This window comes from Homo sapiens, chromosome 4 (assembly GCF_000001405.40).
Source record: "Homo sapiens chromosome 4, GRCh38.p14 Primary Assembly".
NCBI lineage: Eukaryota > Metazoa > Chordata > Mammalia > Primates > Hominidae > Homo > Homo sapiens.
Window position 1 is genome coordinate 70,194,837 of NC_000004.12, and position 72,089 is coordinate 70,266,925.

Below are 72,089 nucleotides of genomic sequence, written 5' to 3' on the forward strand. Positions count from 1 at the left end.
AATAAAAATTAATTGATAATACATTGTCAAAACACTTGTGATCCTGAACTATTAGAGGGGAGTCGATATTAACAACAAAAAAACTACAAATAAACACAAAACTCCCATTATGAAGGAAATTTAAATAATAACAATGTGCAGAGAGTAATAGTTGTATTTTGAATATTAAAATATATAACAAAAACATTTTTCAATAAAAACATGTATTCACGGCTATTTTTTAAAATGTAGGATATCATGCTTTATACTTATTAAATTATTTATTTCAAGCAACATGATCATATACAAATACATTTCATAGACACATGGAAATTTAGCAATTTTTTAAGGACTGCATTCAGTAAGTAGAGGGAGAATAACTGATGTTTTCAAGGTCAAATCTAAAGGAAACTAGCCCACATTTACTTAGCCCAGCATTGAGGAAGCAAAGAATTCTGCTAAGTAGGCTTTGAAGTTTTGCTTTTCAGACCTATGATTCCTAACAATTCTGTATTTCGCCCTTGAAGTAAAAATAATCACCCATTTATCCTTGACTTTATTAAAGATATTAACTTTTATTCAGTTACAGTATCCAGTTTTATTCAATTAGAGTATCCAGTTTAAGAATTATAAAAGAGTAGAATAGAATTATTCTAGGAGAATTATTCTAGGAGAATTACTCATAACCAAACCAGAAGCCAGAAATGATCACAGGAAAACATTTCTCAGGGGATAATTTAATAACATTACTAAAAGTGTGGGAATCCATATACCACCTAAATGATTAGGAAAGAGGTTATTAGCTAAGCCATTGTCTGAAACCCACTGAATCACTGGTCCTTTTTGAACAATGATTGGTCCTTTTTTTCTAAAGATGAGTTTTAAAATTTAAGAGAAGTGCCAAGCAGTAGAGCTGAGAGAGGAAAAGAACACAGATCTCGCATGGTTCAGATTTTTCTTTTTAGGTCCAGGAGTAAGGTAAGATATCAAATCTTTGCTTTTATAGTTTGAAGAACCAAAATCAGTGAAATCTGCAGGATAGACTATCAAGTTCACCCTAAATGCTTGATTAGGTCAATGATTTGAAGCAGGGAAAAAAGTTTCACATCTAGAAGACAAGAGAAATATACTTAAACAGGTTACACCATAAATCAATATCACAGTTCAGTTTTATAATCTATTGCCATAAATTACAAAAACATTGACTCAGTTGCTTAGTTCTAGTATATTATTCTGTTATTAGACTACTAAGTGGAAATTATCTGGTATTGGACTGGTATTGTCAAATCTCTATTGAAGTACTTTTCAACATAGACATTAAAATTGCTGCAGTAATAAGTCCCTAGTTGGTTAGCCTTAGTCATGACCTCCCATGGTCTGATGGGCCTGCTCCTCTCCTTGTAGGGCAGCACTAGGAGGAGATCATCTTGTTCTTTAATGCATTCAACCACATCATATGTCTCCAAATGAGTATTTTGTTCAAGCTAAAAGGACAAGCAAACAATCTTGGTTTTTATAAACAGCTTGTCTGAGAGAAAATAAAGAGTTATATCAGAAATTTACAAACATAACTTTTTAAATTTTAAATTGCAAAATGTAAGTAAATACTATAGAATTCACCCAGCTATTCCTTTGATTGAACAATACTAATTATTTTGTCATGAATTTTAAGTAATGTCTTTATAAAGCTAAAGATCACAACTTATTTTCTAGATATATCATACGAAAATGAAAATTATAATTCTTCTTGGATTCCTGGGAGCCACATTGTCAGCCCCAGTAAGTGATTTTATGGCACTACTAGTCCCACTGTGTTAAACCTTCAACAATCCCTTCTTTTTACTATTTCTGATTTTTTTTTCATTTTTACTTTTAGCTTATCCCACAGCGTCTCATGTCTGCCAGCAATAGCAATGAGGTTAGTTTAAATAATTAAAACAATCTCCTCCTTTTTTTAATGGAAATCAAGTGGGAAGAGATAGAAGTCGTCATTTAATTTATACTGTGTTCCTCACCACTAGCTTTTATGTATATCCAAGCACATTTCTAATGTCCATGTTTGATTATATAACAGGTTACCTCTAAAATATTATTCTGCTTCCCTTGATTGATTGTTAATTCTTCAAAGGCGGATACAATATTGTTTATATCTTTTTGTTCTAATAACACCTCACACAGGTGTATATAGGTGTTTAAAAACATAAAATGACTAAACCACTGGAATGTGCTAACGTTGTGCAATCTCATACCCAACAGAGGAGAGGTTGTTAAATCCCAACCTTGTTTTAAATCTAACTTCTAATCACTGTAATTTAATGTAAGCCTAGTGAGAAAATGTCCCACTTCTAACAAGAAATTGAGCAACCAGCTATGACTTGTGCTATATTTGCAGTAAACATTGTTCCTACTCATTTTAGTGTGTAGTAATCTTGATTTCATATTATTTTTCTTTTTCTAGTTACTTCTTAATCTTAATAATGGTCAACTTTTGCCACTACAACTTCAGGTACCTCCATTTCAATAATTACTTTATGGGGAATATTTACCTATTGCTCATTTATGTTATTTTGTAAGAAAACAAAATGTTTCCTGATCCTATTTTGGAAATCTCAGTTTTTAACATTATGAATTTGTCTCATATGTTCTAGTGGCCATTTGCTTGAAGATTAAAGTAAAAACTGTAATTTGAACAACACTTATTTATTGAGAACTTGGTATATGCCAGGCACTAATTCTCACAACTATGAGATAGTTAAAAGTAATTATTTTACAAAAAGTCATGCCCAGTTAACCAGTAACAGCAGGTTGGCAGGTTTAGGGTTAAGGTAGGGGAAAATACAGACGGTTTAAAACCAGTGTGGCATATGCAGATGTTGGGCTCTTTTATCAACCTTATCCTGCCCCATATTTCTCATGGCCATCGGGAATTTAGCATTTGCTTCGTATTATTTGCTTGGTTCAAAATGAATCAAGATGCTGTCCTTTTTTATGTTGCAACATTGGAACTATAGAAATTGTTTGTATTTTGCCTCTTTCTTGCTCAGGACTAATTTTTAAATTCTTTTTGGCATGAAGGGAACATGCTTTCTTTCCTTTGTGTCTTTTTAGGGCCCACTTAATTCATGGATTCCACCTTTCTCTGGAATTTTACAACAGCAGCAGCAGGCTCAAATTCCAGGACTCTCCCAGTTCTCTTTATCAGCTCTAGACCAGTTTGCTGGACTGCTCCCAAATCAGATACCCTTAACAGGAGAGGCCAGTTTTGCCCAAGGAGCCCAGGCAGGCCAAGTTGATCCCTTACAGCTTCAAACACCGCCTCAGACACAACCAGGCCCCAGTCACGTAAGTCAGGCCTCTTTCATTTTGTTCTGAGGAGAGAGAACTGCATGTTTAATCTGACAATGAATATGAATCAGCTTTGAAATAGGCAGGGGTTTTTGAACAATATTTTTTCTCATTATATGTTTCTACCATCGCTGTAAGTTCTTTCTTTTATTTTCTGATTTCTAAGACAAAAAATATTTAAATCAGCTACTCTAGGATACAGCAACAAGCCAAAAAAGTTAAAAACAAGTCTAGGATAAGATAGGAAAACTTCAATAATAGGCAGTTTATGTCAGCACATGTAACGGATGACTTTTTGTTGTGGAAACTTGTTAACACAAAGGATAAATTTATATGGCTAGCTCTAGGAAAAGCAGCTCAGGGATTTTTAAATAACAAAGTCAAGCATACATTTTTATATAATTCTTTTTTTTGGCAGGTGATGCCCTATGTATTCTCCTTCAAAATGCCTCAAGAGCAAGGACAGGTAAATGGATATAACAACACTGCCCATAGAGATGGCTACATACACTCTCCACAATGCTTTCTATTTCTAGCTCTGACTCCTATAGCAGGGCTATAAAAACCTATATAATGATATCACTGTCTAGATAACATCATTGCTGGGCTAGTATCAGTTTGTTGATGTTGGGCTCACTTAACAACTCCTTAAGGACAGGCAGCTAAGTAGAGTCTCCAGGACCCCTGAATTTCCAGGGCATTGCTATGTTGAGAGTAAAAGAGCTCAGTAAGCCCCAGGTCATGTCCTCTCTGCATCCAAAGTGCTGGAAGTTGGGAAAAACTCAAGAGAAATACCATGGGCTGACTTTATCCAAATTTAAATTTTGCTTCAGAAGGAGATGCACTAAGCTGATAATATATGATATGATGTAGAGATAAGAAACACTTGCCCATGTTATTTGGCTGTTATGAAATTCTGCTCAAAACATTTTAAGCTTCTTATACATTTCCAATTTGAATCCATATTACAATCAAATGGTAATTTTTTCCATTAAATAGGATAATCTTTTAAAAATGAATGCAAACTAGTATAATCATCATATTAATATGGAAAACCCTATAAATATCAGGATTATTAATTTTACAATATTCTGGGTTCAAAGAAACAGTATTATAAATAAATTATATTACTCATCACAGAATATTGGCCTTTTCATAAAAAGTTACAGCATTTGACTCTACTGTAATTATAACTAAATAACTTTGTCCCACATCCACTCCCATTATAAAACAAAAGTTACTTCTAGACATTATCTCATTCTATGACATAAGCATTTAAAGAATTAGATGTATAACTAGAATTACTTCATCTTAAGAATCAAGAAACCTAGTCTTAATGAGATCAAATTCCTCATCCCATTGAAAGTAAATAGCTGAGTTGGAATATAATTCTCCACCCCTTCTGTCTCCTTTAACCATGAAACCAGTAGCTCTCCATCCTGGCTTTACATTAGAATCTCTGGTGTTTGAAAATTACAGACGTCTGAACCCTACCCCAGTGAATCAATACCCCATGAATAGATGTTAAGTTTGGTCATCTTCTAAAATGCTCAAATGTGAGTTTGATTCTTAGCCAGGATTAAGAATGCTTGCACAAAATATAATCCTCCTGAAACCCTAGTTGTTTTTTTTAACTTCATGTCTAATACAATCTCTTACTTTATGCAAATAAAAACAGCATACAAAAATTAACATATGTACTAAGATTCTCATTTTCTATGAACACATACACAAATAAACAGACACAGACATATAAGTAGAAGGCAATGATAATATAAATGGAAGCCACATGGTAATGTAGGTGGGGAAGTTTCAGATGATTTCATTTGTTACTTGTCTATGTCTTGATTTACCAAATATCCTAAAATATATATGGATTATTTTAATAAAGTAGCAATTCTTAAAGGCAATACATTCATAGCATTTCATTTATTATGGCAGAACATCTAATACCACATTCTGCAGAATGATGATTCTCAAAAATATAGGGTAAGTGCTACATAGGCTATCTTTCACTTAGGTATTTGCAAAGTAATTTGTATATAAAGTTTCTAAGATGTCCTTTGAAAAAAAAAAAAAGCTCTTCTGCTTAGTTCAACCCACTATTTCCTAAATGTGTTTGCCCAAGCAACCTTAAAAACCAAGTCCAGTATTACCTGGGATACAAGTTGTTTCCAAAGTTTGGGAAGGGATTCTTCATCTATTTGCTTTGTATTTAATCATATAAAGCTGCTAGACATAAAACAGCTTTTAAATAAAATTGACATTAGAAGATAAAAAGTATGTCCTATGCTGATTTAATGGAATCTCTTGTATCCTTCTCTTTTTACAAGTAGATGTTTCAATACTATCCAGTTTACATGGTCCTACCCTGGGAACAACCTCAGCAAACAGTTCCAAGGTCACCTCAACAAACAAGACAGCAACAGTATGAGGAGCAGGTACTGCAAATGTTTTATTTTAATCCTACTAGTTCCACTTGAAAATAGAGAAAATAAGGTATATTACCATAGAAAAAAAGTTTCTGAGTATATTTAATGCAAACACTCAACAGCATGAAACAGGTAGGCATAAGAGGGTAGGTATAGTGTTCTCGGCTATAAATCATTTGTGTAAACTTATTTGGTAATATTCCAGGGCTGGATTTTTAGCCAATGAAATCAGTAAGTGGACTTCAATAGAATCAAGGCCAAAAAGCTGAATAACCTCGAAAAGTGAAGTTTTCTCACATTTAAAATTTACTAGCATCCACCTTTCCACATATGTGTGTGTGGTTACTATTTAAAAATAATAAATGGCAAAAATATTAGCTACCTTGATGAAAGATATATCTGATCACTGGATTTTGAGATACAATTAGATACCATTATATTAAATTTTGTGAAACTGCAATAAATTTTTAGAATTCTAACATAAATTCAGGTGGCTCATATATTATTAACATCCTTCCTGTTAGAATGAAAATGTCTTTTTTTTAGTTTAATCATAACTCTAAAACCTGGCATTACAAATTAGAGAAAACTCAGAATTATGCTTTAAAAAACTGGTAGTATTAATTCTAATTGTCATGTTGCTTTAAAGGGAAAGAGAGAGTTTTATCCTAGAAATGATATGGTATTAAAAAGATTCTTGTTAATTTAACAATAATTAATTTTTAGTTACTGGAACATATAAACTTTAAAAATGCTTTTAACTTATATAAAAAGATATATAAGTTTAAGTAATCATTTACTGCAAACTTACGACAAGAATAATCACAGAAAATATAATACATTTTTTAAAAAATCTGACAGATACCATTCTATGCTCAATTTGGATACATTCCACAACTAGCAGAACCTGTAAGTAAATGCATATTTTTCATTAAAAATATTTTGAAACTACTTCCTTCATTGTCTACTAAATCTATCAATGCCCTTCAGCCAAAGATGACCAGGAGCGCACCTCTAATTGAACAAAATTGTATGTATCCACTCAGTACAAGGAGGAGAACACACACGTGGGGATTCTTGGGTGTCTTAATAGGAAAGTATTAGAATGACTTCTCACATGATTTGGGCTTCTTTTAGGTAATTTGGGGAAGATTGCAAAGAAGTGGTTGTTCACTCTGCAGTGGCTATTCTCAAAAGTAGGGTAGCTCTATGATTATTTTAAAAGCTCATTTCTCTAAGGCAAGGATAGTGGAGCAAGGTGAAAGCTTTAATGGGTAAAGAAGCATCAGTCGCTCATATTAGCCAAGATGTGAGAACACCTGGTATTTTCGTAACTTGTATGGTGACCTTACTTCAGACAAAATTTTGAAATTGTCTTGTTTTTTCCACCCCTTCTGATGTTGGTGTTCTGTAGAATTCTTTATGCTCAACAGGTAAGTACCTGGTCCTAGTAGAGAATGTTAGAAAGTAGCACTTTCAGAACAGAAGCAGAGGCGAGATGTCAAGCCAGTTCTCTAATAGCAAAAATTAAACTATTATTTCTGTTTTTAGCAAAATAATTTAAGAAGTTTGGGAGTGTTTTACTACTCTGGTACTCTGGGTGGCCAAAGAGCATATTTTCAACGATCACTGATTTAGACTTTTTAAAACTTTTTGTGTTTTTAGGCTATATCAGGAGGACAGCAGCAACTAGCTTTTGATCCCCAACTAGGCACAGCTCCTGAAATTGCTGTGATGGTAAGATTCCTTACAACACTTTGCCAGCTACTGGAAATCAACAATTGACAACTTACTGCACTAATGTTCATTTTAATATCAACTCTGTTGTAATTCCATCAATAATTTTTGCTTCTTCTTCTTCTTACAATATTTTGCCAGTAAAGATTCAGTTCACTCTTACTCAGTTCATCAGTATTTTTAAGTATGCTATGCCAGGTACTCTTTGATGCACCTTTATTTAAAAGCAGATATTAAGAGACAATGTTTGCTGGTATATATTCATGGTCTTTTATGTAGCTTATAATCTAAAAATACTAATAATAGCAACTCTTTTTTTAATATAATGCTTTTGTTACATCTCAATCCTGTTGCTTTACATTCTTCCCAATTTTGGCCTTCTTGTTGAACTTACGACAACTTTGTTTTCATTCTCATTCTCTGTAGTCAACAGGAGAAGAGATACCATATTTACAAAAAGAAGCGATCAACTTTAGACATGACAGTGCAGGAGTTTTCATGCCCTCAACTTCACCAAAACCCAGCACAACCAATGTTTTCACTTCTGCTGTAGACCAAACTATTACCCCAGAGCTCCCAGAAGAGAAGGTAGAGTCATGAAAACTTCACTTTATGCAAAAAAATTGTCTAATGAAAAAATACAGTGATAAAATTAGTGCTTTAATTTATAGGACTTAGTCATGAAATTAAGAAGATAACTAATGAAAAATATGTGGTCTTAACTCTGAATAAGGTGGCCAAAACTTGTTTTTGATAATCAATTAATCAGAATATAATTTAATTTCAATTTAATAACAGTTTCTTATGAATGTCCTTTTCTCACTAGGACAAGACTGACAGCCTAAGGGAACCATAAGAAGTTGCCCTGATCATTCAGACATTTTGGTAGGTATTTGCCAAAGTCAAGAATTAGGTGCCACGACAATTCCTACATAAGAAGACAAAAGAAAAAAGTTGGCAGAGGAGCTAATGGAGTTCTTACCAAAGTAGTTATAAAAACAAGTTAGCTATATATACCTATAAAATTAATAATAATTATGGACTTCAACAATTTTTAAAAACAAAATTAAATTTTGAGAATCATGTCTGCCTATAAGTTTGGTATACTCTCTGAAAACACAAATACTAGATATTCTAGGTCCATTGTAAAAGACATTCTATAGACACTCCATACAGAATCAATTCTCCCAAATCATCATTTCATTTTGCAAGTAAACATTGTAATAATTCCAATATATCTGTATTAGTTTGAAATTAAGTAAAAATCTCAAAATGATAAAGAAATTGTACAATGAAAAGAAAATTTCAAATTCCATGACTTTTATATCAGACATAATCTTGAACTAATTACCTGTTTTAATCAGCTTGGTTGGCTATGAGGCCACAATAGGAGTTTGATAGAAGGGCAGTCTGGGAACAGCACCAAAAAGTAAAAACACACACTGAAAAGCAAACAATTTAACTTGAAGGGCAAACTAAAAGACAAAGTTTTTGAAATCTCCTCCCTGCTGCCTGTGAGCCTCTTTTGATCTCTCCTTCCATAAAAATGAGCACGCAGCATTCTTCAGATGAAAAAAGTTTATAAAAACACAACCAAGTGAACAGTAATAATACCTCTTTAGGAAAGCCTCCTTACTAATGTACTATATTGTACAAGGCAAATCAAGTTATTCAGTAAGAAATACTAAAGAGATTTCAGTATTTTTATGACCTTTTTTCTGTATGTATGAATGCCAGTGAAAGAAAAGCTTTCTATTTCTTTAATAAGCAATTTGTAAGATATCTAGGATGTTTTATGCAAAGCAGTCCAATGATATTAAAATGCTTTTCTATTATATTTTTCAGGGAAAAAGATGTGGCCATGCCTTGGATATAATTTTAGGCTATTAGCTTCCTCAATACTAGTATCAGTTCTTTGGAATACATGAAATATCTTGACTCTTCTCCTAAATTTGTTTTTACTTATACATGTTATTAAACTCTTTAAATATGTCATAGAAAATAATACAATCATGTAATGAGTCTTGTCTTACAAAATTATATGTCTCTTCAAATATCCTATCATTGTATAATATGGAATATAATAACACAGAATAAAGCTAGTATCATTAAATCAATTGGATAATTGCATTAGTAAATGATGCCTCTGCAAAATGGTAGTACCCATGAAGATATGTATATTGTCATTGGATGTATGATGAGTGTTGTGATTGGAACTGATGAAGTAAAATAAGTATCTAGATTTGACATGTCATCTCTTCATTTCCCTAAGGTCCATTTAGTCAGTTTCCTCCTGAGACATTCTCATGACAATCAAAATTATTTGGTGGCAGATATCATAAAGTGCTTATTCCTAATATGACACAGTCACATAGAGAGGTGTCTGTCCTTACTCAAAAGGATAGGAAAGTGTATGCTTGTTTGGGGGAGGCAGCATCCTGTAGAGAATAAGGTGGAGATTTTGGGTTTCATCAGATCTGGCTTTCAATCTAGAATAATTTCTCTAAAATCAGCTTTGCTTACATTTGGTAATTCTCAAAACTTTCCCTACCAACTATTCTCCACTGGATGTTTCCTATCTAAATAAAACAGCATTAGTTCAAGAATAAAATATAGACTAACACAGGAACAGAAAACCAAACACCACGTGTTCTCACTCATAAGTGGGAGTTGAATAATGAGAACACATGGACACAGGGAGGGGAACATCACACACAGGGGCCTGTTGGGGGTGGGAAGCAAGGAGAGGGGAGAGCATTAGGACAAATGCCTAATGCATGTGGGGCTTAAAACTTAGATGACAGGTTGATAGGTGCAGCAAACCACCATGGCACATGTATACTTATGCAAAAAACCTGCATGCTCTGCACATGTATCAGAACTTAAAGTAAAATTTTTAAAAAAGAATGAAGTATAGAATCCATACATGACTTCAACTCCTCCATACATCTATATTCAATCTGTCATCATAGCCTAATAGAGTAATACTTTCAAATGAAGACATTTTAAGTGTGTAGTGTGAAAAATGTATATATCTTGTAACCATCACCCCATTAAGATACAGAACATCTCCAACACCCCATAAACTTCTTTCATACTCTTCTCCAATCAATTTAGTCTCCCCACTCTCATGCCAAGCAACTATTTTCATATTTCAATCAACACATATTAATTTAGCCTATTCTGGGTTTTTATATAAATTAAATCATACATGATGTATTCTTTCATGTCTGGTTTCTTTTATTCAACATAATGCTTTTGTGATTCATTCATGTTATTGCTTAAGTGGTATACCACATTGCATTAATATATGTCATTTTCTTTATCCATTCTCCTATTGTTGAACATTTGAGTTGTTTCCAATTATTGAATATCAGAAATAAAGCTGCAGTGAACATTCTTGTACACTTTTTGTAAACACATGTTTTCATATCTCTTAAGTAAATACCAAGACACAGCTCTAACTCAAAGGATATGTATATGTTATGAGAGACTGCTAAATAGTTTCTAATGTGGCTGTTCCATTTTATACCCTTATTAGGAGTGAATAAGAATTCCAGTTCCTCTCACTTCTGGCCCACAATTATTATAGAATTGTCCTTTCTTAAAATTGTTTTTATAAATTCCTCTTTTGTCACACATCCCTTAAATGTTAACCTTCATACAGGTTGACCTCAGTCCTCTTTTCTCCTCTCTCTCAAAAAATCGCTGCATCGATTTTTTTTAAATTGCTACATGAACATTTCCATTTTGACTTTAATAGGATTTATAAAAAGGTACTGGCTCCTAAATCTGTATCTCAGCATATTTATAGTCTCATCTATTAAATAGTTCTGGATTCCGTGTTTTATTTTAAAATGTTCAAAGAGGCATCTCATGGTTTAAATTTGCATTATCCTGATGACTAATTGTGTTATATTTGTTTCTACACTTATCAGTCATTAGTATAACATGTTTTTTGAAGTGTACTACTGCTACGTATAACTTTTAAATAATTTTTAAAAGAAAAAATATATTTACTTACATATTTACCAATTTCAGTGTTCTTCCTTCCTATACGTCTGAGATTTCATCCACTATAATTTCCCTTTTATATAAAGAAATGTCTCCAAAATTTATTTAGTTTGCATCTGATTGCTATAAATTCCCCCATTTTTATTTATCAAAAAATGCCTTTATTATGCCCACATTTTATAGATATTTTTTAATATAAAATTCTAAGTTGACTGACTTTTTTTCTTTCCACACTTGAAAATTGTTCTAACATTATCTTCTGGCCTCTAATGGTTTCAATAAAAAGTCACCTGCCATTCCTATTGACATTCCCCTGTATGCAGTGTATCTTTTTCTAGAGCTGTTTTTATGACTTTCTCTGTCCCTTTCATGTCCAGCAGTTTGACTCGAGGAGAGTTAAGTGTGGCTGGCTAATTTTGTAGGAATCATATTAGGTGTGCACTTTGCTTTCTGAATCTGCATATTGGTTTTGATAAAAATAGGAAAAGTTTCATCAGTACTTCTTTGACTATTTTTCTGTTTCGTTTTTTTCTCTTCTCTCATTCTTACAACTCCAATTCCATGTATATTGGATTAATTGACACTATTTCTTAGGTCATTGAGCCTTTGTTGATTTATATTTTCTGAGCACTTCAGTTTGAAAATTTCCATTTACCTTCAACTTCACAGATCCTTTCTTCTATTAGAGCCAATCTGCTTCTGCTACTAATATCATCTAATAAATACATCCAGTTTTTTTAAATTTTAAGTTTAGGATTTTTATTTAATTTTTAACAGTTTTCTTATAGTTCCAGAAATTTTCTAACTCATCACTCGATATACTCAGCATATTCCTATCAATCTTCTAGCATGTTTATTCTAGTTGAAGTGTATTTTTTTACTATTATTACACTTTAAGTTCTAGGGTACATGTGCACAACGTGCAGGTTTGATATATAGGTATACATGTGCCACGTTGGTTTGCTGTACCCATCAACTCATCATTTACATTAGGTATTCCTCCTAATGTTATCCCTCCCTCAGCCCCCTACCCCACGACAGGCCCCAGTGTGTGATGTTCCCCACTCTGTGTCCAAGTGATCACATTGTTCAATTCCCACCTATGAGGGAGAACATGTGGTGTTTGGTTTTCTGTTCTTGCAATAGTTTGCTGAAAAAGATGGTTTCCAGCTTCATCCATGTCCCTACAAAGGACATGAACTCATCCTTTTTATGGCTGTATAGTATTCCATGGTGTATATGTGCCACATTTTCTTAATCCAGTCTATCATTGATGGATGTTTGGGTTGGTTCCAAGTCTTTGCTATCGTGAATAGTGCCAAATAAACATACATGTGCATGTGTCTTTATAGTAGCATGATTTAAAATTCTTCGGGTATATACCCAGTAATGGGATTGCTGGGTCAAATGGTAATTCTAGTTCTAGATCCTTGAGGAATCGCCACACTGTCTTACACAATGGTTGAACCAATTTACACTCTCACCAACAGTGTAAAAGCATTCCTATTTCTCCACATCCTCCCCAGCATCTGTTGTTTTCTGACTTGTTAATGATTGCCATTCTAACTGGCATGAGATGATACCGCATTGAGGTTTTGATTTGCATTTCTCTGATGATCAGTGATGATGAGCATTTTTTCATGTGTCTGTTGGCTGCATAGATGTCTTCTTTTGGGAAGTGTCTATTCACACACTTTGCCCACTTTTTGATGGGGTTGTTTGTGTTTTTCTTGTAATTTGTTTGAGTTCTTTGTAGATTCTGGATATTAGCACTTTGTAGGATGGGTAGACTGCAAAAATTTTCTCCCATTCTGTAAGTTGCTTGTTCACTCTGATGGTAGTTTCTTTTGCCGTGCAGAAGCTCTTTAGTTTAATTAGATCCCATTTGTCTATTTTAGCTTTTGTTGCCATTGCTTTTGGTGTTTTAGTCATGAAGTCCTTGCCCATGCCTATGTCCTGAATGGTATTGCCTAGGTTTTCTTCTAGGGTTCTTATGGTTTTAGGTCTAACATGTAAGTCTTTAATCCATCTTGAATTAATTTTGTATAAGGTGTAAGGGAGGGATCCAGTTTCAGTTTTCTACTTATGGCTAGCTAGTTTTCCCAGCACAATTTATTAAATAGGGAATCCTTTCCCCATTTCTCGTTTTTGACAGGTTTGTCAAAGATCAGATGGTTGTAGATGTGTGGCATTATTTCTGAGGCCTCTGTTCTGTTCCATTGGTCTATATCTCTGTTTTGGTACCAGTACCATGCTGTTTTGGTTACTGTAGCCTTATAGTATAAAGTCAGGTAGTGATGCCTCCAGCTTTGTTCTTTTGCTTAGGATTGTCTTGGCAACGCAGGCTCTTTTTTCATTCCATAGGAACTTTAAAGCAGTTTTTTCCAATTCTGTGAAGAAAGTCATTGGTAGCTTGGTGAGGATGGCATTGAATCTATAAATGACCTTGGGCAGTATGGCCATTTTCACGATATTGATTCTTCTTACCCATAAGCATGGAATATGCTTCCATTTGTTTGTGTCTTCTTTTATTTTGTTGAGCAGTGGTTTGTAGTTCTCCTTGAAGAGGTCCTTCACATCCCTTGTAAGTTGGATTCCTAGGTATTTTATTCTATTTGTAGCAATTATGAATGGGCGTTCACTCATGATTTGGCTCTCTGTTTGTCTGTTAATGGTGTATAAGAATGCTTGTGATTTTTGTACATTGATTCTATATCCTGAGACTTTGCTGAAATTGCTTATCAGCTTAAGGAGATTTGGGGCTGAGATGATGGAGTTTTCTAAATATACAATCATGTCATCTGCAAACAGGAACAATTTGACTTCCTCATTTCCTAATTCAATACCCTTTATGTCTTTCTCTTGCCTGATTGCCCTGGCCAAAACTTCCAACACTATGTTGAATAGGAGTGGTGAGAGACGGCATCCTTTTCTTTTGCCGATTTTCAAAGGGAATGCTTCCAGTTTTTACCCATTCAGTATGATATTCTCTGTGAGCTTGTCATAAATAGCTCTTGTTATTTTGAGATACGTTCCATCAATACCTAGTTTATTGAGTTTTTAGCATGAAGGGCTGTTGAATTTTGTTGAAGGCCTTTTCTGCATCTATTGAGATAATCATTTGGTTTTTGTCATTGGTTCTGTTTATGTGATGGATTACATTTATTGATTTTCATATGTTGAACCAGCCTTGCATCCCAGGAATGAAGCCCACTTGATCGTGGTGGATAAGCTTTTTCATGTGCTGCTAGATTTGGTTTGCCACTATTTTACTGAGGTTTTTTGCATCGATGTTCATCAGGGATATTGGTCTAAAATTCTCTTTTTTTGTTGTGTCTTTGCCAGACTTTGGTATCAGAATGATGCTGGCTTCATAAAATGAGTTAGGGAGGGTTCCCACTTTTTCTATTGATTGGAAGGAATGGTACCAGCTCCTCTTTGTACCTCTGGTAGAATTCGGTTGTGAATCCATCTGCTCCTGGACTTTTTTTGGTTAGTAGGCTGTTAATTATTGCCTCAATTTCAGAGCCTGTTGTTGGTCTATTCAGAGATTCAACTTCTTCCTGGTTTAGTCTTGGGAGAGTGTATGTGTCGAGGAATTTATCCTTTTCTTCTAGATTTTCTAGTTTATTTGCGTAGAGGTGTTTATAGCATTCTGTGATGGTAGATTGTATTTCTGTGAGATCGGTGGTGATATCCCTTTATCATTTTTTATTGCGTCTATTTGATTCTTCTCTTTTTTCTTCTTTATTAGTCTTGCTGGAAGTCTATCAATTTTGTTGATCTTTTCAAAAACCAGCTCCTGGATTCATTACTTTTTTGAAGAGTTTTTTTAAGTGTCTATCTCTTTCAGTTCTGCTCTGATCTTAGTTATTTCTTGCCTTCTGCTAGCTTTTGAATTTGTTTGCTCTTGCTTCTCTACTTCCTTTAATTTTGATGTTAGGGTCCTGATTTTAGATCTTTCCTGCTTTCTCTTGTGGGGATTTAGTGCTATAAATTTCCCTCTACACACTGCTTTAAATGTGTCCCAGAGATTCTGGTACGTTGTGTCTTTTTTCTCATTGGTTTCAAAGAACATCCTTATTTCTGCCTTCATTTCGTTATTTACCCAGTAGTCATTCAGGAGCAAGTTGTTCAGTTTCCACATAGTTGTGTGGTTTTGAGTGAGTTTCTTAATCCTGAGTTCTAATTTGATTGTACTGTGGTCTGAGAGACAGTTTGTTATAATTTCTGTTCTTTTACATTTGCTGAGGAGTGCTTTACTTCCAATTATGTGGTCAATTTTAGAATAAGTGTGATGTGGTGCTGAGAAGAATGTATATTCTGTTGATTTGGGGTGGAGAGTTCTGTAGATGTCTATTAGGTCTGTTTGGTGCAGAGCTGAGTTGAGGTCCCGTATATCCTTGTTAATTTTATGTCTCATTGATCTGTCTAATATTGACAGTGGGGTGTTAAAGTCTCCCATTATTATTGTGTGGGAGTCTAAGTCTCTTTGTAGGTCTCTAAGGACTTGCTTTATGAATCAGGATGCTCCTGTATTGGGTGCATATATATTTAGGATAGTTAGTTCTTCTTATTGAATTGATCCCTTTATCATTATATAATGGCCTTCTTTGTCTCTTTTGATCTTTGTTGGTTTAAAGTCTGTTTTATCAGAGACTAGAATTGCAACTCCTGCTTTTCTTTGCTTTCCATTTGCTTGGTAGATCTTCCTCCATCCCTTTATTTTGAGCCTATGTGTGTCTCTGCATGTGAGATGGGTCTCCTGAATACAGCACACTGACAGGTCTTGACTCTTTATCCAATTTGCCAGTCTGTGTCTTTTAATTGGGGTATTTAGCCCATTTACATTTAAGGTTAATATTGTTATGTGTTAATTTGATCCTGTCATTATGATGTTCACTGGTTATTCTGCCCATTAATTGATGCAGTTTCTTCATAGCATCAATGGTCTTTACAATTGGGCATGTTTTTACACTGGCTGGTACTGCTTCTTTCTTTCCATGTTTAGTGCATCCTTCAGGAGCTCTTTAAAGCAGGCCTGGTGGTGACAAAAATCTCTCAGCATTTGCTTGCCTGTAAAGGATTTTATTTCTCCTTCACTTATGAAGCTTAGTTTGGCTGGATATGAAATTCTGGGTTGAAAATTCTTTTCTTTAAGAGTGCTGAATATTGGCCCCCACTCTCTTCTGACTTGTAGTGTTTCTGCTGAGAGACCTGTTGTTAGTCTGATGGGCTTCCCTTTGTGGGTAACTTGACCTTTCTCTCTGGCTGCCCTTAACACTTTTTCCTTCATTTCAACTTTGGTGAATCTGACAATTATGTGTCTTGGGGTTGCTCTTCTCTAGGAGTATCTTTGAGGTGTTCTCTGTATTTCCTGAATTTGAATGTTGGCCTACGTCTCTAGGTTGAGGAAGTTCTCCTCAATAATACCCTGAAAAGTGTTTTCCAACTTGGTTCCATTCTCCCCATCACTTTCAGGTACACCAATCAGATATAGATTTGGTCTTTTCACATAGTCCCATATTTCTTGGAGGCTTTATTCATTTATTTTTACTCTTTTTTCTCTAACCTTGTCTCCTCACTTTTTTCATTCATTTGATCTTCAATCACTGATACCCTTTCTTCCACTTGATCAAATCGGCTATTGAAGCTTGTGCGTGCATCACAAAGTTCTCGTGCCATGGTTTTCAGCTCCATCAGGTCATTTAAGGTCTTGTCTACACTGTTTATTCCAGTTAGCCATTCATCTAATCTTTTCTCTAGGTTTTTAGCTTCTTTGTGATGGGTTCAAACATCCTCCTTTAGCTCGGAGAAGTTTGTTATTACCTGAAGTTGTTATCTTCTGAAGCCTACTCTGTCAACTTGTCAAAGCCATTCTCCATCCAGCTTTGTTCCATTGCTGGAAAGGAGCTGCAATCCTTTGGAGGAGAAGAGGCACTCTGATTTTTAGAATTTTCACCTTTTCTGCTCTGGTTTCTCCCCATCTTTGTGGTTTTATCTACCTTTGGTCTTTGATGATGGTGACCTACAGATGGGGTTTTGGTGTGGATTTCCTTTTTGTTGATGTTGATGCTATTCCTTTATGTTTGTTAGTTTTCCTTCTAACAGTCAGGTCCCTCAGTTGCAGGTCTGTTGGAGTTGGCTGTAGGTCCACTCCAGACCCTGTTTGCCTGGGTATCATCAGTGGAGGCTGCAGAACAGCAAATGTTGCAGATCAGCAAATATTACTGCCTGATCGTTCCTCTGGAAGCTTTGTCCCAGAGGGGCAGCCACCTATATGAGGTGTCTGTCAGCCCCTACTAGGAGGTGTCTCCCAGTTAGGTTACACAGGGGTCAGGGACCCACTTGAGGAGGCAGTCTGTCTGGTCTCAGAGCTCATATGCCGTGCTGGGAGAACCACTGCTCTCTTCAGAGCTGTCAGACAGGGATCTTTAAGTCTGCAGAAGTTGTCTGCTGCCTTTTGTTCAGCTATGCCCTGCCCACACAGGTAGATTCTAGAGGCAGTAGGCCTTGTTGAGCTGCAGTGGGCTCCACCCAGTTCAAGCTTCCCGGTGCTTTGTTTACCTACTCAAGCCTCAGCAATGGCGGACACCCCTCCCCCAGCCAGACTGCCTCGCAGAGCAATCTCAGACTGCTGTGCTAGCAGTTAGCTAGGCTCAGTGGGCATGGGACCCACTGAACCAGGCACAGGAGATAATCATCTTGTCTGCCGGTTGCTAAGACCTTGAGAAAAGCACAGTATTTGGGCAGGGAATGTCCTGTTTTTCCAGCTAGTCTGTTACAGCTTCCCTTCACTAGGAAAGGGAAATCCCCAGACCCCTTGCACTTCCAGGTGAGGTGACGCCCCGCCCTGCTTCAGCTCATGCTCCGTGGGCTGCACCCACTGTCCAACCAGTCCCAATGAGAAGAATCAGGTACCTCAGTTGGAAATGCAGAAATCACCTGTCTTCTGCATTGATCACACTGGATGCTGCAAACCGGAGCTCTTCCTATTCAGCCATCTTGGAACTGAAACCTAGTTGAAGTTTTTATCTGCTGATTTCAATATGTAGGTTGTCTGTGAATCTATAGTGACTGATTTTGCTCTCAAGTATAGGTCACATTCACTTGCTTCTGTCATATGTGTACGGTTTTTGTTTTGTTTTAGTTTTGCTTTGCACTGTATGCTTGACTTTGTAAATGATAAGATAGAAAGCCTGCATTCTGTCATCTTCATCTGAAGAGTGTTGCATTGCTCATATTGATCTTGTAAAGGTTTGTTTTTTGTTTTGTTTTGTATTATCTTTTAAAAAAAATTCGTATATTTTTAAGTGGCATAAGACCAGTTTTGCTACATCGATATATTTGTAGTGATAAGTCTGGATGTTTAGTGTAACTATCACCCAAATAAGGTACAGTATGCCCCTTCAATCAGTTCTCACCCTTCGCCCCCTCCCACAATCCCACTTTCCTGAGTATTATTCCGTATTCTATGTCCACGTGTACACACTATTTAGCTTCCACTAATAAGTGAGGACATGTGGTATTTCATTTTCTGTTTCTGTATCCAACTGAATAACCCATTTAGAAGTTTGATGGTACATCAAACCCAACCTATTCAAAACCTAACTTACTATTTCTCCCTCTTAATATGCTCCTCACTTTTATTTAATCCCTCACCTGATGATTATCAATCACTCAGTTATCCAAGCAATCGATCTAAGACTCATCCTATTTTTTTCTTATGCCTTCTCTTCCACATCAAATGGTCATTTACTTTTTCCTTCTTGTAATGCCCTGGAATAAATCTCTTCCACTTCTTTGTCTTTTCCTTAGTTTAGTTTCTCATTCTCTCCTAAAGTGTTACAGTAGCCTCCTATTTAGAGTCCCTGTCCCCAGTATTTTTCCACTGCAAGCTATCTTCCTCAGTCACCCTATATTGGTCTTTAAAGTGGCTTTCAAAGATTTAAAAACAAAAGCCACAGTAAAAAAAAAATGCATTATATACCATAAATCAGTCTGCACACACACACACACACACACACAAACACACACACAAAACTGAGACAAGGGTTTAATAAAATAAGTTTTACCTTGTTTACATGAGGAACATACTGAAATTTGCAATTTTACTTCAGATATGTTCTATTTTAATCTAGTTTTTTACATGTCTTTCATTCTATTCTAATTTATATCTCTTAAATTCTATTAGTGACCCACAAAATTCATTTCTCAATGGAAAGAGAAGGATTTAAATAGTGGCAGAATACTAACAATCTAGAAAATGAAATGAAATGCTCAGTGTATTATTCTTACTCATTTGAAAGTTTAAAATATTTCAAAATGAAATATTGGGGAAAATTATTTTACTGAAACATTTTCTTCCTCATTGGCTTATAAGCACCATTAGGGCAAAGATGATGATTTTAAATTCTTAGGTGTTGGATACCTAGCATAATTATTGCCCTACAAAAGGTAATCAATAAACATTTGTTTTTCAAAGAATATGCATTCACTAGTTCCTAATATACTTGGAAAAACAAGAAAGAATTGTGTTTTGAAAGGAATAAGAAGATCAGAGGACTCTAATCTAGAAAAAGAAAGGCAAATTTGTATGAACAATTGAAAGTTTTTATAATGGAGTTCACCGAACAACTGCTCAATACTTTCCATTGCTATTGTTTCTAATTTTGCACCAATGGATAAAAATATGACAATATGAAAATATTTATCCCAGAATTTCGTATGAAAAGCATTCTTTTTCAGTTACATAAAAAAATAGTTACAATTTTCAGAAATTAAGCCTGATCCTTATCCATGTGCAAACATGTAGGCAAATCATGAGACTTAGTTTTCATACCTTTGGTGTATAACTAAAGACATTTAAAATATTTAGTTTAATATGTTGACTCCATAATATTAAATGTTGTGTTGTGAACATTGCAGATAGTAAATAATTGTCAGCTGTGTTGAAGGAATATTCCTCTCTTAGCCACGTGTTTATCTTCAAAGAAAATAAAAATTGGTAGTTTTTCAAGACAATCTGCCTTTACAGATTATTTTAAAAGTGAATTTGAGTAATTTAGGAAGAGAATAAACAGTTTTCATTGAACAGTCTCTAGTTATTAGTTACACTTGAAATGCCTTTTGTGGTTCATTTTCAAGGTGAAGCTGTCAACTCTGGATTTGTGGAAGGTTTGTATTATTTTTCTTCAGAAAAGTACTCTGATAGAAAAACCCAACAAAAATAAGCTATACATTTCTTATGCTGGTACGTATTTCCTGTATAGAACTGGATTCTAGTGAGCACTTTTTGCTTTCTTGATCTTTGGCTCCCATTTGTGTTGGCTCATAGGTAGTTCTGATGAAGCCAGGAGGTTGTTGCCTAAATCTGAGACTATCCTGTTACTAAAGTTCTAGCCACCACGAGGCAGTAGGAATAATGAAGTCAAGGATGGATAGCTCCAAGCTAAATGAGTTAGGAAGAACTGTAGATTTCACTGATGAGACTGTGTTTAGATATTTAAATCTTCCTCTTTATTAGTTGTAAGTGGACAAATCAGGCTTTCTGAGTTTCAATTTTCATCTGTAAAGGGAATTGTCTCTGGAATTGAGAATAAAATGAAATGAAATGTATAAAAGCACTAATCATGTGTCTAACATCATTAATGGTGGTTTCAGCAGCATCAGAGGCATTGGTTCAGGATATCCTTTAAGTGTAGCTTTGAGTAGATCAGACTTCTTGCTGCCACCCATTTTCAGGGGTCCTCAGATACTTAGGTTCCCTGGCTAATCTAAAGGTATATGAAAGCCACTTAAGTAGTAATTGGAATAAGATAGGGGATTAATATGTTAATTAAATCTGAATATAAGTAGGCAAATTCTGAAACCAAGCAGTATCAGGTAGGAGTAATTATTCTTTCTAGTTGGCCATATGGTTATGTGACCTCCACACAACCTCCAAGTATTGTCTAACAAGCTGTAATCTTGGCTTAATTTATGCAGTAGAAGCTGGGGTTGCTTTCTTGTGTGAATCTTAATTCAATTGGCAAGAATGCAAAATATAGAAAAGACTAACAATGTAAAAGTTACAGCTACAAAAATCCCCTCTGCAAATTCTTCAGCACATGATTGTCCTTAAAAGCAAGGGCAATTGAAGGAACAGCAACCAGGATGTTTTACTGGAAAGAAAAGTTGTGAGTGGTTTCATAGGAAAGAGGTCGGACATGCCATATGAAAAAAGTCATAGGTTTATTTGGGGTATTCAGACAGAAGAAGTAAAAACTAATTTATCAAGGTATTAAATTATAAGAAAAAACTTTTGAAAGAACAAAAACACCATCTATGCAGATATTCAAGGAGTGGATAGATGACCAGAGGCTGAATTATAGCAGAGGGGATTTTTGTGTAGTCATTGGAATTTATTAAATGAACTCTCTGTGATTTGCCTTTCAACCATAATATTCTCAGACTGGGTGTTACAGGGATGAGAATTATCTACTGGAAGAGATTAAGCAACTTACTAAATACAAAGGCGCCATTATCATTAAAGGATTAGACATTAGTATTAGGGAAATGCCCACTATGGGAAGCCTTAGCAGTGGACTAACTCACTATTACATCAATAAAAGAGCAGAAATATTTTATTTCACGTCTTTTGGCTTAGAGTTTGCAAAAATTAAAAATATGCATACCTTTTAGGCAATCCTCCTTCTCTGCTGTGAACTGGAAACTGTGATAAATGATCTGACCTTTACCAGGCTCACATATATGTCAACACTAAGGAGCAATTTTTAATTTTAAAAAGTCTTTGAGAGACTTTCTAAGAGAATAAACACAAAATAATCCATGAATTCTTATTCCATACTCTATGTCCATGTGTACACATTACTTAGCTTCTACTAATAAGTGAGGACATGTGGTATGTCATTTTCTGTTTCTGAGTTGCTTCACTTAAGAAAATGCCCTGCAGTTTATTTTACTTATTCATATTCTTATTTAACTTTTACCCTTAGTGCTAAGGCAAAACTCAATTCTATCAACATGGTGTTTGCAGTTACAAGGTTGCTTTTCTGGTAAAAAAAAAAAAAAAAAAAAAAAAACAGTGATGTTAATCAGGTTCAATAAAAAGCCAGGGATCCTTATCAGTTTCCTCCAAGTAGGTAGAACTCTAACTGCTTGCTCATCTCCACTGCAAAAGAAACTGCTGAAATGACTGCTCAGTTTTTTAGTTTTCCAGCTATTGGTTTGCCCTGGGATCCTCCTTAATATCTTGTCCTGCATGTGCATATTTTATGGTCACCCAAGGATTTGGGAGAAATACACACACAGATTTCAAGGCTCCTGATTCAGAAGTTCTCATCTTTATGGGACTTTTCCCCTCAGCCATTCCCGAACTCTCTCTTTTGATGCCTCAGGCTAAAAAGACTGTGACTTCCTTTTCGAAGTTTCTGCCCTCACACTCTGAAGCTGGGAAATGCCTATAAAGGAAAACACAAATAAACGTTTATCTGACATTTCTCTCAAAAATCAATTTCCTTGAGTTTCTGCCTATATTCCCTCATGTTCAATGCCTTCAAATTGTTGTTTATCATATTTTGTCCAGAGTTTATCATTATTAGGAACAGACAGTTTTAGGTCAACATAAGCTTTGTCATTACCAAAAGATGCAAGTCTACATTCTGAAGGTTTTCTCTCATAAGTATCTCTTCAATCGCTTTCTCTTTATCTTCATTGTCACTACTCTCCTAAAGGTCATCCTCATTGCTTAGGAGGATCGAGATATACAATGCTTTCATATTCTTTCTTCTAACAAAGAATGATCCGTTCAGAAATGGAAGCCTAATCATGTTCCTCCCTTCATTAAAACTATTCAATACCTTCCAATTGGTCTCTGTTTAAATTTCAAACTCTTTTATTTGGCTTAAAAGGTCCATAATCACTTGGTCCTGGTGATAAATGGTCTGCCATTTACCTTCGTTGATTATTACACTCTAGCCAAAGTAAACTCCTTTATACTCCATGAAATATGCCTTGTACCTGTGATCTCCAAAATTTCATACTCTGTTCCCTCTGTCTGGAACATTGCTCTTGATCCTCTTAATTTGGCTGATGCCTTATTGACTTTTACATCTTTACTTTTGTGTATTTCTATAGTGCTGAACTTCCTGAGTCATTTCACATATAAATTCTATTGTTATTTTTGTTTAATTTGTCTAAGAAGCTTTATAGCCTCTTATGGCTCTAGGAAGGTATGGACGATGTCTTCCCTGAATACTGTATTACAGTCCTATGCCTACTGCCTGGCATATAATTAAAACACGATAAATGATTAATGAATTAACAAATATAAACTACTTTGGAAACAACCTGATTTTATCCATAATTTCAAAACTTAAATGGCAAGGGTCAACAGCTGGGCAGTCACGTACTAATTTTCCCTAAGTCATAAGACATGAAAACTCTACCAAAACACTTTATATATCATATCAAATTTTATTAAGAATTATGTTGGGAAACCGAGCCGAGCAGGTCACGCAGTCAAGACATTGAAACCATCCTTGCCAACATGGTGAAACCCTGTCTCTACTAAAAATACAAAAATTAGCTGGGCGTAGTGGCACACACCTCTAGTCCCAGCTACTCGAGAGGCTGAGGCAGGAGAATCACTTGAAGCCGGGAGGCAGAGGCTGCAGTGAGCCAAGATCGCACCACTGCACTCCAGCCTGGTGACAGAGCGAGACTCCATCTCAAAAAAAAAAAAATTTTGGTTGGTTTCAAAACTTCACTTGTCTCTATCAAAAAGTACCACCTTTTAAAATATACGGTTATTATTTAAAGCATATAAAACTAAAAGACCACGTTGTAAACTAGTCTTTTGTTTAAACATATTTGAATGAAACCTCTCTTTTATTATAAAAATTGTTTTTAAAATAACAGCTAATGAAATTATTTAAAATTTTTGCCATCCCACTGTGATTCACTAAGTGGACTTTTCCCTAATTCATTTCATGTTCTGTGTGTTGTTGTTAGGAACTGACTCATTCTGAATTCCATTTACACAGTTTATAGATTTGTAATCTTAAATACCTAACTTTCTAAGCAAATTTTCTTCACCTATAAAATGCGGTAATTTTATAGTTTATCCTATGTACGTCTACGGTGAATGTATGTGCATATACACATACACTTGTTTGTGTGTGGGGGTGTGTGTGTATATAAAAAAGTGCTTGGCGGTTTCATAAGCATTTTGACAATGTTACCTTAAATAATACATAGCTAAGAGGTCATTATTTAATTATATGCATCCCTTAGGATTTAGTATAATTAGAATCTTTGTTAAATGCAAAAAAACTTCTTATACTTTGATAATTCAAAGATAAACATAACGGGACAAAAATGTAAAAGTTTGGACAATTAACGTGGTGAAGATCAGATATATATCCAAATGAGACTAGCAGCTCAAGTTTGTACTTTTGATATCAACACACTGCCATATAGAAAGCATCATTTTTGTTTAAATTGTTAGAGCTATGTGGCAAATAGGAAAACATGTTACTGTTATTTCAATGTGGAAAAAACTAAATGGCCGGGCACGGTGGCTCACACCTGTAATCCCAGCACTTTGGGAGGCCAAGGCAGGTGGATCACAACATCAAGAGTTCAAGACCAGCCTGGCCAAGATGGTGAAACCCCATCTCTACTAAAAATACAAAAATTAGCTGGTCATGGTCGTGGGCACCTGTAATACCAGCTGCTCGGGAAGCTGAGACACAGAATTGCTTAATACCAGTAGGCAGAGGTTGCAGTGAGCCGAGATCGTGCCACTGCACTCCAGCCTGGGCGAAGAGCGAGGAGACTCCTTCTAAAAAAAAAAAACTAAATGATTGCAAAAGGTTAAGAGATTTGTGCTAGTTAAATCAACTAGTGAGTAGATGGGAATGATTCAGACCCATATGCATGACTCCACAGGCCTCTTTCTTAAACCCTGCAAAAGGAGCTTGCAACTGGGAAAAATGTCTACTCAGCGGAGTCACAGGAAGACTGTCGACAGAGCTCCGTATAATACAGACATGGCACCAGTACAATAAACCATGTTTTATATCAAAATACTTATGTTCTAGTCAAACATTATAGAAAATATGTATGATAGTGTATAAAGGGGGTCTTCAATTTTTGGTGGATTTATATTTAAAGCAATATTAGTTTCAAATGGAGAAATTATATATTTTGCAAAGAGAAAGGGAAGTTTAGGAAAAGGTTACATAGGCTATTTGTAATATATGCAAAATATAGCCCTTTCTATCACTTAAGCCATATGAGGTATATAAAATTATTAATAAAACTTGATACACATTCAAATTATACTGGTAAAATCCAATCTTATGAGTGTGGGGTCAGTTAATAAGCAAGGCTTCTCAACTGTTGCCCTTCAGGCTTCAAGCTATGGTATAAATGATAAAAAAGCACCAAGAAATGTCCAAGGCAGGTACTGAGGAGCTTAAATCCTTCACTCAATATTTATGAAGCACATAGTTGGTGCCGATGTAAGCCGAGCCCATTTCAGTGAGCAGTACGGTGGACACGGGGCTGTCTGGCTGTGGCTCTGGCAGTTGTTAGTATGAAATCTGGGCATGAGAACTCTGCAACTACTTCCCTTTTTATAGCTAGGGCCAAGTATGCCCTGGAGATTTGGGAATTGACACCTCTTCAGATTCTACAACATTGACACACAGGGTTCTAATTATTTTGCAGGAATTCACAGACACTAAGTTGACTTTTAGTTGAACACATAATGTTAGGAGAGGCTTTAATGAGAATTCATGGATTAATTTGTATTTATTCTCTTAGAAAGTCTGTCATAAACTTCTTAAAATTAAAAATTGCTCCTTAGTATTGAGATATATGCAAACCTGATAAAGTTCAGATCATTTATCAGGATTTCCAATTCACAGCAGAGAAGGAGGATTGCCTAAAAGGTATGCATATTTTTAATTTTTGCAAACTGTATAGGCCAAAAGACGTGAAATAAAATATTTCTGCTCTCTTATTGATGTAATGGTGAGGAAGTCCACTGCGAAGGCTTCCCATAGTGGGCATTTCCCTAATACTAATGTCTAATCCTTTAATGATAATGGCGCCTTTGTATTTAGTAAGTTGCTTAACCTCTTCCAGTAGATAATTCTCATCCCTGTAACACCCAGTCTGAGAATATTATGGTTGAAAGGCAAATCACAGAGAGTTCATTTAATAAATTCCAATGACTACACAAAAATCCCCTCTGCTATAATTCAGCCTCTGGTCATCTATCCACTCCTTGAATATCTGCATAGATGGTGTTTTTGTTCTTTCAAAAGTTTTTTCTTATAATTTAATACCTTGATAAATTAGTTTTTACTTCTTCTGTCTGAATACCCCAAATAGACCTATGACTTTTTCATATGGCATGTCCGACCTCTTTCCTATGAAGCCACTCACAACTTTTCTTTCCAGTAAAACATCCTGGTTGCTGTTCCTTCAATTGCCCTTGCTTTTAAGGACAATCATGTGCTGAAGAATTTGCAGAGGGGATTTTTGTAGCTGTAACTTTTACATTGTTAGTCTTTTCTATATTTTGCATTCTTGCCAATTGAATTAAGATTCACACAAGAAAGCAACCCCAGCTTCTACTGCATAAATTAAGCCAAGATTACAGCTTGTTAGACAATACTTGGAGGTTGTGTGGAGGTCACATAACCATATGGCCAACTAGAAAGAATAATTACTCCTACCTGATACTGCTTGGTTTCAGAATTCTCCTACTTATATTCAGATTTAATTAACATATTAATCCCCTATCTTATTCCAATTACTACTTAAGTGGCTTTCATATACCTTTAGATTAGCCAGGGAACCTAAGTATCTAAGGACCCCTGAAAATGGGTGGCAGCAAGAAGTCTGATCTACTCAAAGCTACACTTAAAGGATATCCTGAACCAATGCCTCTGATGCTGCTGAAACCACCATTAATGATGTTAGACACATGATTAGTGCTTTTATACATTTCATTTCATTTTATTCTCAATTCCAGAGACAATTCCCTTTACAGATGAAAATTGAAACTCAGAAAGCCTGATTTGTCCACTTACAACTAATAAAGAGGAAGATTTAAATATCTAAACACAGTCTCATCAGTGAAATCTACAGTTCTTCCTAACTCATTTAGCTTGGAGCTATCCATCCTTGACTTCATTATTCCTACTGCCTCGTGGTGGCTAGAACTTTAGTAACAGGATAGTCTCGGATTTAGGCAACAACCTCCTGGCTTCATCAGAACTACCTATGAGCCAACACAAATGGGAGCCAAAGATCAAGAAAGCAAAAAGTGCTCACTAGAATCCAGTTCTATACAGGAAAGACGTACCAACATAAGAAATGTATAGCTTCTTTTTGTTAGATTTTCCTATCAAAGTACTTTTCTGAAGAAAATAATACAAACCTTCCACAAATCCAGAGTTGACAGCTTCACCTTGAAAATGAACCGCAAAGGTCATTTCAAGTGTTACTAATAACTAGAGAATGTTCAATGAAAACTGTTTATTCTCTTCCTAAATTACTCAAATTCACTTTTAAAATAATCTGTAAGGGGAGATTGTCCTAAAAAACTAGAAATTTTTATTTTCTTAAGAAGATAAACACATGGCTAAGAGAGGAATATTCCTTCAATTCAGCTAACAGTTATTTACTATCTGCAATGTGCATGACACAACATTTAATATTATTGATTCAACATATTAAACTAAATATTTAAAATACCTTTAGTTATACACCAAGGCATGAAAACTGAGTCTCATGATTTGCCTACATGTTTGCAAATGGATAAGGATCAGGCTTAATTTCTGAAAACTGTAACTATTTTTTTATGTAACTGAAAAAGAATGTCTTTCATACAAAATTCTGGGATAAATATTTTCATACTAAGTCATATTTGTATCCATTGGTGCAAAATTATATTATGAACAATAGCAACAGAAAGTATTGGCAGTTGTGCAGTGAACGCCATTATAACAACTTTCAATTTTTCATACAAATTAGCCTTTCTTTTTCTAGATTGGAGTTCTCTGATCTTCTTACTCCTCTCAAAACACAATTCCTTCTTGTTTTTCCAAGTATATTAGGAACTATTCAAATGCATATTCTTTGAACAACAAATATTTATTAATTACCTATTATAGGGCAATCATTATGCTAGGTATCTAACACCTAAGAATTTAAAATGCACCATCCTTGCCCTAATGGATCTTAGAAGCCAATGAGGAAGAAAATGTTTCAGTAAAATAATTTTCCCCAATATTTTATTTAAAAAAATGTAAACCTTCAAATGAGTAAGAATAATACACTGAGCAGTTCGTTTCATTTTCTAGATTGTTAGTATTCTGCCACTATTTAAATCCTTCTCTTTCCATTGAGAAATGAATTTTGTGGGTCACTAGAATTTAAGAGATATAAATTAGAAGAGAATGAAAGACACGTAAAAAACTAGTTTAGAACATAAATTTAAAAAAATGAAAATTTCAGTATGTTCCTCATGTAAACAATGTAAAAAATATTTTATTAAATCCTTGTCTCAGTTGTGTGTGTGTGTGTGTAGACTGAGTTATGATATATAATGCATTTTTTACTGTGGCTTTTATTTTAAAATTTTTGAAAGCCACATTAAGGATCATTATAGCATTACTGTGGAAGATAGCTTGAAGACAAAAATACTGCGGACAGGGACTCTATATAAGAGGCTACTGTAACACTCTAGTAAAGAATGAGAAACTAAACTAAGGAAAAGACAAAAAAGATGGAAGATATTTATTCCAGAGCATTATAAGAAGGAAAAAGTTAATGACCATTTGATGTGGAAGAGAAAGCACAAGAAAAAAATAGGATGAGTCTTAGATTGATTGCTTGGATAACTGAGTGATTGATGGTCATCAGCTGAAAGATTAAATAAAAGTGAGGAGCATATTAAGAGGGAAAAAGAGTAAGCTAGGTTTTGAATAGGTTGGGTTTGATGCTTATTCAGTTGGATACAAGATTCTGGGTAATTAGAGAAGAGTTTTAGCTGAAGGCATAGCTTAAGGAGTCAGAAGTAGATTACTTTATAAGAGAAAGTGAAGACTAAGAAGATAAATTGTCAAGTATAATAAATCAGAGAAAAAGAATCAGAAAATAAGACTTATGGTTTCTATTAAAAGAAAAAGAACATGAAAAATTGGCTTACAGAAGCCAAGGAAGAGAAAAATAGATTTCCAGATGGGCATAGTCACAGTTAAATGTCAAAAGAATTGAAGTAACACAAGGACAGAAAATCATTTATGGTTTTCACAATTCAGTGGCAATTGCCAACCTCCATTAGAGCTATTTCAGATAAAAGAAATTGAAGTAGAATAAATTGAACGACAGGTTTTAGGTAAGGAAATGGATAATACACACACACACACACACACACACACACACACACACACACACCTGTCATCCCCATCCCTGGGGAAATGTACTATGAGCCCCAAATTGGTCAAAATATGTACAATAACATAACAGGTTTAATATATTAAGTTTCTGATTCAGGCAGTTTTCTTTAAATCATTGAGATAAGATTAAACGTTGAGTTATAGGTGAAGGAAGTAGTTTAATGTTTCTCTGGCTTTGTGCTGATTTTTCTAACCTTCTGTTAACAGTGACAGTATAAGGCACCAGTTATAAATGTGGGTTTTAGAACCAAATTGCTGGTGCTCAATTCAATATCTGCCAGAGACTAGCTGTAATACCCAGACTGATTACTAATATTCTCTGCTTCTCAGTCTCAAAATGGGATGGTGTTGATCATAGTACTTTCCTCTTAAGGTGGTTGTTTGGGAGATTTAATTATATTATATATATAAAGCATTTAAATTTGTGCTTCAGCACTTAAAGTCCTCAAAAAAACTTACCTGCTATTATTTTTCTGAGTTGCCTTGAGAACTGAATTCTAGAAAAAATAAAAAGAAGAAAAGGGACTTTGATGCACTACTACTACAATCTGGACTATATAACCTCTTTTGAAGTAGAAATCGAACTCAATAACAGAATATTCTTAAAAGCTCTCGAATTAGTTAAAGCTCAAATTTTATGACTCTTGAAAAAGGCATATACAATATGCACGCATATTTAAGGTAATTCTTGAATGTTTTGTGGGCCCTAGTTTCTGTTCCCGCACTTAATAATGATACCTTTTCTGCTGTAAGTGAATTTTTAGTTGAGAAATAGAGTATAGTGTTCCATAAGGTAAACAAGATGCTGTGGTGCTCCAAAAATACAATTCACTCATCTACGAAGCTCTAATCCTGATAATAAAATGAAGAAGTTGAAAGAAGAATCATGCAAAAGATTTTAATCCCATCTTAAACAATTTTTAGATTTTTTATTTTCTTAAGATTCCAGCACTATCAAATATGCTTTGCAATAGGTTATAATCAATACCAGTAAAATGCTTAGAGGTATTTTAAATTGTGGGAAGTAAAGGAAAAAATTGTGAGAGTAGACAATGGAGCAACAACATGTAAAGTGATAAACTTCAAATATACAAGACACAAAATTTGGAGAAAAAAACCACAAAAGATTTTGGTATTTGGTAGTTTCTAGGAAACTAAACATTGGTTATTCCCCAATTTCAACATATTGAGATAGTTGATGAGTAATAACTGATCCTAGGGGAGAGGCCTTTAAGCCACAGATTTCTCCATTCCATTATACCTTTGAGTATATAAAACAGCTACAATATTCCAGGGCCAGTCACTTGCCATTTCTCATAACAGCGTCAGAGAGAAAGAACTGACTGAAACGTTTGAGGTAAGAAAGGTCTTAAATATCATTGTAAACTAAGATTGTATATCTATTTTGTAAATATAGATATATAGCATCTCTCCATATATTTTTCTTTAAATCATAAAAATTTTAATTGTTGAGACTAAATTGTAATGGTTGCTTGAATTTGTAGACTTAGTAATTAGAAAACCATTTTTAGTATTCTGTTTGCAAAACTTTTTTTAAAATCACCACCCTGCTGTAGTAAATATTTATTTTAGAGTGACCATAAATGAATCTTTCTAGGAGTGGAGCACTGGTGGGGGAGAGTGTGGACAGAGTGAAACAACAGAGCCTCAGGTTTATTTTTAAATTTGTGGCCATCAGGTCAGCAAACAGAGGGAATACGCCCCGCCAGAGATTCTCTAAAGTCTGAGCAAGTGCCAATTTCTTTGGCCTCCTCTTTTATCTTTAAAATATATACAGTACTTACATTCCATTCCATAACATTTTATGTTGATTTTAATATAAAAGTCATTTGTCTTTCCCATAAACTCTTGAATAAAATTAATTATCTAGGAAGATGCATCTGATTTATCTGGAGAATCATTTATTCTACAGCACGCAGCAATAAACTGCTATGGGTATCATGACTTGATAAGTATAAAAATAAAAGGAGATAGCTGGTAATTATGCTGTGTCCTGACTCTAAGATATGATCTGGAAGAGTCTGTAATGTGGATTATTTACTTATTTGCTTAATGTAGTTTTGAATAATTCTTGAAACCAGTTGAAAGAAATTATATTGTAAAGGCCCTGCTTGAATTCTATTCTCTCCAAAACTATTTTCTCAACCTGCCTCTTTCTTCTTCTAAATACTCAAAATATTTTGCAATTTCTACATATGGTATATATCACGCTTTTTTTTCACATTACAGAAATATCTGTATCCATCTTCCATGTGGAAGTCTCAAGTGGAAGAAATTATGCTTTATCATTGTATCCCTGAAAGCACCCAGCATTGTTGCTTTGCACATAGAAAGTGGACTATGTATATGTATGTGTGTGTCTGTGAGGAGTATGTGTGAGTGTGTGCATGTGTGTGTTTGTATAATTTTTACTCTTGATTTCCTACATTAACAATCTGCCTGTAGAAGTCTGAACTTGACCGGAATTTTACATTCCTGTCTTCTCAAAATTATTAGATTATCTGGTACTTTTTTGAATTTGAATTCAAATTTTGATTAGTATCAGAAAATAAAGGCAGAGATCAAAACTTTGCTACATTTTTTACACTGCGTTCTTTTGTCTCATAGATGTATAGGAAACATCAAAAGGTGATAAAATTTCCCTAGAATCTCCACTATCTCAAAGGTACTTCAAAATGATAATGATATTAAAAATTGACATTTTCCCCAATGTAAAATATTAAATTAAATAGTCTTTAAAAAGCTTTGTAATGTATTTACTTATAACAATGTAACAGTGAGCTTAAAAGATCCATAAATCAGGGACTTTCCAAACTGATATTACAGGCAAACTTCAGAGATACTGCAGGTTCAGTTCTTGACCACCACCATAGAATGAGTATCAAAGTTAGGCAGGTCAAATGAATTTCTTGGATTCCCAGTGTACATAAAAGTTATGATTACACTACAGCATTGTATGTTAAGTGTAATAGCAGTATGTCTAGAAAAACAACATACATATCTTAATTAAAACATACTTTATTGCTCAAAAATGCTAACAATTATCTCAGTCTTCACTGAGTCATAATCTTTTTGCTGGTGTAGGGTCTTGCCTTGATGTTGATGGCTGCTGAATGATCAGGGTGATGGTTCCTGAAGGCTAAGCTGGCTGTGGCAATTTCTTAAAATAAGTCAACAATGAAGTTTGACACACAGATTGACTCTTCCTTTCACAAAAGATTTCTCTGTAGCATGCGATGTTGTAGCATTTTGGAGCATGTGAAGCATTTTGCCCACAGTATTTCTTTCAAAATGGGACTCAACCCTTGCAAACCCTGCCACTGCTTTATCAATTAAGTTTATGTAGTATTTTAAATCATTTACTGTCATTTGAAAAATATTCACAGCATCTTCACCAGGAGTAGATTCCATCTCAAGAAACCACTTTCTTTGCTCATCCATAAGAAGCCATTTTTCATTCATTCAAGTTTTACCGTTAGATTGAAGCAATTAAGTCACATGTTCAAGCTTCACTTCTAATTCTAGTTCTCTTGCTATTTCCACCACATCTGCAAGTTACTTCCTCCACTGAAGTCTTGAATCCCTCAAAGTCATCCACAAGAGTTGGAATCAACTTCTCCCAAACTCCTGTAATGTTGATATTTTGGCCTCCTCCTATGAATCACAAATGGTCTTAATGGCATCTGGAGTGGTGTATATTTTACAGAAGGTTTTTAATTTACTTTGCCCAGATCCATCAAATAAATCACTATCTGTGCCAGCTATAGCCTTACAAAATGTATTTATTTAATAATGAAACCTGAAAGTCAAATTTACTCTTTGATCCATAGGCTGCAGAATGGATGTTGTGTTAGCAGGCATGAAAACAACATTCATCTCTTTGTACATCTGCTTCAGAGTTCTTGGGGGCTCAGGTACATTTTCAATGAATGGCAATATTTTGAAAAAAACATTTTTTCCTAAGAAGTGAGCTGAAAATATTAGTAAACCATGCTGTGTTAGATGTACTGCCATCCAGGCTTTGTTGTTCCATCCACAGAGCACAGGAAGAGTAGATTTAGTATAATTCTTAAGGGCACTACGATTTTCTAAATGATAAATGAGCATTGGCTTCAATTTAGGAAACCAGCTCTATCCCTTTAAAAGAGTCAGCCTGTCCTTTGAAGCTTTGAAGCCAGGCATTGTTTTCTTCTCTTTAGCTATGAAAGTTCTAGATGGTATCTTTCTCCAAAATAAGACTGTTTCGTCCACAATAAAAATCTATTATTTATTGTAGTGTTCTTAGATAGATTTTCTGGATAACACTGCAGCCTCTATATCAACACTTGCTGCTTTACCTTGCACTTTTATGTTATAGCCAATCTCTGCTAGCTTCCAACTTTTCATCTGCAGTTTCTTCACATCTCTCAATCTTTGTATAATTAAAGAGCATAGGGGCCTTCTTCTAGATTAGGCTTCTGCTTAATAAAATGTGCTGGCTGGTTTGATCTATCCAGACAACTAAAAACTTTCTCCATGTTGGGAATAAGACTCTTTCGCTTTCTTGTCATTCCTGTGTTCATTGTAGTAGCACTTTTAATTCCCTTCAAAACTTTTCCTTCGCATTCACAACTTGGCTAACTAGTTGTTGCAAGATCCTAGCTTTCAGCTTATCTTGGCTTTTGACATTCCTTCTTCACTAAATCGTTTTTACCTTTTGATGTAAAGTAGGAGACATGCGACTCTTCCTTTCACTAGAACACTTAGAAGGCATTGTAGGGTTATTAACTGGCCCAGATTTAATATTATCATGTCTCAGGAAATAGAAAAGCCTGAGGAGAGGAAGAGATAACTGGGGGCATGGCCAGTGAGTGGAGCAATCGAAACATTCACAAGATTTATCAAATAAGTTTGCCACTTATTTTTCCCATAACACCCCCAAATAATTAGATCAAAGTAACACCACCAAAGACCACTGATCACAGATCACCATAAAAGATATAATAAAATATTATTACATCTTTATAATGTCTTATAGATATCAAAATATCTTATAATACTGAAAACTTTAAAATATTGCTAGGATTACCAAAATATGACACAGAGACATGCAGTGAGCATGTGCTGTTGGAAAAATGGTGCTGATAGACTTGCTCGATGCCGGATTGCCACAAATTGCCACTCAATTAGTAAAAAACAAGATATGTATGAAGTGCAATAAAATGAGGTGTGCCTGTATATACACAACACCTAGAATAACATCTCATGCTTAGTCAGTTATCAAGAAAACCTTTATAAACTAATAAATTAACAAATATGAGGCAAATTTCAAGTAAAGTCCCCTAGCCAATCTCCATTTTCAACTTGATTGCCTTTCCCAGAACCCCCCACATATTCTTTAGCACATACTGCATTCACACCATGACAAAGAAGAGGATTAATGCCTAATGATACCATCCAATATGGAAGATTTCCCATTATTATTTGAAATCAAGTAATATGCACATGTTTATTGTATTAATGACAAATATTTATAAATGCAAATGTTCTGTTTCATTGTGTACTCCATTATAAAATTATTGAATAAATCTTTAATTTAGCTCAGTTTTCTCAAATATAATATTAACAATATTGTAACTGATACATTTTAACAGTGTGTGTAATATGATAAGGAATCTACAGTGAAAATTAAAATACAATAAAATGCTTTGGAAAGTCCTTTATCATTTATTAAATAATAAAACTTGAAAGTCAAAATTACTCTATGATCCATGGACTGCAGGATGGATTTTGTGTTAGCAGGCAAGAAAAGAGATCCTTCTTCACATCGTGGATTTTTGGGGGTTGCCTGGAACCAGTGCAAATAAATCTGTCACCTACATTACTTTCATGGACATTAGTATATGGAATGTTGAACTCTCTGAGATCACTAAATAACCGCTTACTTCCAAACTAACATTCTCTGTATAAACCAATGCATTATTTCTTCCAGAAACTTTTCTGTGATTATCAAGTATGTAGAAGTGTTATTCTTTTATTTTTTATTTTAAGTTCAGGGATACATGTGTAGGTTTGTTACATAGGAATTAGTATTCTTAAATAATATGTTAATGTTTATTTTTAAAGCAATTGGTGTAATATAGTTATGAAATTACAAAGCTCCTTTGCTTTGACCTTTAAAAAGTTCTTTATTAACAAATAGATTGATTCCCTAAGATTGTAAGTGACTTGCTCAAACTCAAAGAGCTATTTGTCAAATAATTCGTACTTTAACTGGATCTTTTAAATTCATGGTCTTTTAGCTGACTTCTAGGATATTTATGAATAAAATGAAAGTTCTTCTTATTTTTTATTTACTCCATTTTGCAGATGAAGAAAGTTCTCCTCCTGATCACAGCCATCTTGGCAGTGGCTGTTGGTTTCCCAGTAAGTATCCACGTATACATTCCAAAATATTTATGTATGGCCATGTATGGCATATTTATGTCAACCAGGAACCACATACACAAGGGTGGTCCCAAAAGATTATAACAGAGCTACCAAGTGCAGTGGCTTACGCCTGTATTCCCTGTAATTTGGGAGGTCAAGGCAGGAGAATCACTTGAGCCCACAAGTTCAAGACCAGCCTGGGCAACATAGCAATCCCCTCTCTATAAAAAAAAATATATATATAATGAACCTAATGACATTGTGGCCATCATTATGTCATAGGGCAATGCATTAGTCATGTGTTCATGTGTTTGAGATGATGCTGGTGTAAACAAACCTACCCTCTGCCAGTCATATAAGAATAGAGCACAAAAAATTATGCACAGTTCATAATAATAAACAACTATGTTACTGGTTTGTGTATTAATTATACTATGCTTTTATCATTATTTTAGAGTTAACTCCTTCTACTATTTTTTAAACATTAACTGTAAAACAGCCTCAGACAGGTCCTTCAGGAGGTATTCCATAAGAAACCATTATTGTCATAGGAGATGATAGTTCCACATGTCTAACTGCCCCTGAAGATCTTCCAGTAGGAAAAGATGGGGAGGTGGAAAGCAGTGACATTGATGACCCTGACCCTCTGGAAGCCTAAGCTAATGTATATGTTTATGTCTCAGTTTTAAACAAAATAGTTTAAAAGTAAAAAAGAAAAAGCATATAGAATAAGGATACAAAGAGTGAAAGTATTTTTGTACAGCTGTAAAATGTGTTTGTTTTAAGCTAAGTGTTATTACAAAAGAGTTAAAGTAAAATAGTTATAGTAAGCTAAGGTTAATTTATTATCAAGGGAAGAAAAAGATGTTTTTATAAGGTTAGTGTAGTGTAAGTGTACAGTGTTTACAAAGTCCACAGGAGTAAACAGTAATGTCCTAGGCCTTCATATACAATAACTCACTTACTAACTCACACAGAGCAACTTCCAGTCCTGAAAGCTTTATTTATGGTACATAACCTATACAAGTGTATAGGTATAAAGGATACCATTTTCCATCTTTTATACTGTATTTTTTACTGTACCTTTTCTATGTTTAGCTATGTCTTAGATATGTTTAGATATACAAATACTTACCACTGTGTTACAACTGCTTACAGTATTCAGGATAGTAATATGCCATACAGTTTTGTAGTCTAGGAGTAAGAGACTATACTGTCTAGCTTAGTTATGTAGTAGGCTATACCACCTAGGTTTGTGTAAGGACACTCTATGATGTTCACATGATGAAATCGCTGAACTACCCATTTCTCATAACTTATCTCTGCTGTTAGGCAATGCATGACTCTATATTTTGTCTTGATTCATGAATCTTAAGGGTTTTTTTCTCCTTCACAGGCTGTATTCTGTAAGAATACCTAACACACACGCTGTATTCTGTAAGAATACCTAACACCTGCCCTTTTATCATTACAGTCCAGAAAATACTATAAACCATATACTGTTCAGTGCATAATTCAGTTCCACATATCTTTGGTGTAGTGGTGAATTTGAGCCATTTAAGAATACATGTTAAGACTTTTTGGGAAAATCATTTCTACATTTCTAGACAAATTATGGGTATTTTAAAAAATGGTTATTATGAAACAATATTAGGTAATAGATTGTCATGCATATGTATATATTTATTTGTGTGTTTTCATGAGCATGAGTTTAATTAATTTCACTATTTGATCTTTAGGTCTCTCAAGACCAGGAACGAGAAAAAAGAAGTGTAAGTTACCTTTTCTCTTTTTTACATGTAAGTTTTACACGTGAAATATTCATAACTATTGTTAAAGATATTGATTTATCTAAACCTCCCAAACTGTGGAGAGATTCATAAAGAGCTTTTGGTATTAGCACTCAACAGAGGTTTAGACTTCAGGTATTTGAGCTCTGCTCATAGAAAGGAAATTATCTCCATATCTCATGTCACGGTAAAAATTGGATTGAAATCCGAATCACTCTGTGATGATTTGGGTTGCAATATTTTTTACTAGATTTATCTAGCCTAATAACTCAGACCTCCACTCTGCCATAGCTCTATGAAACTCATTTCAAAAAAAGTAAAAAATGAAACCTGAGCATTAAGAGATGTGGGCCAGCTTTGATGATCCTCCCAGTGGCAAATTCACTCATGGATTATTTGGGTCTAAACAGTTAACTAAAATTGTTTAATAAAAGGAAAATAAAATTTGAAGAGGGAAAGCCTTGTTTAAAGGTTTGTTTTTATTTATGGAAATCCTGTTATCTGGAAAGCATGATTTTATCGCAAAAACTACAAACAGAGAGTTAAGAATACAAAAATTAATAGAGACACAAACAGATAATTGAGAGCAAAAGCAGGAAGAAGGAACTGAGATAATGAAAGAGAGAAGTTGTTTCCTACATGTGGTTTGGGTAAAGACCTTGCATGAAGACAAAGGGAGAAATTTTATGGTACCGCAACACCACATTCATCTTGGCCTTGTAGGTAAAGAAGTGATTGCCAGAAAAACTTGCCTTTAACTGGAAAGGTATAGGAACATGAGTATCTCTAAATAATTTTTAAATGATGCAAATTAATAAACTCCCTGTCCATAGTACACACAGAAAGGATAAAGGATTTTAGAGCTTCTAAAGCCTCTTCCTAAAAATAAAGGCCCATTATTTAAAAAGCAAAGCTGTTTTATTTCTCTTCTTTGTAAAAAGTGAAATAAACCCTTTAACTTCTTTCTTTCAACAGATCAGTGACAGCGATGAATTAGCTTCAGGGTTTTTTGTGTTCCCTTACCCATATCCATTTCGCCCACTTCCACCAATTCCATTTCCAAGATTTCCATGGTTTAGACGTAATTTTCCTATTCCAATACCTGAATCTGCCCCTACAACTCCCCTTCCTAGCGAAAAGTAAACAAGAAGGAAAAGTCACGATAAACCTGGTAAGTACACATAGTTACAATCATAGTTTATTTTAAGTTTGCAGATTGGAATCCATAATTTCAAGGAAAAAAAAATGTTAACTATGTCCCTAGTTGGCCCCTTTCAGTTTCTGTTTGTTTTAATGTTTTTCTCTGGTAGATACTGTCACGTGTGTCCACTCAGAAATACACATGTGCCCTTCCATGATCTAACCAGCACAGCACTTTAAATCCCTCCTTGGTTGTGATGTAACAGAAACAATTTCAATTTTATTAAAATATTGTTTACAAAGTATTTGTAACTCTTTATACTATTGTCAATAACTGCATTTTGGACTGAATCAGAGTAACCAAGGTGGAGATCATAGTAGATGAAGTTATGGGCCTAGAGTTTAAAGTAGACCAGCTTAGCCCTTAGAGAAACATGTAATTTTTCTAATACTAAAACTCCAAACCTAGCTTCCAAGTGTCACATTATAGTAAAATTTTAAAGGCTTCATGCTTCACCTATAACAGTGGCCCCTGTCATTTCATCACATCAAAAACAAAGTGGATGGTGTGTCAATTACTAGATAAATTGAGGAAATATAATCTATACTATAGACTATAGATCTAATCTACTATAATAATTTATAATTTAATATATATAATTTAATCTTATCTAAGATTAAATTAGAACCCAGAGGACTGTTCTAGGAAAAAAATATTTCAGCTACTACTTACCACTAAAGACCTTTGCTTTCTTTCTACATCTTGAGCAGATGGTTTCCCAGTCCTTGAACTAGATATATTTTTAAGCCAATAGTTGTCATTAAAATGCAGAAAATGTATATGTTTCCAAGAAAATGACCCATTGCAATTAATAACCATATGTCTGTTATTTATTTCAGGTCACCTGAAATTGAAATTGAGCCACTTCCTTGAAGAATCAAAATTCCTGTTAATAAAAGAAAAACAAATGTAATTGAAATAGCACACAGCATTCTCTAGTCAATATCTTTAGTGATCTTCTTTAATAAACTTGAAAGCAAAGATTTTGGTTTCTTAATTTCCACAAATTCCATGATTAGTACTCAATTTGTTTTCAATCTTCAGCAATCCCCTGAAGAAGGAAGAGGTGGCAGGTGGTGATAAAAATAAACTGTCCTACAGCATGTGACAAAAGTCATCCAACAAGATTCTACTTGCACAATAAGCCTTTCAGTGGGTCAGAATGACTGCCTTTGTCTCCATAAGTTGATTATCAGGAAATTAGAAAAATTCTCTTTGAATAAAGATTATGTTTCTTCACCTTAAGTTTAAATTGTTCATAGCTGAGCCCCTTAGCATCAATAATGGAAATTCTGCCACCATTCATCCATAACTGGCTACAAATCAAAGTCAGCCTAATGAGCCACTTGGCACTTGAGTAGGGAAATGGCTGACTCCCTTCGTCACTTTCAGGGATTACAGGTACCTCAAACATTTAAATATTTATTGGCATTAAAGTCAGTGATCCCAATTAAAATATGGGAAAGACAGCAAGAAAACCAAACAGTCATCAATATAATTTGGTAAATTAATTTTATAGGCATTGTTTCCTAACTTTACGGCTGATAGATTGGAGGCAACTGCATGACCCGGGAGAGGCAGTCATGGGAAAATAAGATAGAGGGGCAGGGAGAACAAAGGCAATCAGAGCCCTGAAGAGGGGCCAAAGACAAATGGTTGCTCTGAAATGTGGAAGAGTCAGCTCTGCAAGTAATCTACTGTGCCACTAATCTACTATCTAATCTAATCTATCCCACTTTTTTGTTTCATTAAAAGTCTTTGACATCTCTCCTTAACTCTCAGATTAGAGCTTTTATTTTATCTGCCTCATTTTATGTCACAATAACTTTCTGAAGAAAAAACAACTCTGGCATTTACTTTTAACTACTAGATTTGTTTCTATTAAAATTAATCAACTATTTCCCCCACCCAGTGAATTTGGGCATTATTCTTGAATACTGTAATTAGAAAACAACAGGGAGTATCTGTGTATTTACATACAGAAAAATACAGTAAAATGTGGTATAAAAGATTTTTTAAAATGATACCACTATATACGGTACTTATACCCTATATAGGCCTCTAGGCCTGGAATTTGCTCTGGGTGAGTCAGTAAGTGAGTGGTGATTAAATGTGAAGGCCCAGGACATTACTGTACACTACTGTGAACCTTATAAATACTGCAAACTTAGGCTACTCTAAATTTATGAAAACATATTTTTCTTTCTTCAATAATGAATTAAGGTACAAAAATATCTTTAGAATATAAAGATACAAAAAAAGACACAAAAACATCTTTATTCTTTATATCCTCATTCTATAAGTTTTCTCTACTGTTAAATATAAATACTTTTTTTACTTTTAAACTTTTTTGTTTAAAACCAAGACACAAACATACATATTAGCCTAGGCCTACCCAGGGCCAGGATTATCAAGACATCCCTAGCAACAAGAGTTTTTCAGCTCCATTATAATCTTATGAGATGACCATCATAGATAGTTAGGCATTGACCAAAACACTGTTATACAGCGCATGACTATACTTATTTTTTGTCAATTGTCGTGCTAAATACTGGCGATTTGGGGAAAATATTGTTGTGCTAAATACTAGTGATTAAGAAAAAAGATTCTCTTTAATGATCTTACAGGTTAGATAGGGGAGATAAACATATACAAAATTTCAAGAAATGTAATAAATGCTCCAAAAAATTACAGAGCTTTTTGTTTTAAAGCAGAGGAGAAACTAGCTCTGCCTACACAAATTAGGAAAGGTCCCACAGGTGACTTTGAGTTGAACTTTAATGGATACATAGGTTACTGACAGGGAAATAGGCACAAATTAGATGCTGAATAGATATTTACTAGATAAGCTCTACACTCAAATTGGTATTTTTGCTTGTTGCTTTTATTTTCTTTTTGTTTTTTTTATTGAAAACGGATATTTTTAACGATGTTTATTTTCATTGGACAAAGACAAAAGAGCAAAAGATGGGAGTGAAATACTTTAAAACATATTTCTAATAAATATATAAAGTTCTATTAATCTTAGGAACAACCTCTAACCTGAGAAGCAAAAGATAAACATCTTAATAATATTCTTGTTCACTAAATAACATTTCTACCAATTTTTCATGCAGATACAGAGCAAATATAACCTGATGAGTTATTTCCTTATGAAAGTAGCTAATATATCTAGGAGACAGTATTTATTTAGACTTCTATGTCAATTCAATAATACCCGGGCAGAGTTGAAACTCTGGCCAAAGCCATGGGCATCAAACCAAGGTAGCTGAAGGACACTAACAGCAATACAGCAAGGTGAACAGCAAGGCATGGACCACCTATTGGATGCTCCCCACAATCGCTTAAGGAAGCTTCTACTTCCCCTCAAGTATCCAAGACTTTAGCACGGGAATGAAATAAGAGCACAGAGACACACTGAATTCTAATTGCCGTCACTCTAAATGAGAGCCCAGCTAGAGACCAGTCTCCCCAACAGTCAGGAGAAGACCAGTTCTAATACACTCACAGGAGAACAGAGCCCAGAAAAATCCAACCCTCATCCACATGTTCTAACTCTTCTATGAAGTAAGTTAGAATTCAAGGGGAAAACAGATAATATGACTGCCCACTTTAGAAGTTCTTCTTGACTAGGTTCTGGCCTCATGCAGAGGAAAGTAGTAATTCCAAAACATTGATCTGCATAAAAAATTATTTAGTTTCTTATTTGTTCTTCAGATTTCTAGGAACATTCCTGCTCTGAAAATTTTGACTCCGTGTTGTGGGATTAGGCAGGAATTTGCAACTTGAACAAGTAGTACAGATAATTAATCATTTGCTCAAAAAGTATTTGTCTAATATGTGCCAAGCACAGGTTTAGAGACTGGGACTATTATTTTCTAATGGAAAAGGACAGGAAATAGTAAATGAACATATATAAGTTAAAAAACATTTTATATTGTAATATGTTATGAGGAAAATAAAAGGTAAAATAATAAAGTGTTTGAAGAAGTATTTAGACAAACTGCCAAGGAAAGCCTCTCTGAAATGAAGACATTTGAGCTGAATCCCAAATAATACAGGCAACATTACTGAGAATTGAGGTAAGAACATTCCAGAGACCATGAATATAAATGGAAGTTCCTGATTTAGGAGAGAGTTTGGCACATTCTAGGAACAGAAATGTCATTGAAACCAGCACACAGTGAGAGAAAAAGTGGTAGAAGTTAAGGTAAGATGGATAAAGAGAGACCAAATTATTTAGAAACAGTCCCTAGCAAAAAGTTTGAATGTATTGTAAGTGCATAGGAATCCATTGAGAATTTAATCAGAAGAATAATCATATCAGATATATGTTAAAAATAACATTTTTATAACTGTGTAAGAAATGAGTATAGGGCGATAAGAGTGAAAGTAAAGAGACCAAAAACAGAAATATTAGGATGGTTCAAGTGTAACATGCCAGTGGCTGGGACTAAAGCAACAAAGGTCAGATTAGAAAGTGGTGTCAGATTTGGGGTATATTGTTAAGATAGAATTAATAATTCTTCTAACAGGTTGTTGCAGGGAGGAGAGAAAAGATGACCTATAGGAGTCACCAGATGGCCCCTGAGCCACTAGTAGTATCATGGTACTGTTTCCTAAAGGAGAAAAGAGACTAGTGGAGAACTAGTCGTGAAACAGGGTATGTTTGGAAATAGAAGATTCTGTTTTGTTCATGATAATTTGGAGATGTCTATTTTACGTGCAAATAGAGATTTTAAAACAGCTATTGGATACTTGAATCTACAGTTCAGTGAAGGCAATAGCCTACTGATGATACTTAAGGTTACAGGAATTGAGTACATTAACTAGAAAGATATTAAAGATAGAGGGAGAAAAGATAGAGTGGTGGTGGATGCTGGAAGAATTTTTAAAAGTTCTCCTAAATTTAGAGTTTGAGGAAAATAAGAGGAACCAAAATGGAAATTAAGAGCAGCTTTAAGTGACTCGAGGGGGAAAAAAAAAGAAGGAAAAGTCAAAAAGTTTTACCAGCCAGAAAAATGAATCACCAAGCCAAGAGCTGCTACAACATTGAGTGGGAAGAATATCTAACAGCTACCACTGGATTTGGCTACACAGAGATCATCGTTGATCTGGCTGTTTATTTTGAATGGTAACAAGAATGACAAGAATGAAGTAAACATAGGACAGGATTATAGGGGGTCTTGGGTTCGTGTTGGAGAAATAACACTTTACATAAATTGATTATCCCTTGTATGTTTAAATCTGTATATTTTAATGGCTTCAGAAATCTTTGGACCCTAAAACTTACTGAGGAATAAATTAATGTGTGTGCTAATGCTAAAGTCACAATGACACTCACTCTAGGCTCCAGATGACATCAAATGTCTCCTCACAATCTGAAAATAGTCTTTCTGTAAGTGTTCAGGAGAAAGCACTATCTCCTTAGATAATCTCTACAAACAGAGATTGTGGCTGTCTACTATACTCCCAAAAGTACTTTGTTTCTAATACAAACAGTTTGTATGTGTATTGTTTGTTTAACAGAAGTGGCTACAGGAGAGTAAAATTTTGATATTCCACTTTGCTCTAGTTTGTTGACCATTTTAAAGAGCATTTTATGCTATTTTTTCCATGGTTTTTACATATAGCAAAGACTTTTGAAGCATACACATTTCTTTTTTGTATGCTTTTAGAAAATACCAATTTTCTAATGCCTTACTAATCCTATGGAAAGCTGTGTTCATCATTTACTTTGCAACTACTGTTACAAACATTATTGTACTTCAAGAACAAAATAGAGTGTTGAGGTCAGCCTGGTACTAATGAAGTGGCTGAGAAATAAAATGAGACAGAAAAAATAAAACTACATGGATGTAAATACCATCAAGGGAAGATAAAACAGACATGAAGTACATTTCAAAAGTAAGAAACATTAACAGAATAACAAGAAGTTGTTACTAAAAAAAGAGTGTATATGAGTCAATAATCATTATGTCACTTATTGCAAAATGTTTTTGTTTACAATGCTTAAAATGTGAACTTATGTACCCACAATAGCCTCTTACCCAGTCCCAGTGTGTGAATGGTGGTATGAATATACACTGATTATCAGGACCTAAACAAAGGGAAGTTGCAGCTGGACTGAAAAGCCCTGCTGGTTCTCTTCCCACAATCCAGGGACATTCCAGAATCAGGCCATGCCCCTGTTGATGGATGCATAAGTAGATAAAGACTGGTGGATTCGTTCCAGGTTATAAACACTCTCAGTTTGGAGGCCTTGTTCAGCACCATCGCAGCTTCCTTGGAGATTTCAGAGCATGCGAGTTCTGATCCTCCTTTTGCTTTTCTTTCGAAAACGCAAGAGCATTGCATAGCTCCATTATAGAATCCATCTAATTCATCTACTCCAGTCACTCAAAACACTTTCACTAAGGTTGCCTTAGATCAGTAGATATGGGAAATATCCAATGTTACCAGTACTCAAGTAAATTTTAGACTATGAGGTCCACAAGAACAGAGATGTTTACCTGCTTTGGTTACTAATTTATCCCTACTACCTGAAACAGTATCTGAAATAAGGTATGTGCTCAAAGAATAATGTCCAGGACCTGAAATATTGTATGTGCTCAAATAATAATGTACAGTTTTGCAAAGCCCCACAAAAGCTACATTAGTATTTGAAGTGAATGGGTGACACCATGGTAAACATGTTTTTATCTTGGTGGGAGAAAAGATTACTAGCACTCTCAGATGTTCTTAAAATATATTTTCCTGTGAAAACAATGTCTTCAGAAGTGTTCTGAGTCTCTGCTACTTGTAAATTAAATAATTCAATACTCAACTGAAAATCATTATCACTCTTATTACTCTAAATAAATGGCTGAGAAATTACTATGTGAAATAGAACACCTTCAAAATTTGAGGAATGACCGGATCATGATCTTTCAACCACGGACCCTGATAATCAAAGGAAAACACTGTGACTAAATAGTTCAGATAGAATGGCTGGTGTTATTACTTTACCAACTTGGTTTAGCCATTTTAAATTCTGTCATCTCTTTTTGAACCACAAAAACCAACTATTCTGAGAAACAGAAAATTTCATATTACTATTTTACTCTGTGTAATCCAAATAAGTATTCTAGGGTTTAGAATATTGTTCCTAACTTTCTAAGACATGCAATACTTCTAAGAAACAGACAGGAATATAGACATAACTACAATGCTGATATTATTTCTTGTTTGTGTTCTGGCAGTCCTACATTAATTCCTGTAAGTTCCTCAATCTGGTCAGGTCTTCACAGCCAAAATAAGTCACAGTTAACATTATTTCTTTAGAAAAGCAAGTAAAAGAAAATATGCTTTCCTGAATTATCTAAGCAAAATTTTGTTTAGCTATTTTTTGCCAAAATATTCTCAATGTCAGTGGGTTTGTGATTTATGCTCTAAGTCAAAATGACTTTCCTTAAAACAGAACAATTATCTCCAATTCAATAATTTAATAATTTTTTTTTCAAAATGGTTCACCTATATTATTGAAATTTAAAATCTTAAAAAAAGTTTATTCATAAGAGGATAATAAATCACTAAGTATGTAGTCAATGCATACGGGAGAAAATGTGCTGCAGCCCAAACGCAAATGATTCCCCACTATATACTGATTAAAATGTTTCATATATGGGTTTGACTTTTATAAGGAGGTGCTCTTGGGTATGTGTGAGATGGCCAATTATTTAATTTTTAAAAATCAATAATTGTAATTCTGGAAGGAAGAAGACCAACCACAGTCAATGCCAGATGTAGTATCACTTGAAATCCAGGTTCTTAAACTAAAAGAAACAATTAAAATGTGAAAGTATTGTGGCTATTTTTCATTTCAACAGCAGTTTTAAGTTTAAATAGATAGGATAAGTTGAATAAGAATACAATTAATATTTTTAAAAATTCTTCTATATTTCTTTATAAACAAAAAAAGATTATTTAAAAAGATATGAATACTTTTTTCAAGCTTTATGAGTGATGACTCTACATCCTTCTCTGCATTTCTTTTTTATTTTATTTTATTTTATTTTATTTTATTTTATTTTATTTTTATTATACTTTAAGTTTTAGGGTACATGTGCACATTGTGCAGGTTAGTTACATATGTATACATGTGCCATGCTGGTGCACTGCACCCACTAACTCGTCATCTAGCATTAGGTATATCTCCCAATGCTATCCCTCCCCACTCCCCCCACCCCACCACAGACTGACCCAAAGGTGACCCTGCTATCATCATCTTATTGGGTAAAAAGTAGGAGGGAAATAGAATAGCGTGACTCAAGGTACTAATACCCTTTAATTGGTCTTCAGTTATTTTTCTTGGGTCTTCTCTACAGCTGACAGGCCAACTCAACCTACTGCCAACCAAGACCTGACTGGCACGAGGAAAGGTAATGCTGCTGAAACACTTGGAGAAAGTGATCCTTTTCACAGTAGTTAGTTGGGACATCACCATAGTTATTTCAGAATCACATTTTCTTCCTTTTAGTTATTGTTAAGTTTGAATATGACCTAGCATCACTTTAAAATTAATTTCTAACCTAAACCTAAGTTCTGGATGGTGTTATGTTCAAATTTATTTTTAACTTTACTTTGGGTTCCAGTCAAATTCTGATACCAACTAAATCATAGCAGCCATTGTGAATTCCGAACAAGAAGGCGTTTAACGTATTCCTACAGACAAATGTTGAGAGTTAACTCCACAGGAAGTTGGGCTCATGATAATAATCGCAATTAACCCCTTAATTACTTTCAAATTTTATTTCTATAAAAGTCATAATTTTATTTGTTATGGAATAATTATTTTTTTAAAACATGTTTTTCAAATATTCATGAAAGCTGGATAATTCTACCATTTCACGAATTATTTCTTCTTACCAAGTGATGAGGGCAAATGCAAATGTAGCTGATGCGCAAAGTATGGTCTTATCTCTGTGATTTTTGTTTGTGCCAAAAGGAAATTACTATCATTTTATAGAATATTTTCTTTTGTTTACATATCATTTTACTGTGTGAACTGATAAGGGGTCTGTGATTCATCATAAAAACATTTTCAGTCTATAATCCTAAAAGATCACTAGCAAGTGAAGCATTAATAAGGAGCTTCATCCCACTTAAAGAAATATGAGTGTGCTTAGATTGTTCAAATTGATTCCAAATGAGTTCCATCGAATGGAAATTTGATGACATCGTATGGGCAGTTTTGAAGTCACTTTAGTAGACAGCCTTCCTAATCATTATTGCCTGAGAATCAGACGCTAATGGAGTCCAGTGGGCTTTCCATCCCCTATCTGAGGCTTTAATTCTGTGAATCTTTTTTGCGAAGTTCAACTTTGTAGTGATTCAAGTTTATATGAGTGTGTCAATAACAATAGCTGCAACAAGATGAAGTTAGTAATTACTTCCTAAACATAATATATACTTAAATATAAAAAGTTTGGGGTATCATATATTATTAGTCTAAAAAGATGATTTATTAAAAATCAAATAAGCAAGTATGACACTGTATATACTCTTTTAGAAAAATAAGGCTAATGTATTTCTTTAAATATTTTAGTCAAAGCCACTGTAATTGTCATCTCTATACTTCTTATTAAAACAATCAAGTTAATCATATCAGTTATGATTACTGGAGAAGTATGTTATAAAGAAAACAGTCTCATAACCCTCCACTTCCCATTCCATCCTACATACTTCTGTTGGATTGATCATGGAATTATAGAATTTTAGAAATCTCTAAGTTCAAACCCTGGTTTTACAGGTAAGAAAATGTAAAGCCCAGGAAAGGGAAATCACTTGATCAAAGTTACAGAGGTAGAGATAAGGCCTGGTCTAGAATTCAGTCCTCCAAAAAATGTATAGTCATACACTTTCTAGTCCAAAAACACTCAATTGTTTTCTGTTGTTTATAAAGCCATGCCTAGCTTTTTAACCCATCATTATCTTAAAGGTGTCTACTTTTTCTGCTCTAAACTTTCCTTCCAATCTTATATTTCCCTTCTCATACAAGATTCCAATCAAATGTTCATGGCGATTCTCAAGACTTTCTCCTCTACTTGAAATATTTCTCTCCCTGTTAAATACTGCATAGGCAAGCCTCATCTATATGTCATTTTTTCCACACAAAGACTGCTGCTTCTCTTAACTGAAACTTTTATTAATAGAAAACCACTTTTGTGGCATTTTCTACTTTTTTTCCCTCTTACAGTTGTTTTTCAGTATATGTTTCAACACTCTTCCTAAAATTGATGCTACTCATTGGCAAGGCCTGTATCATATTTACATTGATAATCTCAACATTTGACATAGTAATGATAATTTGATAATTCCGTTAATATTGTCAAAAATTAAATTCAGAAATTTTTACTCCAAGTTTGAGTTTTTACATTCTTTTGTTAAAATAAATTTTTCACATCGGCTAAATCTACCTGTAAATCTGGCTTTTTTTCTTAATCAAGGAAACATTGTATTCAAGTCACTCCTAAATTTCTAGTAACAAATTCTTTTAAATTAATTTTTTTTTAAATTTATCTTTAGGTGCAATAATGAAGAGTTTTCTTCTAGTTGTCAATGCCCTGGCATTAACCCTGCCTTTTTTGGTAAGTTAATTTCATCTAACCAGATTGTACTGACTTTAAGAAAATTTTGTTTAAGGGCTTTAACTATGCAAACTTCTAAATACAATTATGCTTCATAGAACAAAATATCCACATAGTTGTTACATTTTTAAGGTTAATTTTTTTAATATTTATTTCTATTATGAAATCAAAGTCATGTTCTTTTGGATATCCATTTAGTTCTGTGAATTAAGAAATCACACTTAATCATGTACAGGAAACTTTTAAAATTCTCATGCTATAGAGAAAATACATTCAGGGGAAAAACAATACTGAAAACATTTTAAAATTGTAAATGCATTAAGGATAATTCAGAAAGAATAAATACAGAAATCATAGTCTGGGAATCAGAAATTATTTTAATTAAGTTCCTGTCTCACCCAGACTCCAATCTCTTTATGGAAACAAAATCCTTCAAAGGTCAACTTTGGTTAAGCTTTTTCACAAGTTTCAAAGACCTTGATACTTCTGCCTTTAATATTTGAATCATTAACTTTTGTTATATTCTTCCCCATTATGTCAATTGACTGACCCCTTTCCAGGGATCAATGGTTATAAACAGCTTGAAGGCTTGCAGGCATTATCTTGAATTATATGCAATGTTTTAAGGCTACTGGACTTAGAAAAAGGTTCTGTTTTTTTCTTTTAATTTTTTGACTTGTTTTTATTGTTGTTTTGGCTATTGCCTCTTTTTATTTTCTTGTTCATCTGGGTATTCTAGGCACTGACAAAGGAGGCAAGCATAAATAATGGTATATGTCCTCCTCCTAGATTGTAAAATTTTGAGGAACACTAGTCCTCGTTCTGTGAATCTCTGTAATATTTATTTATTATTAAGTTTAGAGTTGCTTTTAAGTTAACATCTATTAATTAATTCTATTACCTGCATGTTGTGCTTGTGTATAACATGTCCATTAATTCTATTAGGTCAATTCTTGGAGTCAAAATTACCTTTTAAAACTTTGAGTTCTACAACTCAATACTTTGTGGTCACCTGAACATTTGGAACTTAGGTTGTCTCTTTGAGTAATAGGGCTTAAAGTTTAAATCATGAAATGATCTACAAATCCCTGCTGCATAGCAACCTCTTCCTGAGCTACCTGAGCCGGATTCGTCTTTCAAACATTCCTTCCCATTTTCACAAAGGCTTCAGGCCTCAGGGACATGAACAAATATACAGAAAAAAAAAAATTTATTGATTTTACCATTCAATCTTATGAGTAGTCAAATTTATACAAATTAAAACATCAATGTGATACCATGTTATATGTACTATTTTATCCCTTCCCCCAAAATAAAAATAGTTAGATAATATTTTACTAGCACTTATGCACTAAACTGCATAAACACATAGCCTATTGGTGACATTATAATTTGACACAACTTTTCTATACCACAATTTCATAATTTCTATCAAAGAATCAAATCTCATTTGTGAAAAATCATTTTAAGGTATTAACGAAAATTATTAAAAAGGCCACTGGTATACAGATGTTAATCATCACTCTGTTTATAATTAAAATTTTATCTTAATAGATAACGATAAGAAATAAACATTTCATGACATAATCATTGATCACTTAGTTATCAACTATAAAAATGTAACTATGAAACCTATGATATAAATAAAAAAAAGAGACACCACATTTCCTATAAAAATGCAGGATACTTTTTAGACAAGCATATACCAGGAATACATAACATAGGTTGATATCGCATTAAGGTATCTAGATTGTCAGAATTTTTTAAAGTATACTTTCTACAATATTCATATTACTTCTTTTTTTTTTTTTTTTTTGAGACAGAGTCTCGCTTGGTCGCCCAGGTTGGAGTGCAGTGGCACAATCTTGGCTTACTGCAACCTCTGCTTCCCAGGTTTAAGCGATTTTCCTGCCTCAGCCTCCCAAGTAGCTGGGACTACAAGTGCCCGCCACCATGCCCAGCTAATTTTTGTATTTTTAGTAGAGGCAGGGTTTCACCATGTTGGCCAGGCTGGTCTTGAACCCCTGACCTCAGATGATCCACCCACCTCTGCCTCCCAAAGTGCTGGGATTACAGGGTGAGACATGTGCCCGGCCTCATATTACTTCTTTACATTTTAAACTAATGATTTAATATATTTAAAGAAAAGCAAGTCTTTGTCTCAAAGCAAGGAAACTTTATTACCTTCTCAATTTTCTGATTTTCTATACTCACACCTTCCAAAAGGTTTCTAGAGTCATTTTATACCCAAGGAATACATGTGTAATGTCCTAAAACAGAACTGTCAATTTAAAAATATTTAATATTATACCTCCTTTCAAAAGTTTCTAAAAGCTTTGGAGTTTTTAGTTTTATAAATATGTGTCCATAAAAATTGTTTTCTCACTCCTGATTCTCTAAATATGTCACAATCCAAAACTAAGAAAAGCACTATAAAAACAAATGAAAGATGGTATTAAAAACACTATTATTTATATGTTAAGTTTATGCAAGAGGCAATATTTTAAATCTTCTAAGTAAACCTTATGAATCATCTTAGTATGAGAGCAGAGAAAGGAAAAAAGGCTCAATGCTCCTCTAATTTTTAACAATCTAACAATGTATATTTAATAAAAACTAAATAGAAATTATTCATATTTTTCATTTAAGCATATTTGTTGGCATGGGAGTCAGATGACTAGATTTTTCCCACAGTGACTTTTTCATTCTAGGTGGTGATGTTTAAAGACAATATAAACATGCAGTTTATTATTACTAATCAGTTAGACTACTGTTGCTTCTTAAGTAGTCCATAGGCCTCATAGATCACTCATGAAAAATGTTTTAAAAAATAAAAAGAAAACATATTTTGTCTTTAACACAAAAGATTTTTTTAACTGATTTAAGTACTTTTTTTTTCTTTTTTAACTTATTTCTCATTATTTCTTCTTCTGGAACTCCCCAGGCTGTGGAGGTTCAAAACCAGAAACAACCAGCAGTAAGTCTATTTTAATTACTTCTGTTACAGGCATGAACTACAAAATATATTCTGCAAAGGTCAATTGTATTATAGATGCCTTCTGTCTAAAACCTAAATATTTCATTTCCATAAAACAATCTAATAATATTTGCAAGAAAATAATTTCAGCAACAGGTGATATGAATCAACATTGATGTTCATCTGAAAGTTTTATTTTCTTATATAACCCAAATCATGTATCTTTGGTTTTCATGTATATTTAGCAATATGAGAAAACTCTTTCAACATTTCATATTGGAAAAAAATGAAAACATAAGTAAAGCTTAATATTTCCCCTTTCCACTTTTTAAGACAAGGGAAGATCCTTTTCTGACCCATCTTTGAATACTTCTCATACATCTATATTTACTTCCCCTTTCGTTTCCCAAATATGTTTGAATACATTTAAATGTGTCTCGTTTTAGGAGAAATGTTTGCTTTGTAGTATAATTTTGTCAATTTATTTCTATTCATATGGAAAGGTCTACTGACAAATTTTTAAACAGAGGCACATAGATATAGACAATTCTTTATCTAATCTTTTGTGAAGAAAATTAAACCAAAAAAAATCCAAAATCTAAATCCAGGAATCTCTCCACATCACATTATGTTACTATTCTGCTATAGTTTAGGAAAAAATAAATGTGCTCTTGGGCTAATTTTTAAATGAATAAAATTTGAGACCAATTACAAATATGTGGTGAGAATACATACGTGTGTGTGCGCCATTCTGTGTGTGTCTGCATGTTGTGCTTGTGTATAACATGTCAAAGTTCTCAATGAGATTTTTCTCTGTGTTGTACCTACAATAGCTAACATATAAGATCACTTTCCATATATGCCAATCTCTGGGCAATATGGTTTACATTATGAATAAACTCATCTAATTTCTTGAAACAAATATTATATTAATATTATCAAAATAATATTTATAATATTGAAAATCATAAAGTGGAAAGGCAATGTACAAATCAACATCTTATAAAATAATATTGCTGCTGGGTTCCATACTTCTAATATCTTACTCAATGGTAAATACTATATTATTTCAAAAAATGCAGATTTAAGGTATTTCCACATTTGGGTCTATAATAATAATATTCTGTATAATTTATTTTTTTTGCAGTGCCATGAGAATGATGAAAGACCATTCTATCAGAAAACAGCTCCATATGTCCCAATGTATTATGTGCCAAATAGCTATCCTTATTATGGAACCAATTTGTACCAACGTAGACCAGCTATAGCAATTAATAATCCATATGTGCCTCGCACATATTATGCAAACCCAGCTGTAGTTAGGCCACATGCCCAAATTCCTCAGCGGCAATACCTGCCAAATAGCCACCCACCCACTGTGGTACGTCGCCCAAACCTGCATCCATCATTTATTGCCATCCCCCCAAAGAAAATTCAGGATAAAATAATCATCCCTACCATCAATACCATTGCTACTGTTGAACCTACACCAGCTCCTGCCACTGAACCAACGGTGGACAGTGTAGTCACTCCAGAAGCTTTTTCAGAGTCCATCATCACGAGCACCCCTGAGACAACCACAGTTGCAGTTACTCCACCTACGGCATAAAAACACCAAGGAAATATCAAAGAACACAACGCAGGTAAATTAACAGTATATAAAATGAGTAATTCCGACAAGAAGCATGGATTTATGAATACAACCATAAATTCTAAAATAGTACAAATAGATAAACTAAGTGTGTTACAGAAGCAGACAAAACAGGGTACTTACAGTTTTACCTTGGTAAACCCATAGCATTGATACACCAGATTCTGTTCCAACTAGAAATTTAAAATAATTTTATTTGACAAAGTGAAAATAATTGGCAACTTCATTATCAAACTTTTTTCTGACAATTGGGACACTCTTAGAATGTAATAGTTTTATTTCATCCTTATTCACACACAAACTATGACAGTAGAGTAAAACAGCAAGTAACATTTTCATGATATTTCAAAAATAATTTTTAGAAGAAGTTATATAGAATATGAGTTTGAGTAAATTTTAATTCTGTAACAATTCTCTTGCACTCTCATTGTAGTATGAACAGAGTAAAAGGAAATGATATGCTTCCATGCATTTCTTTATTTCAGACATCATTTCCAAAATGATTCATGAAGTTAAGCCTCTCAAATTTCTCCTATTCTAAGATAAACCCATGGAAGAATTATAATGCTTAACTTGAAAAACACATAAATATTAAAAGGATACTTTCAGAACACAATGTGATGCAAAGTGTTACTATTTATTACTTGGACCAATGGATAATGGCAGAATATAAAATAATTTGAAACTTATGAGAAGAATTTAAACAAAGAGAATGATTAATAAAGTGGAAAATATCCAAAGAGTGTAAAATAATTTGGGGAGAAAGTTGCAAAATGTGGAGTTTCTTTACAACAAATATTTTCAGTCCATCAGATGTCTACATGTTTTATGATCTAAAATACCAGACAATGGTCTGTGATATCATGGGACTACCATTAGCCCAGAAAAGGTTGCTTCTTTCATCTGCTTGCCTAATGACCATAGGCTGGTCATTACTTTCTCTGAACTTTTATTTTCTCATAATTCTGGTTGCTATAAGACTCAAGAGAGAATGCACATGGGAAAGGATTTTAAAAACTGATCAATCTGTAAAATGTCATGTATTGGAAAAGATAAAGTAAAATTCATACCAGTATCCTAAGTCTCCACTAAATGATAAAAACCGTACATAATTATGTCTGTTGATTCCCATAGTAACCATATGAAACAGATATTATTCCTATCTCAAATTTAGGGATAAAAACCAGTAGGACTGAGGACATTAAGTAAATTATCACAGCTAGAAATTGCAAATGGGAGGCAAACCAAACCTGTTTAATTTCAGATAGTGGGGTTTAATTACTATGTCATTTATTTTTATATGGGCTGTCTAACTTGCTGAAAAACAGGGAAAATACACTGTGATTTCCTTAGACTAGCATATGGGTAAATTGTGTTGTTTAGTTGCTGTTCAACAGGATATCCATTAAGAAAAAGAGAACAAGAGCTGGTTAAACAGCTGGCTTATTATATTTTGGAGAACAAAATAAGAAAATTAATAAAGACAACATGAAAGCAAGTTATTTAATAAGTAGTTACATATTTTACTGATGCAAAACATAAAGAAGCATGTAAAAGAGTTTTTTCTGTAAATATTACATAATGTCTATTATTTTCAGTTTACTATATGCCTATTTTAAATATTTAAGTTTAAATATGTAATCTGATTGACTTATTGGATACAGACATGAAAGAAAAATTGTGGAAGCTAAATAAATATATATCATGAGAACTGTTAACATACTATGAATAAATTTCTAAACTATCATTATTTTTTATAGGACTTGCTGAAACCAAATTACTACTTCACACTCTCCTTCAGCCATTTGTCTGCCTTCAGTCAACAGAAAATGTGATTTTCACAGATTCAGCTCTTCTCTCCTTACATTTTACATTCATGCCACATTCAATATTTTGATTCTTGCACAATAAAGCCAACTGATTGCAACTGATTCTTTGAGAGGAGTTTGCAAAGGTACCTCAGGGATCTCTGAAACTTTGAAACGCTATGACAAATTTAGTGTGAGTTAGAGTACACAAATTTACCTAAAGGCAGTGCTCATAGTTTCATCAGGTTCTCAAAGTGGTTCATGGTCTGACACTAAGAATTTCTCCTCTAGGATGACACTGGGACCAGAGAAAAGCCAAGCCATAGTGTTCCAATCCAGGGGACCACAGAGTGACTCTTGAGAGCCATGGGAACTCTAGAGTTAGCATTAAATTTAAGTGACCAAATGTATTGCTAACGTTAGTCTAGATTATTCCTGAGAGCAAATTCTGGGCACAGGCAAACTACAAATGTCCAGAACTACAAACACAGATACGTTGCAAAATTATAGATGTTGACAGAGACTCTAAACATGCATGACCAGATTTCCCCACACTGGACTCCACAGTCTCACATCTGTTCAAACACACACACACACCCCCACACCCACCCACCCACCCACACACACACACACACATCACACACCAGAAAGCTTCTGGAATTCAGGTATTCCAGTTTGGAAAAACTCGTGAATATTCAAGGTCCAAGGATAGGACATAGTTGTTTTCTTAAACAAATATTGCAAGGAAAATCAGGTCACCTTTGTGCTTGGTCCATATTTAACACATCATGCCAGAAAAAATAAAATTCACTCAGCCCTTACAAAATGTTTACTGGTCACCTATCTAATCTTCTGCTGTGACTCCCAACAGATGTGCTATTATTAGGATTGATTTACAGTGTTTTACCTGCTCTCTCACTCAAATAGAGAGTCTTGAACAGAGACATGGAAGGAATATGGCATGGCTAGACCTTATTTGCTATGATCATTAATGATATTATTAATTTCTTAAAAAACAAAGTAAATATGTGGAAAAGGCAAAATTTATATCATTAATTTAAAATCTTACCACCTATTATACACAAGGTATTATAAGAATTATTGTGATAATACAAACAATATTAATGGCTGATAACAATAAGCAACAAGCAGTTATAAAGTACATACTATTTGCCAGTCAATCTTCTATTTGTTTATATGTATTTACTCATTTAATATGTAGTCATGAACTACATATATTTATTCTTGTTGTTATTATAAGTGAAAGAGAAATGAAGTAATTTTCCCCACGTGAAGCTGAGATTTGAACTCAAAGTCTTGCTTTAAAGTCCATGCTCTTTAAAAACTGACACATGGACCAATGGAACAGCATAAAGAACCCATAAATAAAACTGAATGTATTCAGTCAACTAATTTTCAGCAAGGGTACAAAGAAGACACAACAGCAAAATTATAGTCTTTTTAACAAATGGTGCTGGGAAAACTGGATATCACAGAAAAAGAATGATATTGGACCCATATCTTACACCATACACAAAAATCCACTCAAAATGGGTAAAAGCTCAATGTAAGACCTGAAACTTTAAAATTACTAGAAGAATACCTAGGGAGAAAGCTCCTTGACATTGGCCTTGGCAAAAATTGTTTCGGATATCACACTAAAAGCTCTGGCTACAAAATCAAAAATAAGTAAATGTTCTCCCTCATAGGTGGGAATTGAACAATGAGAACACACGGACACAGGAAGGGGAACATCACACACCGGGGCCTGTTGTGGGGTGGGGGGAGGGGGGAGGGATAGCATTTGGAGATATACCTAATGTTAAATGACGAGTTATTGGGTTCAGCACACCAAAATGGCACATGTATACATATGTAACTAATCTGCACGGTGTGCACATGTACCCTAAAACTTAAAGTATAATTAAAAAAAAAGTCCTATAAGAAAAAATGCCATCTTTATGAATCTCTGCAATAAAACATGGCATAAACCTTTAAAAAAATAAGTAAATGGACTACATCAAACTAAAAAGCTTCTGCACAGCAAAGAAAATAATCAACCAAATAAAAAGACAGCCTATAAATTGGGAGAGAATATTTGCAAACCATTTATCTAATAAGGGGTTAATATCCAAAATATATAAAGAACTCACAAAACTCAATAGCAGAAAAACAAATAATCTGATTTTTAAAATGAGCAAAAGACAGGCCTGGTGCGGTGGCTCACGCCTGTAATCCCAGCACTTTGGGAGGCCAAGGCGGGCAGATCACAAGGTGAGGAGATAGAGACCATCCTGGCTAACATGGTGAAACCCTGTCTCTACTAAAAATATAAAAATTAGCCAGGCGTGGTGGCATGTGCATGTAGTCTCAGCTACTCGGGAAGCTGAGGCAGGAGAATCGCTTGAACCCGGGAGGCAGAGGTTGCAGCGAGTCAAGATCGCGCCATTGCACTCCAGCCTGGACGAAAGAGCAAGACTCCGTCTCAAAAAAAAAAAAAAAAAAAAAAGAAAGAAAGAAAAAAAGAAAAGAAAAAGACATAAATAGATATTTCTCCAAAGAAAACAAAAAAATGGTGAACAAGTATATGAAAGGATGATCAGCATCACTATCAAGAAAATACAAATGAAAACCACAATAAGATATCACACCACACCTGTTAGGATGACTATTTCAAAAAGACAAGGGATAATAAGTGTTGACAAGGATGTGGACAAAAGGCAGTCTTTGTGCATTGTTGGTGGGAATGTAGATAGGTGCAGCCACTGTGAAAAACAGTACGGAGGTGCCTATAGGAATTAAAAATAGAATTACTGTATGACCCAAAAGGCCCTTTTCTGGGTATCTACTCAAAGGTAATGAAACCACCCTTTGTAACGATATCTGCACTCTCTTGTTCATTGCAGCATTAGTCATAATAGCCAGTGTGGAAACAACCAAAGTGTATATCAAGGGATATGGATAAAATACATTGAAACACACACACACACACACACACACACACACACACACAGGGATATTATTCAGCCTTAAAAGAAAGAGATTCTGCTACTTGCCACAACATGGAAAAACTTTGAACTTGTAGGACAGAAAGCTAAGTGAAACAAGCCAGATATAGATAAAAAGAATACCGAATAATTTCACTTACATGTGGAATCTAAAAAAAAAAAAAAAATCAGTCAAATTCACAAAAACAGAGAACAAAATGGTAGTTACTGGGGGTGGGCCACACTGGAAAGATGTAGGTCAAAGGATACAGAGTTGCATGTAGGATGAATAAGTCTAGAGATCTAATATACAACATGAGAACTACAGTTAATAATATTGTATTTATTTGAGGTTTCTGTTAAGAGAGATTTTTGATGCTCTTGACACACACAAAAATGGTAACATTGTGAAATGATGAAAGTGTTAATTTCCTTGATTGTAGTAACGATATCACTATGTATATAAAAAATTATGTTGTATACCTTAAATACATAAAATAAAAAATAAAAGTCTATTATCTTAATCATGTAAAAACTACTATAAAATCATTTTCAATACAGCAGGTGAAATAAAATGTGAAGCAAAATACTTTGCAACAAGGAAAACATTCTTAATATTGGCTCATATTAATATGATTATGTCTAATTAAATAACATTAATAATAAGTTGCCAAAAGTAAGATTTAAGTTAAACACTTACCTCCCAGATATAATGTTACTCCATATTTGTGTCAATTGGATTAACTAACTGGAATATTGTATGTACCTAATCCCTCAGCTACTATTTTTACATATTCACAAAATACATTGTTGAGCTGCTTATCTTTGACTTGAATAAATTACTTCAGATGCAAGGATTCATCCAGGTAGAAGTGGTTTGTTACACATGAGAAATTGGGTTGTTGGCATAGAAGAGATCTGATCTGGAGGTGGTCACCCATAGTCATTTACTTCTGTCGATTACTAGTCTATTGCCCACTGTAAATACAGCATGTTTCCCTCCCACCTCTAGGACGTCATAGTCTAATGAGATTTAGAAAAACATTTTATTTCTCAATCCTGCAAAACAGCCATATTTGAAAGTTCCCAGGTACTCGGAATCCAGTGTTACATTATGTAACAATTGTTTATATAGCACTTTAAAATGTATAAAGCACTTTTACACATGCCAACCTTTTAACCGTCACCAATAAACTCTTGAAGTAATTTGTTATTGATCCTCATTTTACATATGTGGAAACAGCTCCAAAATGGTCAAACATATGGTAGTGAAAATGTATAGGGTTCATATTTACTTAGAATTTGATCAAAGTTTCAGCTCAATATTACTTAGCTGTGTAACTTTGGGCAATAAATATAATGGAAAGTACTATATATTGATTTATTGATATATCTGTCAGGCTCTATAACAAGGGTTTTATAGGTATTTTATATTGCACACTGTTAGGGAAGTACTATTATTATACTTATGCAGATATGAAGAAACAGGCTCAGAGGGATTAAGTAATTTGGCTAAGATAAGAAAATATTGAGTAGTAGAACTTAGCTTTGAACTCTAGCAATTCAATCCGCCAGCCCTCATTGCCATATCACTAGAACATATAACCTTTAATCTGATTAGAGTATTTAAGGTATTAGAGTACCTTATATTAGTTGGTCATTCAATACGTGTTCATTCATTTATCCCTTAACTCCCTAAGTGACATTGCCAAGGACATCCATTGTCCTTAAGATAAAGTCAATTTTCATAGTCCTATTATTTACCTTCCCACTTCATTTCTCTTCATTAGATCATCATACCATTCACCCCAGTGACTCAAAGACTTCTCACACTGCTTTATAGCTATACCATCACCATCCTCCAGGACTTTTCTGAAGCTGCTCAGATCACCGTGATAATTCATAGCATCTAATCAAAATATGAATCCCTGACCTATGTCCTTGAGGAAATAGTTCCTGAACTTCCAAAATCAAGTGATCCACTAACGTACCACCCAGTATCCTGGCCCTCCCAGCTCCTCTGTCCCTTAATACTCCTTAAACTCGATGAAACCGGCCTATCCACCTCTCCCACTGGGGCTATAAACCCTAGAGACTGTATTCTGCTCACCACTGTCTCTCCAAGGTGAGGCCTAATACAGTGTAGGAGATAAATAAATATTTGTTAAGCAAATAAACAAGGAAAGGAAAAATGAATTGTTGGTGACTAAAGTAGAAATACCGATTTAATTGGATTAAATAGCCTAGGCTTTTCTTACCAAAATCCATAAAGAAAAAACAGTGTTGACCTTAACAGTTTACTAGTGATGATGAATCAAAGCTATCAAAGGCATTGTTAGGCCAACTTTAAATACGAAAGAAAATTACTCAAATGATATTATCAATCACAGAAATCTGAAAGTGTAAAGAGAGAATGTTTTTATAATTTAATCTCAGTTTGCAAGGAAAGAAAATTGAATGTCAACAGAATGATAACCAAATTGCTGTATCAATATTATATATTATCTTAACTCTGGCTCAATATTTGGAAGAAGATGATAGCATCTCCTCTTCCTAATCTTCCTAATGTGATGTGCTGTCATAGTTGCCATATGTCCATGATATTGGGATAAAGATTATAAAGCTAATAGTCAAGGCTAATGAGCAAAATTATACTTAAAAGATCAAGTGTATTATGTTTATGTCTGTATTTTATTGGCATATACTGAAAAATCCCAGAAACTTTGGAAGGTAAGATTAAACTCTTAAATGTTCCCCATAAAATAAATGTTTTGTATTAATAGTTATTTTCCATATTAAAAATAATTCTTTTGAATCATTCCTTACAAAATATCTACAAGTATTGTTGGGATGGCTAAGACAAGGACCTTAAATAATAAAATCTTGACATACTTCATGCTATGGAAGCAATAAATTTGAAATTTAACATTTGAAGTAATCATACAAATAATAAAAATGTTATAAGCAATAAAATTATTGTTTCTTTTTCCTAAGATGTAATAGTGAAACATACTGTTTTTACAAACAAATTTTCACAAGCAACTGATTTTGTAAACCAATTTGACTTTCTTTTAATCAGTATTAACCCTTGCCAATAGTAATCATATTAAAATTTTCTCAGTCTCTCCCCAATAGGAAATAAGTAGGAGGGACATCAAGAATGAAGGGTTTATTTATTAAAAGGGTGCTAACTCATTCCATTTGGAGACAATGACAGTCGTAGAAGAACCAGCTTGGTTAAGAGAAGAAGACATCTGACCAGAACATAGAGGAGAAACCCCCTGTCTAAGGTATCTATTCAGGGAAGAATTTGGGACATAGAGTTTTCTTTTAGGATCTGGGATTTCCGCCATTTTGACAAAACAGTAATAGCTAAATAAATCAATAACTGGAATTTAAATCTGCTGATTTAGGCAAATTAAACTTGTTTTTAACACTCTTTTATTAATTACTGGTGGGAACTGGTCATACATACTCACTAAAAGATAGATTCCCACTCACTTTCGCTAATTCTACAGATAAAGCTTATTCTTATGAATTATTCAAGTTTTATTGCTGTATAGCAACCATTGGTAAAATGGGATTTAAGTTAAAAAATCATAAAGCAAACCTGTCTTTGTTCAGAAAAATTTCTATACCAGAAATGCTTCACCTCTGCCTAAGACGTTTCCTGGTATTAAAGTAGATACTGAATTCAATACCTGCCTCAACACTTTGAGACCTCTGTGGAAGCATTGACTATAGTATTGTCCTGAGATCCTAAAAGCATGAGTTGCTACTTTTTAAAGCTAAAAACTTCTGTAAAATAAAATTTTATTTAAATAATGGGCTTATTCTTATATTTAAAGAAGCACTTAGCTCCTAACCCTAATTACTCTAAATTACTCTTCTATTATCAGACCTTTATAAAGTTCACAGAAAGCTCTCTAGTAACCAGCAAATTATTTTGTGATAGCATTGCTGCCTGAGAAGTCTTAATTCCATAACAGATTGAAATGAAGGTGGATTTGAATAACATATTCATCACTACACTATTAAGTATGGATTCTCTTTATTCTTTTTTTTTAAGTCTTGCTAAGTTCCATGAAGAAAAAATGAAGGCCTTCATCTTGACTATGATCATCTTGAACATTATTATATTCTTCTTGGCAAATTTTTAATTGTCTTAAATGGGTAATTTTGTTGTCATTTAGAAAAAGGTAAAGGTGCCCACATCAATCATATGCCACAAAAACATCTTATACTAAATCATCATTGTGTTTGCAACCCAAATAATATATGCTTTGTTGTATTAAAAATTTTTACCTTGAACTTTATTATATCTTTATTATATATTTTCATAAAATGATATTTGTAGCCAATAAAAAAAATCAGAAATTTATGTCCACACTAAAACCACACAGATGTTTATAGCAACTCTAATTCATAATTGCCAAAATGTGGAAGCAACCAAGCTGTCCTACAATAGGTAAATGGATAAATAAACTGTGGTACATCCATACAATGGAATATTACTCATCATTAAAAAGAGATGAGCTATCCAACCATGAAACGACATGGAAGATCCCTAAGTCAATATTACCAAGTGAAAGAAGCCAATCTAAAACAGCTACATACTGTGTAATTCCACTATATGACATTCCGATCAAGGCAAAACGATGGAGACAGTAAAAGCATCAGTCATTGCCATGGATTTGATGAGAGGGAGGAATAAATAGGTGGAACACAGAAGATTTTACAGCAATGAAAACTATTCTGTAAGATGCTATGATGGATATATGTCATTATACATTTGTAAAAACCCATAGAATGTAAAATACCACAAATGAACCTTAATATAAACTATAAACTTTGGGTGATGATGATGTGTCGATGTAAGTTAATCCACTGTAATGAATGTGCCACTCTAGTACAGGATATTGATAATAAAGGAGGCTGGGATAGGGGGCTGAAATAAGGAGTATATGGGAACTCTCTGTACTTCACACTCAGTTTTTCTGTGAACCTAAAACTGCTTTTGAAAAGTTTTTAAGAAAAAGAAAGAAATGAAAATCAAAATATGAATAACATCAAAATGGCTATTTCCTATTTTTATCAATTAATTTTTTAAATACACCCAATGTAGCTTGATGCCACACATATTTAGTCTTTACTTAAACATGTATTTTTAATTTAGACAAGCGAGAGTCTTAAAACTCATGATCTGGTTTTTTGTTCTTGCGATAGTTTACTGAGAATGATGATTTCCAATTTCATCCATGTCCCTACAAAGGACATGAACTCATCATTTTTTATGGCTGCATAGATAGGTGGGAATTGAACAATGAGATCACATGGACACAGGAAGGGGAATATCACACTCTGGGGACTGTGGTGGGGTGAGGGGAGGGGGGAGGGATAGCATTGGGAGATATACCTAATGCTAGATGACGAGTTAGTGGGTGCAGCGCACCAGCATGGCACATGTATACATATGTAACTAACCTGCACAATGTGCACATGTACCCTAAAACTTAAAGTATAATAAAAAAAAAAAAAACTCATGATCTGTCGAGACAAATGCCATCAAGGTTAAATTCATCTTTCAAAACCAGAAAAACAAAGACCTCACATATCCAGGCTGCACTAAGACAAGCCTACATCCCGACATCAAAGCAATCATCAAGCCAGGCTTCACTTACTGTGACTCAACCAAAATCACCTGTGTCAGTTTTAACAAACCAATCTCTAACAACCAATTCTTTTAAATCTTCAACATCCAAGTCTACATCCAAACATTCATTATCTTAAAATCCAGCAAAGGAGTCTAACTCTACCAAAAAGCAATTTCTAGCTAAAAAGACTGTAAAAAATCAGCCTCAACCAGAACAACTTCAAAAAACAACAGAAATTAATCTACAAGTTTACACACAAAGTGACTTTACCTGACAAGTCTATGCCCAATCAGGCATCTCTCACCAAAACTGCTATAAAAAGGAAGACAGCTGCTAAGCCTAAACAGAAACAGTCAAAAGTTACCAAATCTATACCCAAGAGGACATCATCTTCTCACAAAACAAACAAAAGGTCATCAGTTGCCAATGCTACACAGAAATCATTCGTAAAGAGAGCAAAAAGAAAGGCCACAGCTGCGAAAGCTGCACTTTGGCAAACATCATTTTTCCAGCGTGCAGTGAGGAGCCTCTAGTTCCTACATCTAAAGTTTCCACAGGTAACACAAGAAGAGTTTCTTCTAAGAGGGGTCCACCAAAACAATTTCCCAGGCTACAGCTCCACTTCAAAAACAGCTGCAAAGTTCACAGCCAAAAAGTCTCAAAGATGCAATTCTGCTGGAAGCCAGTGTCCAGCTTCCAAAAACAAACCAGAGAAGATGGGCCCTTTAAGTCCTCGTCTCCAACTTACTTGACTTTACTAAATATTCCTAAGCACCATGTGCACAAACCTCATCCACCATCCTCATGTTCAATAAAAATGCATCCATCCCAATTTCAAACTCACAAATCTAAACCTCATAAGCCCATACCTTGTCCACATCGACCTAAAAAGTATCCATCTCAGAATTCTGGAGAAGCAGCTACTTCATCACACAGAGCGGCAGCTCCTATCCTTGCAGATATCACCACGGCAGCCATTGGAGATAATAATGATATCACTACTAGCATGTCTCAAATTACACCTACCTCAAAGGACTTTTCTACTACCCTCTTACCTACTACAACTATCTCTGTATCTCAATCATCACCCACTCTGCAGATTACACTACCACCAGGCAAGGTACCACTGCGTTTGAAAGCATCACTGTTGTAACTAACACTACTACTGCCGCAGTAGGTAAAACCATGTTTGAAGTTGAAGCCACTACTGCTAAAACTGACACAACTATTAAAGAGACTGCTGTAACTGCTTCTATGACCAACAACCACTATAGATAGCACTTAACAGTGCAACTGACACTGAAATCACTATGGAGGCTCTAGAAACCATGACAGCTACTCTAAGAGTGACAACTTCTACCCTCGACATGACTCTGCCTGGGACCAATAACACTTCCACTGCTGCCCCTAATTCCACCACTGCCCTGGATGATGCTACCAGTGCCACCAATACTACTGTTGACACTGAGCCTGAAAGAAATGTCACTGTCCCTGAAGAGTATACCTACGATATTGAAGATTATAATCCAGCTTCTGTGAGTATGACCCAGAGCTTGCTGAAAGTTCCACCATAATTACAGTATCTAATGCCACAAGTGCTGTTATTCCTTCATCTCCAGGGGCCACTGCGCCTATACAAAATGCCTGAGAAACTACAACTGATAACACTGCTCAGAATCTACAGGTGACAGCTACTCCATATAGCCCTTGAATGTTGACGGGATACCCCAACCAATGATCAAAAGTCTTTGAGAAAATACTGAAAATGTTTAGCAGTGAAAACATAGCAATGCTGTAAGCATACTATAATGTGGTTTTTAAGTCTTTTTTCCTTATATGCCAATATGTCATATCATATATTTGAAGCAACACAAGGAGAATTGTCATTGCATTTTTAAATGATGATTCAAAAAGTTCGCAGTTCTCAACACTTGACATGATTGGAATTTGTCTTGTATTCTCATTTCGCTCTAAAGTGTCTTTGATGTCCTAAGAGCAACAATCCTTAAATCCTCTTAATTCCCCTCTCTTGAGTACTAAAATCCCTCATTCACTGACCTTGATTAAATTATTCAACAAAAATTTGTCTCTTATAGTTTAAAGGGATAATTTATTGGCTTGGTGAATTTCATTCTTATGAAAGGAAACAAACACTTAAAGTTGTTACCTATAGAAAAATAGGAATTACTTATTGTAGGCTATGACATTTCTAGGATACTATAAAAGAGGAGACAGAGATTTATTCAGATAATCTAAATTTCTTCTTGGCCTGAAAGAAAATTTGGCCCAGAAGAGCCCTAGAAATCTATACATATCTCCTTGTATAGAAAGCCTCTTTAAATCATTCCTGAGTTATAAAGCACTGAAAGAACAAGACATGAGCTTCTCAGATCCAACAAGACTGTCTCAAATGAATGATGTCAGTGGCAGCTTTGGGACTTCTCCCTACCACTGTAATCACATACTCATAGATCAGGTCCCAATGCATACATCGGGTCCCAAGGGTAATTGGACTGAGAAATCCTGCACCTGGTCCTTTCCTCCAAGCTATCACTATTCCTTCAAACACCTACATCCTCTGAGAAATAAGTATGGGATGTTGATCTAATTTTATAGGGCGTGTGTTTGTGTTGGGGGTGTTGGTGAGAGAGAGAGAGAGAGCTATCATTCTATAGCTCACCAAAAGGGCCATACCCATAAATTTACTTTTCCCATCACAAATTTCTTCTGCTCTTTTGCAATGTGGAGTCAACAGGATGCATATATCATAATCTAGTATTTTAAAAGAAGAATTAAAAACAAATATTTTTCCTTTCAGGCCACAAGTTTTAGATTTATCAGTTTTTATCTTAAAATACTCATTATCAAGACTATTCCACAGATTTTAAAATCAATGTACCCATGATAAATAATTGATATGTATCATGAGTACATATTATATTTTCATAATCTAGATTCATATTATAAGCCTAAACCAAACTAGTAGACAAAGTTTCTCTTCTTTGTATAGCCATTGAAGATACTTAACTGCAGATGAGAAATATGATAAGAATCTGCTAAGCACAGGCATAAATTTTCATCTGCTCTGTAGTGTCACACGTTAATGTCTAATAATTTTCTGCTAACTGCTCTGGTTTTTCTTATACATTTAAACATTTATACACCTAAAATATTGACCAAGGCTCTTATTTTGTTAAAAAAAAGTAATTTCAGGTAATTGGGTATATTCATTTAACATGTTCACTTAAAAATATATTTTGAACATCTACTAATAGCAAGTCCCTCTGCTAAGTGCTATGAGACAGTACAAAAAGACCCAGACAATTATTGTGGACTAATGGACTTCACAGTAAAAGAGGAATCATACCATATGTATACAACTAATCATGGTACAATTCAAAATAGAAAAGGAGGCATCTTACAGACTGAGAGATCATGGCAGTGATCAGGGAAAAAAAGTGTTATGATGGTGTGCACTTGTAGTCCTAGCTACTTGGGATATTTGAGTGGCAGGATTGCTTCAGCCCAGGAATTCAAGGATGCAGTAAGCTATGATTGTGCCACTGCACTCCAAAGTGAGATTCTGTCTCTTAAAGAAAAAGTGTTATGGAAAAGATGGCACTTGAATGGATGTGTGCTGCAAGCTGGCTGCTGGACCATAAACTGTTTACTGGTCAGTTATGAGTGAAGGCCATAAATCACTTTTTGTCATTATGTACACACACTATTTATTTCAGCTTCTTTTTAACTATTGATTCATTCATTTACTCATTCACTTATTCAGTAGCAAGACTTTCTTGTTGACAAAGGCAATGTGTTCTGGTGCAAGCTCCTTATCTCATTCGTGACCAATAATTTGAGTATACCTGAACTAGAACTAAGTAGCGGCTACTCCCTGCTCTTATAACTGAGGCATGCTCTCCTCATTTCACCTGTTTCCACCCATTCACTGCAGAGTAGCTTCTCATAAATTTAGGCATTTAAGCTTGTAATCCTTGCTATAAACAATGAAATAACTTAAGACTTGTGTAAAAGAAGGTAAATTCTTTTAGCTAATGTAAGATGAAGGTGAGAGTTAGTAAAAGCCTAATGGTGAAATTGAGGGGACAATTTTGAGATATATTAGGGAATAAATATCAGTAAAAATTGAGAATTTGTATATTGGATAAGATGGTGTTAAAGAAGAAGCTATTTTCTGAATTGGATAACTGGTTACAAGATAATATCTCCACAAGAAAACTATTAGAACTGATAAGCAAATTCAGCAAAGTTGCAGGATACAAAATCAATATACAAAACTAAGTAGCATTTCTATATGCCAACAGTGAACAATCTGAAAAAGAAAAAAAAGTAATTCTATTTACTATAGCCACACATAAAATTAAATACCTGGGAATTAACTGAAGAAGTGAAATATCTCTATAATGAAAACTATTAAAGACTTATAAAAGAAATTGAAGAGATACCAAAAATGGAAAAATATTCCATATTCATGGATTGGAAGAATCAGTATTGTTAAAATGTCCATACAACCCAAAGCAATCTACAATTCAATGCAATCCCTATCAAAATACCAATGACATTCTTCACAGAAATAGAAAAAAAAATCTAAAATTTACATGGAACCACAGAAGACCCATAAGAGCCAAAGCTATCCTGAGCAAAAAGAGCAAAACTGGAGGAATCACATTACCTGACTTCTAATTATACTACAGAGCTATATAACCAAAACAGCATGGTACTGGCATAAAAACAGACAAACAAACCAATGGAACAAAATAGAGAACCCAGAAACAAATCCACACATCTGCAGTGAATTCATTTTTAACAAAGGTGCCAGAAACATACACTGCAGAAAAGACAGTCTCTTCAATAAATGGTGCTGGGAAAACTGGATATCCATATGCAGAGGAATGAAACTAGGCTCCTTTCTCTCAGCATATACAAAAAGCAAACCAAAATGGATTAAAGACTTAAATTGAAGACCCCAAACTCTGAAACCACTACAAGAAAACACTGGAAAAGTCTCTAGGACATTGGCAATAATTTCTTGAGCAATACCCAGAAGCACCGTCAGCCAAACCAAAAAATGGACAGATAGGAACATATCAAGTTAAAAAGCTTCTGCACAGCAAAGGATAGAATCAACAAACTGAAGAGACACCTAGAATGGAAGAAAATATCTGCAAACTAGCCGTCTGACAAGGGATTAATAACTAAAATATATAAGGAGCTCAAATAACTCTATAGAAAAAATCAATGTTCTGGGTTTTAAAATGGGTAAAATGCAAGGTATGGTATACGCCTTTGGTTCCAGCTACTCAGGATGCTGAGGTGGGAGAATCACCTGGGGGTGGGAGGCAAAAGTTTCAATGAGCCAAGATCGTGCTCTACAGCGTGGGTGATGAAGCGAGACCCTGTCTCAAAAAAAAAAAAAAAAAAAGGCAAAAGATTTGAATAGATATTTCTCAAGAGAAGACATACAAATGGCAGAATGGCAGACAAGTATATGAAAAGATGCTCAAATGCAAATCAAAACTACAATGAGATATCACCTCAGCCCAGTTAAAATGACTTATATCCAAAAGGCAATAACAGATGCTGGTGAGGATGTGGAAAAAAGGAACCCTTGTACACTGTTCATGGGAATGTAAGTTACTACAACCACTATGGAAAATAGTTTGGAGGTTCCTCAAAAAAATGAAAAATTGAGTACCATATGATCCAGCCATCCTACTTCTGGGTATACACCCAAAAGAAAGGAAATCAGTATATCAAAAAGATAGCTGCACTCCTATGTTTGTTGCAGCACTTTTCACAATACCTAAGATTTGGAAGCAAACTAAGTGTCCATGAACAGATGAATGGATAAAGAAAATGTAGTACATATACACAATGGAGTACTGTTCAGCCATAAAAAAGAATGAGATCCAGCCATTTGCAACAACATGGATGGAAGTGGAGATCATTATGTTAATTGAAATAAGCCAGGCACAGAAAGACACATCACATGTTCTCACTTATTTGTGGGATCTAAAAATCAAAGCAACTGAACTCACAAACATAGAGAGTAGAAAGATGGTTACCAGAGACTGGGAAGGGTAGTGGGTGGATGGGAGGGGATGTGGGGATGGTTAAGGGGTACAAAAAGGTAGAATAAGACCTACTGTTAGATAACACATTAGGGTGACTGTAGTCAATAATAATTAATTATACACTTTAAAATAACTTAAAGAGGGTAATTGGATTGTTTGTAACTCAAAGGATAAATACTTTAGGGAATGGATAGCCCATTCTCTATAATGTGCTTATTTCACATTGCTTGCCTGTGTCAAAACATCTCCCTCACCTGATAAATATATATATATCTTCTACGTACTCAGAAAATTTTTTTACAAAAGATATTACAAAACAAGATTTATAAGTCAGTCTGTAGGCAAAAGGAAGAATTTACTTTGAGATGGGCTGCATCTGTTCCAACCTCTGTGTTAAAAACTGAGAGCATATCATTATTTTAAATACCCATGGTACATTACAAAACTGGATCACATATTAGGTCACAAAGATAACCTCCCTAAATGTGAAAAACTCAGAAATTATATTACCAGAGACCTACCGACTGCAACAAATCTAAAAACTATGAAATAGTAAAAAGTTTACTTTTTCAAAGTAAGAAAACTGTAGTAAAATAGGCAATAATAGGAGATTTTAAAAATAAGACTATGTATGCAAACTCATGGGGCCCAGTCAAAGTCATAGGAAGAGGTAAAGTGCTGTATTAATTTATAGTATCATGGGGACATTAGAGTAGATATATCAAAAAGTTATACTTCTATTTATGCATCTCAGAAATTAATAAAATGGATTCCCAAAATAGTAGGGGAAGTATACAAATATATTAATTTAAATACAACAGGTATTTTTCCCTAATAATGTAAAGAAAAGGAGAATTCCTATAATTACAATTTATAATTG

The 72,089-nt window shown here is 34.3% G+C and overlaps 3 protein-coding genes across 9 annotated transcripts, besides 1 other annotated feature; all 3 read left to right on the plus strand.

Annotated features, from left to right (window-relative positions):
* The first annotated feature begins 888 nt into the window (after positions 1–888).
* ODAM (odontogenic, ameloblast associated) lies at positions 889–9,740 on the plus strand. Of its 5 annotated transcripts, NM_017855.4 has the most exons (12): positions 889–957; positions 1,693–1,758; positions 1,856–1,897; positions 2,438–2,485; positions 3,088–3,321; positions 3,743–3,790; positions 5,661–5,765; positions 6,618–6,665; positions 7,422–7,493; positions 7,920–8,081; positions 8,320–8,378; positions 9,339–9,740. In NM_017855.4, the coding sequence occupies exons 2-11, from the start codon at positions 1,708–1,710 to the stop codon at positions 8,347–8,349; spliced, it is 840 nt and encodes a 279-aa protein (NP_060325.3). In that variant the 5' UTR covers positions 889–957; positions 1,693–1,707; the 3' UTR covers positions 8,350–8,378; positions 9,339–9,740. The 5 variants fall into 5 exon arrangements, with proteins under 5 accessions (NP_060325.3, NP_001372508.1, XP_047271820.1 ...); NM_001385579.1 differs by lacking the exon at positions 6,618–6,665; XM_047415864.1 differs by lacking the exon at positions 1,856–1,897.
* Positions 25,985–26,137: a silencer, noted in NCBI's record as "fragment chr4:71086538-71086690 (GRCh37/hg19 assembly coordinates)". NCBI's record gives its function as "represses an EF-1alpha promoter that drives an FKBP-Casp9 reporter gene in an ReSE screen in K562 erythroleukemia cells {active_cell/tissue: K562}" and the evidence as "EXISTENCE:reporter gene assay evidence [ECO:0000049][PMID:32094911]".
* Positions 31,288–40,416, plus strand: FDCSP (follicular dendritic cell secreted protein). Its single transcript, NM_152997.4, has 5 exons — positions 31,288–31,346; positions 36,359–36,415; positions 38,158–38,190; positions 39,184–39,379; positions 40,249–40,416. The coding sequence occupies exons 2-4, from the start codon at positions 36,359–36,361 to the stop codon at positions 39,349–39,351; spliced, it is 258 nt and encodes an 85-aa protein (NP_694542.1). The 5' UTR covers positions 31,288–31,346; the 3' UTR covers positions 39,352–39,379; positions 40,249–40,416.
* A 3,128-nt stretch (positions 40,417–43,544) lies between these two features.
* Positions 43,545–56,596, plus strand: CSN3 (casein kappa). Of its 3 annotated transcripts, NM_005212.3 has the most exons (6): positions 43,545–43,619; positions 47,776–47,829; positions 49,976–50,037; positions 52,982–53,014; positions 54,162–54,657; positions 56,426–56,596. In NM_005212.3, exons 3-5 carry the CDS (start codon positions 49,984–49,986, stop codon positions 54,621–54,623), a joined length of 549 nt encoding a protein of 182 aa, NP_005203.2. In that variant the 5' UTR covers positions 43,545–43,619; positions 47,776–47,829; positions 49,976–49,983; the 3' UTR covers positions 54,624–54,657; positions 56,426–56,596. The 3 variants fall into 3 exon arrangements, with proteins under 3 accessions (NP_005203.2, XP_016863250.1, NP_001381926.1); XM_017007761.2 differs by lacking the exon at positions 47,776–47,829; NM_001394997.1 differs by lacking the exon at positions 43,545–43,619 and having other exon boundaries at positions 47,761–47,829.
* The last annotated feature ends 15,493 nt before the right edge of the window (positions 56,597–72,089 follow it).

What these genes read in the sequence shown, in the direction of transcription:
- ODAM (XM_047415863.1), top strand. Translation starts at nt 922, where the DNA reads ATGGTTCAGATTTTTCTTTTTAGGTCCAGGAGTAAG. An exon ending in GAGCCACATTGTCAGCCCCA is followed by an intron (nt 1,759 to 1,855) that starts GTAAGTGATTTT and finishes TTTTACTTTTAG; the next exon opens with CTTATCCCACAGCGTCTCAT. An exon ending in CAGAGCTCCCAGAAGAGAAG is followed by an intron (nt 8,082 to 8,319) that starts GTAGAGTCATGA and finishes TTTTCTCACTAG; the next exon opens with GACAAGACTGACAGCCTAAG.
- FDCSP (NM_152997.4), top strand. Translation starts at nt 36,359, where the DNA reads ATGAAGAAAGTTCTCCTCCTGATCACAGCCATCTTGGCAGTGGCTGTT. An exon ending in CAGTGGCTGTTGGTTTCCCA is followed by an intron (nt 36,416 to 38,157) that starts GTAAGTATCCAC and finishes TTTGATCTTTAG; the next exon opens with GTCTCTCAAGACCAGGAACG. An exon ending in AGGAACGAGAAAAAAGAAGT is followed by an intron (nt 38,191 to 39,183) that starts GTAAGTTACCTT and finishes TTCTTTCAACAG; the next exon opens with ATCAGTGACAGCGATGAATT.
- CSN3 (NM_005212.3), top strand. Translation starts at nt 49,984, where the DNA reads ATGAAGAGTTTTCTTCTAGTTGTCAATGCCCTGGCATTAACCCTGCCT. An exon ending in CATTAACCCTGCCTTTTTTG is followed by an intron (nt 50,038 to 52,981) that starts GTAAGTTAATTT and finishes GGAACTCCCCAG; the next exon opens with GCTGTGGAGGTTCAAAACCA. An exon ending in AAAACCAGAAACAACCAGCA is followed by an intron (nt 53,015 to 54,161) that starts GTAAGTCTATTT and finishes TTTTTTTTGCAG; the next exon opens with TGCCATGAGAATGATGAAAG.